The 70,116-nt window shown below is 49.6% G+C and overlaps 3 protein-coding genes across 24 annotated transcripts in view; 1 reads left to right on the forward strand and 2 right to left on the reverse strand.

Moving 5' to 3' along the window:
- Window positions 1-2,108: 2,108 nt before the first annotated feature.
- On the forward strand, window positions 2,109-27,689 carry LOC147215471 (microtubule-associated protein tau-like). Of its 16 annotated transcripts, XM_086140053.1 has the most exons (16): window positions 2,109-2,203; window positions 8,225-8,386; window positions 11,658-11,735; window positions 12,612-12,632; window positions 14,838-14,872; window positions 15,412-15,534; window positions 16,806-16,872; window positions 16,974-17,012; window positions 17,235-17,506; window positions 18,009-18,101; window positions 18,711-18,803; window positions 19,638-19,730; window positions 21,079-21,160; window positions 21,399-21,505; window positions 22,676-22,775; window positions 24,231-24,368. In XM_086140053.1, exons 2-16 carry the CDS (start codon window positions 8,236-8,238, stop codon window positions 24,233-24,235), a joined length of 1,359 nt encoding a protein of 452 aa, XP_085996179.1. In that variant the 5' UTR covers window positions 2,109-2,203; window positions 8,225-8,235; the 3' UTR covers window positions 24,236-24,368. The 16 variants fall into 16 exon arrangements, with proteins under 16 accessions (XP_085996179.1, XP_085996174.1, XP_085996178.1 ...); XM_086140048.1 differs by lacking the exon at window positions 22,676-22,775 and having other exon boundaries at window positions 24,231-27,689; XM_086140052.1 differs by lacking the exons at window positions 19,638-19,730; window positions 22,676-22,775 and having other exon boundaries at window positions 24,231-27,689.
- Window positions 27,690-29,587: 1,898 nt separating this feature from the next.
- On the reverse strand, window positions 29,588-58,904 carry LOC147215472 (KAT8 regulatory NSL complex subunit 1-like). 5 transcript variants are annotated; one of them, XM_086139672.1, is made up of 16 exons: window positions 58,882-58,904; window positions 58,163-58,235; window positions 49,747-51,223; window positions 38,967-39,108; window positions 38,615-38,698; window positions 36,977-37,080; window positions 35,967-36,108; window positions 34,672-34,837; window positions 34,195-34,350; window positions 33,706-33,927; window positions 33,474-33,631; window positions 33,275-33,399; window positions 33,131-33,188; window positions 32,901-33,013; window positions 32,573-32,825; window positions 29,588-31,347 (listed from the first exon to the last, which is right to left on the reverse strand). In XM_086139672.1, the coding sequence occupies exons 3-16, from the start codon at window positions 51,153-51,155 to the stop codon at window positions 31,141-31,143; spliced, it is 3,339 nt and encodes a 1,112-aa protein (XP_085995798.1). In that variant the 5' UTR covers window positions 51,156-51,223; window positions 58,163-58,235; window positions 58,882-58,904; the 3' UTR covers window positions 29,588-31,140. The 5 variants fall into 5 exon arrangements, with proteins under 5 accessions (XP_085995798.1, XP_085995799.1, XP_085995800.1 ...); XM_086139673.1 differs by lacking the exon at window positions 58,882-58,904 and having other exon boundaries at window positions 58,163-58,243; XM_086139674.1 differs by lacking the exons at window positions 58,163-58,235; window positions 58,882-58,904 and adding an exon at window positions 54,330-54,785 and having other exon boundaries at window positions 33,275-33,396.
- Window positions 58,905-64,528: 5,624 nt separating this feature from the next.
- Window positions 64,529-70,116, reverse strand: part of LOC147215473 (corticotropin-releasing hormone receptor 1-like) — a 64,650-nt gene continuing 59,062 nt past the window's right edge. For all 3 annotated transcript variants that reach the window (XM_086139679.1, XM_086139678.1, XM_086139677.1), the window contains 2 exons: window positions 69,320-69,361; window positions 64,529-67,170 (listed from right to left, as the gene is read on the reverse strand). In XM_086139679.1, the coding sequence (XP_085995805.1) occupies window positions 67,030-67,170; window positions 69,320-69,361 (183 nt within the window). In that variant the 3' untranslated portion in view covers window positions 64,529-67,029. The remainder of the gene's footprint in view (window positions 67,171-69,319; window positions 69,362-70,116) is intronic.

Raw genomic sequence — 70,116 nt, forward strand, 5'->3', positions numbered from 1 at the left:
GTGTTTACATATTTATTTCAGTTGACCTTTTCTTATTTATATACTCTTGTATTTACTTATTTGTGATGTCATTCATTTACCAATTTCTGTGTGTGTGTGTGTGTGTGTGTGTGTGTGTGTGTGTGTGTGTGAAGGATCTGACAAAAAGAGAGAGAAGGTCAGCAGACTCCGAGCAGCGGTTTGTCGTTGGCGTGTCAAAGTTGGCAGGAGACGAGTGGAGACACAAGGGTTCACTGTTAGACGCCCCACTCACACACACACTGGCCCTCTGTTCACACACACACACACACACACACACACACACGCTCAGTGGGGGTAATGATGTCACCCTTCCAAAGAAATCCAAACAACTCCAGTTCGAGAGAAGTCAGAGGTGGTCGGTGTTTCCCAACCCTATTTTGGTTTCCCAATTGTTAAATTAATTCAGTTTGATTAATATTAAATTAAATTAAACAGTTCATGCTGGATATTGAATGACGTGAAAAAAAAATGTTTTTTTTTTTTTTTTTTTTTATACTGGTTCATGTTTTCGTCTTGTTTTTTCCTCCGTTGTATGTTGACATGATTCCAACTTTTTTCCCCAGAAAACTTTCCAAAACAAACTTGAGGTCACTTTCAATTAAAAAAAAAGCTGAACATTTTTATTGTGAAATATTTTTGTCTGGTCGGCCAGGTGAAGATTTGTTGATTTCTTGTTGGTAATTTTAAGGTTTTGTTCATGTACATTTAATTTATTTTGTTGGTGTTTTTTTTTTTTACTTAGCTTTTATTCATTTAATTTTATTTGTTTTGCTTTTATTTTCATTTGACGGTTTACATATATCACAGCTCTATTATCTTTCCTATCAATTTTATTTCTCACTTACTATCCTATATTTCAAATTATCTGTCATTTTCAGCCAAGTTTCAGGGAAACCTTTCACTTTTTTAAAACAAAGACCATAAAAATTAGGCCATCTAATTTAAATTTTAAAATCTTAATTTTCGAAATGAGACATGACATTAGTTTAATTCTTATTTTCTTTTTTTTTTGTTTGTTTTTGACTTTTAAAGTGTCTTTCCTCATCAATTACAAAAAACAAGATTATAAAATTGAAACACAAAAATGTAATATTTTAATTTCCCATTTTTTTTATTCATTTTTTACTTTCAAAGTAAAAAAAATGACTTCAATTAGAAAAAAAAGATGATAAAATTGACACGCAAAGAATATTTATTTTAAAATTTAAATTTTCCAAAGTAGACATGACAGTAGTTTTTAAAGTATTTTTTTTGTTTGTAAACTGCCGTCCCTCATCAATTAGAAAAAAAAGGTTACAAAATGGACATACACACTCACATACACACAAACAATTTTAATATTTAAATTTTCCAAATTAGACATGACTGTTGTTTTTGATTTTTTTTTTTTCAGATTTCTTTTTGTTTGTAAAGTGCCTTTCCTCATCAATTAGAGTGTATAAAATGGACACACACACACACACACACACACACAATATCTTAATATTTTAATTTTCCGAATTAGACATGACGATAGTTTTAGATTTTTTTCCATTATTTTTTTGTTTGTAATGTCTTTCATTAATTAGATAATATATATATATAACATGGACACACACACACACAATTTTGATATTTATATTTTCCAAATTGGACATGACAGTTGTTTTTGATTTTTTTTTTTCAGATTTTTTTGGTTTGTAAAGTGCCTTTCCTCATCAATTAGAGAGCATGTAATGGTCACACACACAAAACACACACAAACACAAACACACACACACACACAATCTTAATATTTTAATTTTCCAAAGTAGACATGACGATAGTTTTAAATTTTTTCCATTATTTTTTTGTTTTTAATGTCTTTCATCAATTAGATAAAATATATATAACATGGACACACACACACAATTTTAATATTTTAATTTACCAAACTAGACGTGACAGTAGTTTTTGATTTTTTTTTTTCCCGGATATTTTTTGTTTGTAAAGTGCCTTTCCTCATCAATTGGAGTGTATAAAATGGACACACACACACACACACACACACACACACACACACACACACACACACACACACACACACACACACTCAGCAGCGCCCCCTCCGGCCCGCCACCGCACCTTCCGCGCAGCAGAGAAGCCGCAGCAGCAGCAGCAGCGCCCCGGTGAGCGACACCGCTGATCCGACCCGCCGCACCAGGTAGGACCCACCGGGGACCCACCGGAACCGGGCGACGGCTTGGAACCGGAGGCACCGGGAACCGGGGATCGAAGAGGGCGGCGGCGGCGGCGGGAGCCGCCCGACCCGGGAGGCGGGAGCGGTCCGGGCCTCCTCCTCCTCCTCCACCTCACCGCCGCCGCCGCGGCCGGGCGTCGAGCCCCGCCACGCCGCCTCAACCCCGCCGCTCCGGTCCTCCGGTATCCCTTCCCTCCGGTTCCCCCCCGCCGCCATCCCCGTGTCACACCTTTGTGTCGCGGCGCGTCCTCCCCTCCTCCCCCCGCAGACTCTCCGCGGTTCTCCTCCTTTCCGCCCCGACGGAGGAGGAGGAGGAGGAGGAGGAGGAGGAGAGGACGGATCCGTCCATCCTCTCCTCCTCCTCCCGCTGCAGGTTCACCGCCGGAAACGGCATCTTATTTATGACCCCGTTATTAAACATCCAAGAGCCGGAGGAGGAGAGGGGATATTTATTATTATTATCGTTATTTATGTCCTCCTCTTCCTCCCCTCCGGTCTTTGTGTGCCTCCTCCTCCTCCTCCTCCTCCTCCTTCTTCTTCTTCTTCTTCTTCTTCTTCTCCCCCCTCCTGGTTTCTAGATCTTTCGCGTTTGAAGGCCGCGGAAGGGAGGAAAAAAAAAAAAAAAAAAAAAAAAAAACGCGTCTTTTTTGTCCTGGAAAAAAACAAACAAAAAAACAAAAAAACACCACCGTGCATGCACACGTGCACGCGCACACGCACCCCTTTCCCCTCCACGGACGGCGGTGTTCGTGCGCAGACGCCGAAACCGTCTTTTTTTTTTTTCCCTTCTCCTCCACGCTCCACATTCCTTACCCGACGCACCGGCGGTTAATCCCGTTCCAGGTCAGTGCACGCACGTCCCGTGCGTGTGCACGTGCACGCGCGGCGACGGAATCGGTACCGGTACCGGAGGGGTGGGTGGGGCGGAGGAAGGAGGGGGAGGAGGTCTGTCTAGGGCCTTGCAGACACACCTCTTTTCCATCCCCGTGGGAAGAAGAAGAGGAAGAAGAAGAGGAAGAAGAAGAGGAAGAAGAAGAGGAAGAGGAAGAGGAAGAAGACGAGGAAGAAGAGGAGGAAGGGGGGTGGTCGGAGTCTGCAGCCGCAGGTGGGACTGCTTCCGGTCGGGGAGGAAGAGGAGGGGGACGCAGGAAGGCGGTTCCCTTCCAGTTTGTGCGGCGTGTTTGCAGAAGAGGAGGAAGAGGAGGTGTGAGAAGGAAGAGGTGGAAGATTTTTTTTTTTTTTTTCTTCGGTGTTTCTACTTCCGGTGGAAGCTCCCCAAGTGCGCAGGTGCACGCGAGGATTTCCGTCCGCCTGCAAAAGTAAAAGCCCAGGAGATTTTTTTCTTTTTTTGGGGGGGCAGCACTTGTATGCACAGAAGCCTATATGCTTGATGTTTTAAATTTCATCCTTTATTTCAATATTTAGGTGATTTTTACACATTTAGTAACATTTTTACAAAAATCTGGCCAATTGCTTGTAAAACAGCAGTTTTTTTTTAAAGTGACCATAATACATGTATTTATTTGAATGATACATTTTTTGGGGAGGGGCAGCACTTGTATGCACAGACGCCAATATGCTTGTCGTTTTAAATTTCATCCTTTATGTCAATATTTAGGAGATTTTTATACATTTACTAACATTTTTACAAAAATCTGGCCAATTGCTTGTAAAACGGTAGTTTTTTTCGTAATTAAAGTGACTATAATACATGTCATGTGCTTGTTTCCTGGGTCTACAGGAATGCACATGTTCCTACAGAACCCCTGAAATAAAGGATGAATGAAAGAGGTCAAAATCCAGGAGAACCAATAGATTTAGAGCAAGGGTGCGGCAGAGCTGAGCTCTAAGTGGGCCAAGATGGCGGCGGCGAGCCCCTGGGGACCCGTCCGTCACGCTGGACTCCGGTTCCCATCATGCCTCTGGGGGAGCGTACGCTCGCCGTGTTTGCTGAAGGAACCGGCTGCCGTGGAAACAGAACCCGGATCTGATTGGGGCGGAGCCTGCCGTCCAGTTCCTTAAAACAAACAAAAAACCTATTTCCTGGTATTTTGGCTCTGACAGGGAGTGGGACAGAGACTTCCCGTGCTAACTTCCTGTTTCTCCCAGTGCTAGCATGCTATACCAAATGGCTCAACTTCCTGTTTCGCCCTTTGCTAGCGTGCTATAGCAAATGGCTCAACTTCCTGTTTTGCCCTTTGGTAGCATACTAGCAAATGGCTCAACTTCCTGTTTCGCCCTTTGCTAGCGTGCTATAGCAAATGGCTCAACTTCCTGTTTCGCTCTTTGTTAGTGTGCTTTACCGACTGTTTCGCCCTTTGCTAGCATGCTATAGCAAATGGCTAACCTTCCTGTTTCGCCCTTTGCTAGTGTTCTATACCAAAGGGCTAAGCTTTCTCTTTAGCCCTTTGTTAGCATGCTATAGCAAATGGCTTAACTTCCTGTTTCACCCTTTGCTAGCATGCTGTACCCAAAGGCTAAACTTCTGTTTCGCACATTGCAGACATGCTATAGCCAAGGGCTAAACTGCCTGTTTCGCACATTGCTAACATGCTATAGCATGCACCGGGCAGTGTGTTTTCTAATGCTATGTTGTGTCGTCACCATGGTTACATGAGAGGTCACTTCCATGTTTTCCGACTATGTTAGTCTACAGGCTGGACGCCATATTTGTAGTTCTTTAGTCCGGTCACCTTCCCGGTGACCGTTAGCTTCCTGTCCGTCGACGCGGCGATATTTCTCCGGATCGACGGGGGCCGCGGCTACGTTCGTCACCGCCGTTACCATGGCAACGTGCCCCTTTTGATTTCCTTTCGCTTCCGCGCACCAAAACAAGCGGCGCGTCCGTTCCCATTACGAAACCGTCCTGGAAACGCTCGGCTGAACCGGGACTGTGGCGCCCCAGAAGGCGAGGGGGGGCGCCGGGGGGGCGGGACTTCCTGCCCTCGCGATCACTAATTACACCGGTGTCCGGAGTTAATTGCCTCGGGGTAAATGGCTGGGGGGGGGGGGGGTTACATCATCAGCATGTGGGATCATGTGACATGAATTCAATATCATCATTTTTCAGGCTTATTGATCAAGCAGCGTGACATAGAGTAGTAATAACGTAGTAATAACAGTGTAATAATGTTGTAACAACTGTGTAATAACTACACCATCCTGAAGGGTGGAGGAGGAGGCGGAGAAGGTAGTAGGGAGTGTTTTAACTTGACAGATGAATGAAAATAAAAAGGAAAATATTCCATGCATGTGAGAGTCGGAGGCTGCAGCTGCGCGCCCGTGTGTGTGTGTGTGTGTGTGTGTGTGTGTGTGTGTGTGTGTGTGTGTGTGTGTGTGTGTGTGTGTGTGTGTGTGTGCGGAGGCCAACCTGCAGACTGTTTCCCCTCCAGCCTTCAGAACGAGGCTCCACCTCTGCGGCTGCTGAGGGTGGAGGGTGGAGGGCCTGGAGGTGGAGGTGCCTTTGGTGCGGAGATGAAGCCAGAGGTTTGAGGTTGGAGATCAGAAGCGTGTAGAACGTGGGCTGGAGGTTCTCTGGTGGGACGTGGAAGGTGGAGGCTGATGGTTCTTTAGGTGGAGAACGGGGGAACGTAAGAGGGGAGGTTCAGGATTGAGGTCTGGATGGAGATCCAGAACGCAGGAGGTTTGGAGACGGAGGTGATGCAGGTTGGAGATGCAGGCCGGAGGGTGGAGGGCGCTGGAGCGCAGAGACGCTGCAGGAGGAGAAAGTAGGTCAGAGCTCGGCGGCCATGACGGGAGCCTCCCAGATAGACTTGTAATCTCAGATTATCAACGGGAATATTCCGGCAATCTGACGGAGGCCGGAGGGTGGAGGCGTCGACGCCAGAGGCGGAGCAGCGCATGGAAAAGATGAACATCTCTAGAAGAATCAGGAGATGTTTAATGAAATGAATGTGGGAATGATCTGAACTGACCAATCAGAGAGCAGGGGGAGGAATTAGGAAGGAGAAGAGACCAATCAGGGAAAAGGACAGAGATCATGAAGGAGAATGGACCAATCAGGGAGGAGAACGGACCAATCAGGGAACGGGAGAGACAATCATGGAGGAGAACCGACCAATCAGGGATCAGAACAGACAATCATGGAGGAAAACGGACCGATCAGGGAGGAGAACGGACCAATCAGGGAAAAGGACAGACATCATGGAGGAGAACAGACCAATCAGGGAGGATAACGGACCAAACGGGGGGGGGTGAGCAGACCAATCAGGGAACAGAACAGACCACTCATGGAGGAGAACGGACCAATCAGGGAATGGGACAGACAATCATGGAGGAGAACGAACCAATCAGGAAACAGAAAAGACAATCAGGGAGGAGAACAGACCAATTGGGGGACAGGACATACCAATCATGGAGGGAAACGGACCAATCAGGGAACTGGAAAGACCATTAATGGAGGAGAACAGACCAATCAGGGAGGAGAACGCACTAATCAGGGAAAAGGACAGACATAATGGAGGGGTACGGACCAATCAGGAAACAGAACAGACAATCATGGAGGATAACGGACCAATCGGGGGGGAGCGGACCAATCAGGGAACAGGACAGAACAATCATGGAGGAGAACGGACCAATCAGCGAGCAGATCTTACCCCTCATAGTCGCCATGGTTCACCCCGTCCTCTTCATCCTCGCAACCTGGTTTCATCCGTTCTTCGTCGCCGGCCAATCAGAGCAGAGCGAGCGGCGGCCTGAGGCCCCGCCCCCCCGGGAGCGGAGGTTTCCTAGGAGACTCAGGGTGGAGGTCACATAGCTGAGCCCGAGCCAGGCTGTACAAAGGGAGGGGGTGCGGGTTCATTGGCGGCGTCGCCACGGCAACGGGGGGAAGGCATTGCCGCCCGATGTCGCCAGGTGACGCCCATCATGTCACCGTAGCAACGGGAAAATTACTTTCTCTGTAAAACACACACACACACACACACACAGTCAAGCTGCAGGTAAATTTATATTTTTAAAGAATGTTAAACTGATGATGCACTTCCTGTTTTGCCCTTCAAAATAAAAGCACGGCATGAAATGGAATCTGAATTTGCTTCCTTCCTTTTGGCAGGTATTATTATTATCATTTTTATTATTATTATTATTAGAAACAGAGGTTAAGAGGGTCCGACTGATGACCTCATAATCTTTTTTGCACTTATGATGAATCAGTGTGTGTGTGTGTGTGTGTGTGTGTCCGAGGCAGTGAAGCGGCCATGACAGGCAGGAAAAGCACTGATGTAACGCCGACTCTAATCCGTAATCTAATCCTCCTTATGTCGTCCAACATGCAACCAGCAGGTGTGTGTGTGTGTGTGTGTGTGTGTGTGTGTGTGTGTGTGTTGGTGGGGGGCTCACTTCCTGTTTCCTGTCAGCTGATCGGCCCCCCCTCACTTTCACTTCCAAATCATCTAAATGCAAAAAAAGAAACACAACAGCATCAACGCACCCTTTATCGCTATATAGTTACACATTTATAACTTATTGTTGTAATTACACAATTAAAAAACACAATTTTTGGCAGATTGATGGTATTTTTTTTATTTATTTTTTATTTTTTTTTTGCTTTTTTCATGCTAAATAATTTGGATTTTCTTTCCTTTTTTCGGTTTTATTTTCTGGATTGGCGTCATCACGTTACCGCCTTAGCGGGGTCGTGATGAGTCAGAGGTTCCAGGTGCTCGCCGGTTCACAGGAAGTGACCTCATTGCAGGTGGGGGGGGGGGGGGGTCCGAACACACACACACACACACACGAGACGGGGTTATTTATAACCGCCGGCGTCCTGTAACGCGAAGCGTCAGCGTGTTAAAAATACCGTCCGGCCCACGGACGCCGTGTCTGTTTACATTGCTTAGCGTCGGACAGAGCCGCGCTCCGAGGACGCCGTCACTGCGTTCACGTCACGTTTGCCACCCGTTTGTGTGTGTCCGGCGCTGACCCTGTGTGTGTGTGTGTGTGTGTGTGTGTGTGTGTGTGCAGCCTGACCGGACATGGACTACGCGAACAACGCCTCCAACAGCTACGGCGCCGGCGACGCCGTCAACGCCTCCCTGGCCAACATGAGCATCGGCGAGCAGCAGCACCACCAGGAGAACGGCGTCCAGGCGGCGCACAGAGGCTTCGCCGACCCCAAGATGAAAGGTCAGAGGTCGAATCTGCAAACGAAACCAAAAAAAAAAAGGTTAAATGATATTCTCACGCCGGCGCGACCTCCGTGACCTTAGCGGCGATGAGCTGTGGATGCGGCCCGGTTGCCACGGTGACAGCACATCGGCAGGAAGCGGTTTTCGGTTCAGAGCCGGCAGAGAATCTGGAGAAGACGAGAGAAAATCGTTTAATTTTTTTGATTTTTCTTTTTTAATTTACAATTTCTGACTGTTTTTTTTTTTTTCCCGATATTTTTAGTTGATGCACTTTATTTTGAGATATTTTCTCTACATTTCTCAAAAATTGCATCGATCAACCTTGAGACTTTCAAGGTAAAAGTTGACATTCGTTTTGAAATCAGTCGAATAGAAAAAGATTATTAAAAATACTTAAACAGCAAAATGATCGATGAATATATAAAAGAAGTTGATATGACCATGAGTTAGATAATAAAGAATTGACAAAGACGTTACTTTTATTTATTTATCAATATCAACTTTTAATACCAGTAAAATCTGAATTTTAATCGAATTTAATTTAATTTGATTTAATTTAATTTAATGTATTTTAATTCATTTCATTGCATTTTAATTTGTGTTGACTGCGAGTCTCCAGCCTTCTTCTCTCTGAGTCTTTTTCCTCAACGTTGCCCTTTTCCCTAAAAACAACGCCGCAGTGTGTGTGTGTGTGTGTGTGTGTGTGTGTGTGTGTGTGCGCCTCGTACCCAGTGCCTTGTTGTAATCCGTCTTTACATAATGGCTTGACGAGCATAATGGACAGAAGAGGCTGCAGCTGCTGGCCTGGATTCACAGAGTGTTTTGTCCCGCCGGGCGTTCGTACACTGAGGGAGGTTCTCCTTTCAGAAACCACAGAAGAAGAAGAGGACGTTCCTCCTCCTCCACCAAAATTTCACATTTAGACTTTTTCAGGAGCATCTTGGATTTTATTTGATTCTATTTAGTCTTTTTATTTATTTTTTTCTATTTTTTTTTATTATATTACTCACCACTTTTTTTTCCGTTGGGCGGTTAATCTTCAGGTGTTTTCATGCTGAGTTACAGAATTTGTGATTTTCTTTTAATAATTTTAACAACATTTTTCCAAAATTTTTTTTTTTGTTGTTGAGGGGATTCATTTCTAAATTCTTCCAAACTTTTTTTAAAAGATATTGTGTGTGTGTGTGGAGGGGGCGGGGGGGATTAATTTCCAAATTTTCCAAGTTTTTTAAATTTGGGGGCAGGGGGGATTCATTTATAATCAAAATTTTCACAAACTTTTAGATTTTTCTGGAGGAGGAAATGTTTAAAAATATTTTTTTAATTTAGGGGGAGGCGAAATAATTTTGTGCAAAAGTTTTCCAAAGCTTTAAAAAAAAATATTGTGGGTTGTAAATCTTCAGGTGATTTAATGCTGATTTACAGAATTTTTTCTTTCAATAATTTAAACAAGATTTTTCAAAACTTTTTTTTTGACGAGGGGATTAATTTCTAAATTCTTCCAAACTTTTTTGAAACAAATTGTGTGTGTGAGGGTGGGGTTGATTTCTGAATTTTCAAAGTTTTTTTAAATTTCAAGACTTCAAAATTTTTACAAACTTTTAATTTTTTTTGAGGGGGGGGTGGATTAATTTCTGAATGTTTAAAAACGTTTATAATTTGGGGGGGAGGGAAATCATTTTTTTGTGTAACATTTCCAAACTTTTAAAAAAGTATATTGTGGGTGGTTTATTTCAAAATTTTTCCAAACTTAAAAGAAAATGTCATGGATGGTTAATTTCTCAATGTTTCAAAATCTTTTCAATTTGGGGGAAGGGGATAATCATTTTTGTGTGAAACTTTTCTAAAATTTACAAAAAATATAGAGTGGGTGGTTAATTTCCAAAATTTTACAAATTTAAAGAAAAAAAAACGTTGTGGGTGGTTAATTTCTAGCTTTTTCCAAACTTTTAATTTTTTTCCGGGGGAGGTTAAGTTCTAAATTTTTTCAAACTTTTTAAAAAAATTTGGGGGGTGGGCTGATTTCTAAAATTCTCCGAACTTTAAAAAAAATTTGGAGGAAGGGGGTAATTTCTCTTAGATTTTTGATGAAATAAATTTAAAATTTAACCATTATATAACCATCATAGCTATACCATAATAACCATTATTTTTTGAAAATTAAATTTTCTCCTGCTTTTGTCGGCATGTTGCACTTTTATTGTAGATGTGTAATAGGCGCATAAAAGTCATTGTGTTTCTCTCGCTCCTCATCCTCTAATCCGCCACGTCGGCTAACCAGTGCGTAGCTTAGCATTCCCCGGCCTCCGGCCCTCTCTGGTGCGCTCCTTCCCCCCGTTCCCCCTCCCCGTCCCCTCAGGCCGCGACAGGAAGCTGCGCTGCGACGCCACATTTACCAACGGCCACGCACATCGTGAGTATCCGAGTATCAGCTGATCCGCTGGGGGGGGGGGAGTAGCGTTAGCGAAGCTAGCGGTTAGCACGCCCCGTCCAGTGACCCCCCCCCCCCCCCCCGAAGTATGGGATGGTTTTGTTTAGAAAGCCTTTAGCGAAGCAGCTCAGAGTCCTGATCATGAGAATAAAGTCCTGGCTGGGAGATAAATAAAAAATAGTTATTTAATAAGAATAAATTATATGGTCCAATTATATTATTATTAATTATAATTTAATATTTCCTAAATGTTAATATATCATGAGTAAAGTCAGACTTGTTGACAATATTATTTTTTTTGTGGAAATAAATGTACTTTATTTGAAAAAAAAAAAAACAATGTGCTGATTATTATCAGATATTTTGCAGATGATGTTGTGCTGTTAACATCCAAAGACTTTTTATGAATTTTTATTTTTTATTTTTAAAACTTTACCAAAATCTAATCAAACAAGATATTGAATGTTGTGTATAATATTATAAATTTATCCCATGAACACTTTTTTTTTTTCCAAGTTAATTTATATTTTAGAAATTAAATTGTTTTGTTATTTTCCCCCTTATACATTTCAAGTTAGAAGCCATGACTTCATTCTCCACGGGACGTTTCCAGGTTCTTACCGGTTTTGTTTTCTCATCGCGGCTCTGGCTGTTTCCTGGACGGGTGAGCGGGTCCGGTTCTGGACCAGCGGGTCGGGTCCGGGTAGATCCACCACCGTCCCGGTGGGTCCAGAACTCGGTCTGACTGGGTCCAGAAAGGTCCAACCCGGTTTTGGTCGGGTCCACGTGGGTTCGGTCCGGTTCGTCCCTGAACGGCGTGCTGTGCTGTTTCCCGCAGCGGAGGCGGCGGCGGAAGCGGCCCCGGGGCCGGACGGGGCAGGAAGTGAAGACTCCGCCGGCGCCGAAGGGCAACCGGGTACACGCCGAGCCGCCGGCGGTTCTACGGAAGACCCGATCTGCCCCGAACTGGACCCTTCCAGATCTTTCTGGAGTTGGAATATCTAGATTAGAAAAGTCGGACTTTGACCCGTCTTGAAAGACTTATGATAGATGATATAACTTTAAATAAACTCTTTTTCGCGGGCAGAGTTGGTCTTTCGTTCGAGCCTCTTCTCGATCCGGCTTCTTCTGGTCATTTTTTTTGCCTTTTTCTTTCTTTTTGCGCCTCCTGAAAGGTTTTAACGCTGGCTTCGGCTCCCCAAGCCGGGGTTTCCCCTCTGAGATGGATCCCGTCACACCGGCCGCCTTTTTTGGAAATCAGCACAACGCCGGGATTTACGGCGGGGTTTTGAACGCCTCGTCACTCGATCCGGAGCGCTTCTCGGCCTCCGATGGAGTCCCGGAGGCGACGGCGGCGTGACGGGACCTCCCTCTCAGCGGGGAATCGACCCCGTACCGCATAAATAGCGCTGAAATATCACTATTTGATTTGTTTTTATGATTTTAAAAGCAACTTGGCTGCTGCTGACCTTCACTGCTTCTATAGCCCAAGGTTCCTCCCCTTTGCTTCCCTCCCTTGCAGCTTGTATTGTTTTTATTTTATTTTATTTCATTTTTTTAATTGCTCACTGCGCTGCGATCTGAAAAGGCTAAAGAAAAGAAAAGATAAGAAAAGCAAATGAAATCAGCAGCTTGCAAGCAACCGCAGTTCCCAGATTCACCACTAGGGGGCACTTCAATGCACCCTGAACTAACCACTGTTTGTGTGTGTGTGTTTGTGTGTGTGTGTGTGTGTGTGTGTGTGTGTGTGTGTGTGTGTTTTCTCTCCATGCGCCGCCTCCCGCTGGTCCAGCCGCCGGAGCAGCGAGCACAGGTGAGTGTGTTTTCACTCAGGGTGAAGGTTTAATGGTGGAGATAAATGTTGGTGTAGATGTGCAGGTAGGTGGACGGAAAAAAATAGAGATATAAAATTAAAAACAAAAGTCGGGTGAAGATAAAGCTGGAGGTAAACAGTAAAGTCATGTGATGCATGGAAGTAAAGATGATTGGAATAGATTATAAATATCAAATAGCATGATTGATGGATTTCCTTTGCAAGCGTCCTCCAATTGGTATTTTAGTATAATAATTAAAAATATTTACATTTAATAAAATCGCTCTGAGAAAATACTGATCAATAGAAAGCAGTATTTGGAGTTAAATGTCTACATGATGCGCTCATTAGCACGTTGGCACGTTAGCGTGTCGACAGCTAACATGCGTCTTACGTATTCAGACTAAGGATTTAACGTCCCTCCTTTTTTTTTTTACTTTCTTACCTTCTTTTTTTCAATGGAATTTGAATTTAATATCAATTATTCTTAATTATTTCAAGTGCATTTAATCTCATGAATGTACCGTGTGTAAATACTTGATTTGTTGCACAAAGGATCTGATTTAATTGTAAACCTTCAACACGCTGATATTGCAGTCAACTCAACTTTAATTAAAATTTAAAAAATTATCCATAAAAAAAAGTCGAAAACTATTGGATTTACTGATCGTTTTGATTTTCTATAATATTATTGTGATAATTATTCAGCATTATATCACAGCAAACTTTGATGCTGCTAATCCGTTAGCATGACAGCGAGTGTGTTATTCCCGGGCCTTGTTGCCGATAGCAACGCCCGTCTCCGATCGGCGTCCCGTTGAGTTGACCGGAATGCATCACGCGTCCGTGTTTGTGTCGGCGGCGCCGGCCTCCATCTCCATCTCATCCCGCATCCTGTGTCCTCCACCGTTAGTCACCTTTCAGTTGTGGGGTTCCTGCGTTGACCCCGGCGACCCTCCGGTTCCTCGCCGTCACGTTCGGTCCGTTGCGTCGTTTTTCCCGGACCCGGTTCTGTTGTGTTTTTCTTTTCCCCGGGGCGGGAGGGAGCTGGAAAACAAGTGCTGTCACTGTCACCATTAACCTGCTTTCCAAAACCAATTAGCGAGTCCCGGCGGCGGCGGCGAGTTAGCCGCTAACGGAGCAAAGCCCGCCGCGGAGGAGGTTTCGGGAGAGTGCGGGAGGCGGCCGCTGTGGGCCTCCGAAGACCTCGGCGGCGGCGGCGGCGGCTCGGACGCTAAGCGGGACGTGGCGGCCAGCAGGGGGAGCCCCGAGTGGAGCGGCGCCGCGGACTCTCAGCGCGCCGTTAGCCTGGACGCTGCCGAGTGCCTGGCGGACATGAGCGACGCTTCCGGGGTGCCGCTGGTCCGGAGCGCGGCCTTGGAGGACCTGACGTCCATCGGGTGTAAAAGTTCGGGGGTCGAGTTGGAATCCGCGCAAACGGAAGAGGAGCCGGCGCTGCAGAGCATCGCCGAGGAACGCCAAGCGTCCCCTCAAGCCCGGAACTTTCCGCCCAGTCCGGATCAGAACGGCGGGAGCTTTCCCGGGACGCACGGCCGCAGCGCCGAAACCAGCGCCGACTCGCGCTCGCACGGCGGCGGCGGCGGCCGATCGGAGTCGGACTGTTCTAGTGACTCGGAGTCGCAGAGCGGTTGGTCTGGAGCCGCCGAGGTCCAGAACACGGCGCCCCAAAGCTCGCCAGCCAGAAAGTCTCTGGTGCCGGTCGCTATTTTTAAAGGTCTGTTCGCTGTCTTGCTCACCGATTCCAAAAAAAAACAAAAAAAAAAAAAACGCCCTCCTCAGTTGACTCCTCCCACTTCTTTGATTTACAAACAGCTTTACTTGTATGTCATGGCGCACTCTACCCCCAGAATTCTTTCTCCGGCTCCTTCCCCCCTCCGAAGGAGAAGCTTGTCATCCTCCCTCCCCACTTTTGGCTTTTCTTTTTTGGTTCATCAAGCCATCCCGCTCACGCTGCTGACTGAGGAAGCAAAAAAAAAAAAAAAAAACAAGGCCACGTTTTTTGGTTTCCCCACAGAGCAGACCTCCAGCGCCACCATGCATGCCGCATGACCCGAGTCACCGCTTCATCCGGTGTGTCCGCCGCGCTAACCCGAGCGGATCGCTCACTCGGACGCCGTCGAGTTTGTCGTTTGAGACGTTTCGAGGCGCGCGAACCTAAAGCCGGCTTTTTCTTTCTCCCTGCAGCTCAAGCCAAGATGGACAACGGCTCCGCCGAGAAGGTACGTGGACGGCGGCGCCGCGGACGACCACGTCGCCATCGTCCCTTTTAACTCCGCGCTGTTAAAGGATCATCCGGTTCCCGTTCCGTCCCGTCAGCCGTCAGCTAATCTATCGGCAGGCGCTCTGGAAAATATTAGCCGACGTTAGCCGCCGCCGAACGCCACGATCCGACACCTAGCTAGCGTTTAGCAAAACGACCCAATGGAAGTCAAGCAGAAGGGAACTGCAGTGATAAATGTAAACACATATGTGATCGCAAACGCACAGGAAGTAGACGACGGACGTCGCCGTCGGTTTGTGAGCGCCGGCCGACGGCGACGTACCGGAGAGACGGCGGGAACGCGGAAAAAAACTAAATCCTTTAACTGTACTTTTCATTCAGCCTCTTTTCTGTCCTTTTGGTTTTTTAGTTGTTCAGTCACTCCTCTCTTTTATGTTTTCTGTCATCAGAACTTCTGTTTCTTCTGCTTTTGTTGTCCTTCACTCATTGTTTCCCTCTTCACACACACACACACACACACACACACACACGTAAAAGACACAAACCGTCGACGTAGTCGCCAAGGGCAACAAAACTGTCGCCTCCACCCGAAACGGCCACAGCTCCATCCCTGTTAAAACCAGAAGCGGCGGCGGTGGCGGCGGCAGCTCGAGCCCCGGAGTAAGTACTTATCGGGAGCCGTGATCCTCCCCGGGGCAGTAGATCGGGACCGACTCCTTCCTTCCTGTTCCCCACTCGCCGTGAACGCCGATCATCTCGGGATCTCAAATGTGCTTTTGGAGCCCGACTGGTACGACCTTCAGCCGAGGAAAGGCGATCGAGTCGTTCAGGACGACGGCGAGCGGCGTCGTTTTCAAGTTGACATCGGGCAAAACCGCTGTTGTAGCAACACGACAAACAGCTGATGCTATATTCAGTCCGATTCTGCAACCTGAAGTGACGGAGGGTAGCTTAGCATAACATACGGGGACACAATAAAAGGAGGCGCTTAACGCACTTGGAGTTGTAAAGTGACTCAAAGTAAAGTAACACAACCTGAAGTAACTTAGCATCAACTACCAAACACGGGGTCAGAAAAGTAACACTAGTTAAAGATACCAAATGAAAACTACCATAACCTGAAGTGAGTCATGAGTCTCCAAACTCAGGGCGCCGAGAGTAGCACTACATGAAGTAACATGTTGTTCCCCGATGTAAAGTAACACACGCCAAAGTTGTGCAGTGTCAAGAATCAAAACTCGGGGTAAGAAAAGTAACACGAGTTAAAGTTACCCAAGATAAAGTAACGTGACACAAAGAGGGTCACCAAGTAAAGCATCAAAACTCAGGGTACCAAAAGTAACACTATGTGAAGTTACATGTTGTAAAGTTACATACCCTGAAGTAACTCAGCATCAAGTACCAAAACAGGGTGTGAAGGGTAACACTAGTTAAAGTTACCAAATGTAATCTACTGTTAACCTGAAGTAACTCAGCATTGGGTATCAAAACTCAGGGTACCAAAAGGAACACTACGTGAGGTAACATGTTGTTACCCGATGTAAAGTAACATACCCCAATGTAGTGCAATGTGAAGTATCAAAACTCGGGGTAACAACACTATGTGAAGTTACATACCCCAATGTTCCTCAGCAGCAAGCAACAAAGTCAGTAAGAAAAGTAACACTAGTTAAAGATACAAGCAAGTACAAGTAGCAAGATACAAGTAACACTACGTGAAGAGACAGCATAGAAGTGGTACGAGGTGACAACAGGATGTACGACAGGAAGTGGAACAAAAGATGGTCTAACAAACACAGACATAATCGAAAGTTACAGCAGCGCCGATGAGCTCCGAGCCGTTCCGCCCAGAACCGGTTCTTTGGGTACCTCTCGGGCTCAGAACGCCACTCCACGTGGGCAGTCAACTGAATCTGGTTGTTGTTTTCCAGGGCGCCGCCGGTGCCAAGCCTCAGACGCCGATCGCCAAATCGTCGGCCAGACCCGCTGCCCAGCCAGGTAGGAGCGCCGCCTCCTTCCCCGACTCATTCATGTACTTCATTCTTTGGCCGCAGTGAGATTCGAGGCTTGTTCACGATGTGACATCTTTTGTGAAACAGCCAGTGCCAAGAAACTGCCCACTCCCAAATATGAAAAAGGTAAAGCAATAACGAAAGACGTTTGGATAAAAATATGTAGAAGAGAAGCGCCGGCTCGTAGAGATCTCATGCATGGCCACGACACCACAGTCTGATCTCCAGCGCCGAGATCAAACTTGGTCTGCTTCTAGCCGGCAGAGCTCCTCGTCTTCCTCCGTGTTGAAGGACCTTCGGTCCATGTTGGAGCTGTTGTCTCACCTGCGTCCTCTCTGTTTGTTGAAGATGAGAAGAGCGGACAGAGCAGCCCCGGTACCCCCAAATCCCCCTCTAGCCAAGCCACCTCCGCCAAATCTGCTGCCGAGGCCAACAAGGTGAAGAAGGTGGCGGTGGTGCGCAGTACGCCCAAGTCCCCGGGCTCCCTGAAGGGCCGCCCGCCGGCGCCCCTGGCGGCTGCCGCCGCCGCCGCCGCCACCGCCCCCATGCCGGACCTGAAGAACGTCAGGTCCAAGATCGGCTCCACGGAAAACATCAAGCACCAGCCGGGCGGCGGAAAGGTAAGCTTCTCCCTCCGGCCGCCATCTGACTGCTAATCCGGCGCTTCCGGTACAATAAAAATAAGGTCTCGACTTCGGTTTGAACGCTATCATGTGGCCGCCGCCGCCTTGTTGCCCCGGTGACAGCGCGACATGGTCCGCTCTTGGGCGCCGCCCTCTGATATTTGAACCAGGCGATCAGAAGATCGCCCGCTGTCCTCCTCTACATCCGGTATGTCAGCTTTAGCGGCGACGTTTTAGCACGTGTCGCCTTCGACCCAATCGTCCGCCGCTGTCTTTCACCCGCAGTATGCCCGTTTTGAGTATGCCCGATGTTCTTGCGCCTTCAGTGTGACCTCGCTTTATCTCAGAAGAAGCCGCTTCCCTTGTTGGACCTCTTGCAGGCCCCCTTCGGGCACAACACATCCAGTCGGCGAAGCATACCGTTCCGCGTCGGGCGAAGGGATGGGGTGGGTCGGGGGCCTCCTGCGCTCCCTCACAGATAACATTTCCGTTCTTTCAGGTACAAATCCTTGATCAGAAGGTGGACTATAGTAATGTCCAGTCTAAGTGTGGCTCCAAAGGCAATATCAAACATGTACCCGGTGGCGGCAATGTGAGTAACTGAGGGATGAACTCAACTTGACTATATTGAGTATCTCTGCAGTTATGACCATCCTGACCAGCCCTCTGGTAACCACGGTGCTCTCTTCTCCAGATGATCTGAGCATCTCCTTGTTTGTCTCTGTACAGTCACAGTTTGCTAAATGAAACTGACTCAGAATGTGTTAACCCCCCCTGCACCCCCCACCCCCATTCCACGGCATGCACAACAAGTCAGTGAATCAAAAACGATTAAAGCTAGCATCCTCGGCGGCATCACCAGAGCTTCTCGCCGTCTCCTTCCCGGTTGGAGGTAACTCAAGGAACCACAGGTGGAGGTTTGGCTCAAGTGGAGACTGGATCTTCTGCACTTGCTAGATCCCCCTGACATGCGCTACTTGTGATTTTAATTTATTTCCATCGTATCCGATCATCTCTTTCTCCGTCTCCGGAGCGAAACATTGCTAACGGATGCTAGCTTTAATGAATGCACCTCACATCTCATCCCCCCCCCTCCGGGCTGAACCCTCCCCCGTCTCTCCAACCCCGCGATCACTTCAAGTTCTAACAGATAGAATTCTCTTCCCCTTTTTTTTGCTTTTCGTTTCGAAAATCATTCCAGGTTCAAATCCTGGACAAGAAGCTGGACTTGTCCAACGTCCAATCCCGCTGTGGCTCCAAAGACAACATCAAGCATACGCCCGGCGGAGGCAAGGTGAGCTGCGTTCACAGGCGCTCGGGAGATATCAGGACACCCGTCCCTGGAGAGGGTTGTTTAGAAGCTCCCGTCCAAAGGGATTCATCGTACCGGACCCGCCAAGCTAGCATTGTTTTGTTTTCGAGTCACCGTATGCTCAGGGAAGTCGAGAAAACGCGGACGACCGCTTCGTTTTCCAGAACGTCGGCCTCCTTCGTGTACTTCTGGACGTAACGTCTCGCAGAACACGATCCAACAACTCCTTCTTGCGTGATATGGTTCTCACCACGTTCCTCATCCACCTTTCACCTCCATCTAAGTTTATCTGACCCCGAGAGCCGATGAGGAGCTCATTCAAGCTAATCTTTGTGATGTTAGCTTAGCGCCTTGCCGTCGCCCCCCCCACCCTGTATGTCGGTTTTTCCCCAAAGGTGGTAGCATTTTAGCGGAAACGCATTAGCTTTCAGCTTCACAAAACACTATTTACCCGTCGACAATCAGCTCAGTCCATGCAGACACTAGTCTGCGAAAGACGATGTTAATCAAGAAGCTATCTTTAGCGGCTAACGGTTAGCATCTGGCCCGAAGTGTACGAAAGCTTTTTTTTTTTTTTTTGTCGGAAATTAAGAATCAGAGATTCCGTCCGGCAGACGCGTTCGTTCGGGAAGTCGTCCGACTCGGGCGTCCCGGAAGGAGGCCGACCAGAGGGGTGGACCACTGAGGGAACCCCAAAACAAGATCTTTGTCCTCCCCTGGTTCCCCAGGTTGCCCTTCTCAGACCCCCCACTTCTCCCTCTCGCCGCCGCTGCCTCTTCCTGCAGGATAACCGTCTCCCACCTGTCGACTTTCCAGGTCCAAATTCTCGATAAGAAGCTGGACTATACTAATGTGCAGTCCCGCTGCGGCTCCAAAGATAATATAAAACACGTCCCCGGTGGCGGCAACGTGAGTAGACCGGGGACGGCGGACCCCGACACGCCGGACACCCCGACCCCCCCACCCCGACCCCCAGATCCACCTAACCCCCCCCCCCATTGTCTCAATGCATCTTCACTGAGGAGAAGCACGAACGTGAAGCGTTGTAAACCTGAACTACAAATCCTGGTGTGTCTTGAAAGCCTCCCGGTAACGCTCTCCCCGTCGCCTCCACTAGGGGGCGCTCATGAGCATCTCATTCCAGGGCAGCGGAGCGAACTCTGCAGCGCCCTCAAAAAAAAAAAAAAAAAACAAATCCCACTCCCGGTGTGGGGCTTTTTTTCCGGAAGCGTCTTTGACTAGAACTAGACAGGAAGTGACCTCAGCAAAAAAAAAAAAATTATTTCCACTAAAATTTTCTTTTGATTAAAATTTTTTTTTGAAACATTTATCTGAAAAATGTCTTTTGATTGATATACTTTTTTTAAATGTTTATCATAAAAATGACAATTTTTTTTAAAGACTTAAATTAGATTTCCATTTTTGAAAATATCATAAAATTTACCTCTTTTAATGTGTACATAGATTACATTTTTAAAATTTATGTTGAAATAATATTTTTCAGATGAATGATTGAATTAAATTTTTAATATCTAAAATACAAATGCAATTTTGAAATTTGGAATTTAGAAAAAAAATGTAAATGTCTAATTCAATTCCCATTTTTCCTTAAATTACATTTTTAAAACTTTTAATTTTGTTACAAATTTCACCGATTTCTTTTAAAAACTTTTCTGTACATTTAAACTGATAATTTCTCATCCAGTGTTAATCGACGTTCTTGTAATTATCTGGGGGTTTCATTTAAGTGACCACTGATAACAAAATTATCCACCTAATTTTTAAATCAGTGATATAAAAAAACTTGTTTCATTTTCCCATAGTTTAAAACACTGATCTTACATGTAATAATATAATCAATTAACATCACATTAAATTCATTTATTGATTTTTTTTTTCAAATGACCTTTTTTAGCCACATTTAAAAAAAAAAAAAAAAAAAAAAAAAACAGGAAGTAAAATGCGATGCTCATGATGTCATGTGACCTGCTTGTCTGAGTGTGAACTGTAATTGGAGGTGTTTCTGGCCGGGGGCGGAGCTTAATCCCCCCCCCCCCATGCATGAGTGTGTCCTCACTAATTGCGTCTGCAGTGATAATTAGCGCCGGAGGACAAAGCGTCTCCTGTCGTCGCCATGACATCAGCTGACGGGGGGAGACAAATGTCCGCGGCGGCGCCCGGGATGAGGTCACCCGTGACGGGTGTCGGCCAATCAGGCGAGAGGATTCATTGTTGTCGTTTCTTTTCTCCTCTGCAGATTCAAATCGTCCACAAGAAGGTGGACTTGAGCAACGTGACGTCCAAGTGTGGCTCCAAAGACAACATCCGCCACAAGCCAGGTCAGGTGACCCCGCCCCCTCACGAAACTCAACAGCCAATCAAAACTCAAGTATCTTCCGACACATTTCCGATCGCATTCCGGCATTGAAATGTCACGAGCTTCTAATCGGCAGGTCGACGAGGAATCGACGAGTCGAGTTCGACTTATTAGCATAAACCCAGTTTTATAGATCACTCGATTGACCGGCCGATAACCGATCGATGATCAATAGTGGTGAAACTCCTCTCGTCCACCAGGGGGCGGCAACGTGGAGATAAAAAACGAGAAGCTGGAGTTCAAGGTCCAGTCCAAGGTGGGCTCCCTGGGAAACATCGGCCACGTCCCTGGAGGCGGGCAGAGGAAGGTAACGGCTAGCGTTAGCCACACACACACACAAACATATGGGATCCACGCTAATGCTATCAAGCTAAAAGCGGCCGACCCTTCCAATAGACCAGCTAGTGTTAGCTACACACACACACACAAACATATGGGATCCACGCTAATGCTATCAAGCTAAAAGCGGCCGACCCTTCCAGTAGGCCAGCTAGTGTTAGCCATAAACACACTAACATATGGGGTCATCGTTAATGCTAACAAGCTAACAATGGCAGGCCTTTCCAATTGCCCAAAGGGGGCAGAGGAATGTAATGGTTAGCGTTAGCCACACACACACAAACATATGGGATCCACTTTAATGCTAACAAACTAACAGCAGAGTACCTTTCCAAGTGCCCGAAGGTGGGCAGAGGAATGTAATAGCTAGGATTAGCCACACACACACAAACAAACACATGGGGTCATCGCTAATGCTAACAAGCTAACAATGGCGGGCCTTTTCAATTGCCCGAAAGCGGGCAGAGGAATGTAATGCTAGCGTTAGCCACACACACACACACACACACACACACACACACACACACATATGGGATCCATGCTAATGCTATCAAGTTAAAAGCAGTGGACCCTTACAATAAACCGAAGGCAGGCAGAGGAAGGTAACAGCTAGTGTTAGCCACTCACACACACAAACACATGGGGTCATCGCTAATGCTAACAAGCTAACAATGACGGGCCTTTCCAATTGCCCGAAGGTGGGCAGAGGAACCTAATGGCTAGCGTTAGCCACACACACACAACCACACACATATGAGGTCACTGCTAATGCTAACAAGCTAACAGCAGCGTGTCTTTCGGATCACCTGTAGGCAAGCAGAGGAGGATAATGGCTACACTCAGCCACACACACACACACAAACACACACACACGTGGGGTCGCCTCTAATGCTAACATGCTAACAGCGGCGGGCCTCTCCGATTGGCTCGTCTTAAGGTCGGCCTCACCCCTCCACCCCCCCCTCCCTTTCAGTTCTCATCACTCCATCCTTTTTGTTTGTGATGCTTCATGTTTCTCCTCCATGCATCTCACTGACGTTTCGTTTTGGTTTTGTGTTATTCCACCTCCCCGCCCCCTTTTTTATGTTTTTGTTGCACGACCCCCCCTTATCTCCCGCCCCTCGGCCCCCCCGAGCAGAGGGAGAAGGGGAAGGAAGCCCCGGACAGCCCCTCCCTCCCCTCCCCCTCCCCCCCCGCCCCCGTCCTGACGAACCCCCACATAAAGATTGAGGACTCCAGTAAGTACTCCGCCCGCACACCAGCTAATTACATTTAATTACAGTAATTGAACCCCCCCCCCCACACACATACTACCACCACCACCAATAAACTACTTCTGATGATGCGTTCACTGTCCCCATTGGGGATTATACGGGATTACAGGGATCAGACTCCCCGAGTCGTCCAGCAGTCTTTCCTAATTGTATTAATTAAAGGTAGTGGCGGCCAGTAGGGGGCGCTGGGAAATAGAAGAGAGCTGAGGTTAAATGTGCAGAAAAGAAAAGAAATGTTTTTTTTTTTAATTCATTCACACAAAATGACCTGGGAAATAAGAAATGGGATGAAACCATTACGGGAGGTACCTGGAAAATCATTTACAAATGGAGGATTAAATCATAAATAGCAGGCAATACCTGGGAAATTGAAAAAAAAATGGGGATTGAATCGTAAATAATTTGAAATGCGTGGAAACTGAAAAAAACGGGGGATTAAATCATAAATAACGGAAAATACCTGGAGACTTAAAAATGGGAGATTAAGAAATAAATGATAGGAAATACCTGGAAAAAAATGGGGGATTAAATCATAAACAATTTGAAATACCTGAAAACTGATATAACTTTGGGCTTGAATCGTAAATGATGGAAAATACCTGGAAAATTAAAAAAATGGAAGATTAGATAATAAATGACAGGAAATACCTAGAAAGAATTGGGGATTAAATTGTAAATAAGGGGAAATACCTGGGAAATTAAAAAATGGGAGAGTAAATCGTAAATATAGGAAATACCAGGAATTTAACAAAATGGGGGATTAAATCATAAATAACATAAAATACCTGGAAAATTAAAAATGGGAGAGTACATCGTAAATAAAGGGAAATACCAGGAATTGAACAAAATGGGGGATTAAATTGAAAATAACGGAAAATACCTGAAAAAATAAAAATGGGAGATTAAGTAATAGATAACAGGAAATACCTGGAAAAAAATGGGGGATTATATTGTAAATAATGTGAAACACCTGGAAACTGAAAAAAATGGGGAATTAAATCATAATTGACACCTGGAAAATTTTAAATGGGAAATTAAATCTTAAATAACAGGAAATACACGGAAAAAAACGGGGTATTAAATTGTAAATAACGGGAAATACCTGGAAAATTGAAATAAATGGGGGATTAAATCATTAAAAATGGGAAATACCTGGAAAGTAAAAAAAAAATGGAGGATTTTATAATAATGGGAAATAAAATTTAAAAAAAATGAAGGTTTGGGGAGTGAATTATCAGTGGGAAGCTTTTATTTTGAAAGAGGAAGTCACATATGTGGTTTTGCGTTAAGCGACGTGAGCTTGACACCTGGCGCCCCCTAGTGGCCGAGAGCAAAAAAAAAAAAAAAAAAAAAAAAAAAAAAAAAAAGGTTCTCTCACCCTCCATCTTCTTCTCCTCCTCCTCCATCTCCATCCTTCAGATTGAGAGCCACAAGCTGACCTTCCGCGAGACGGCGAAGGCGCGGACCGACCACGGCGCCGAGATCATCTCCCTGGAAGACTCGCCCCAGCAGCTCAGCACCGTCTCCTCCTCCGGCAGCATCAACATGGCCGACTCCCCGCAGCTCTCCACGCTGGCCGACCAGGTGTCCGCCTCGCTGGCCAAGCAGGGCTTGTGAGCGGCGGCCTCCTCCTCCTCCTCCTCCTCCTCCGTCCTCCTCCGTCCTCCTCCGTCCTCCTTCGTCCTCCTCACCTCGGAGCACCGCCACCCAGAGGAGTTTGTATGGCCTTTTCTCCATCGTCTCCACCGGACTTTGTTTCTCTTCGGTTCTGTTTTTCTAAACTAGCCCGCCGAGGTTGTCCGCGCCGACACGCAGGTCCTGAGAAAAGAAAAGAAAAGAAAAGAAAAGAAAAGAAAAGAAAAGAAAAAAAGGAAAGCAAGGCCGAAAACTTCAATCTCTCTCTCTCTCTCTCTTCGATGTTTCATTTCTTTTCTCTCATTTTGTTAAATTTCTCTGAAGTGTCCCTTTAAGAGCCCAGTCCTGCTGTTCTCTCCGGTTACCATGGAAACCTGGAGACCCCCCCCCCCCCCCCTCCATCATCATCCCTCTGAGATAACAGTGCCATAATGTTCTCTCTTTTTCTTTCTCGCTCTCAAACGGGAGCAAATCCGGAGCTAGTATAGTATCCGATACGAGCCGGGAGACGATCTCGTTATCGCGCGGTGACGAAGAGACGAGACGAGGTAACTACACCGTCAACACACTGTTATTACACTGTTATTACGCCGTTATTACACTGCTATTACCGGATCGTCAAGCGCGAGGAATTTGGACGTGAACCCACGGCGGCTCGGTGCTTCCGTAGCTTCACGTCCGCTTTGTTTTGAGGCGGGGAGGTTCACAATTTTTTTTTTTCTTAATAAAAAAAATGTAATGAAAAAGAAAAAAAAAAAAAAAACAGGAAAAAAAGGCGGCAACAAAACGAGCATTTTTTTTTTTTTTTTAAGTTAACACACACTTAACACACACAAAAAAAAAAAAATCTGGAAAAAAAAAAAAAAAAAGCATCTCAGACCTCACCGCTGTCTTCGCTTCGTGTCGATCCCCAGAAAAAGAAACGGGGGGGGGGAGGAGTACGAACGCTAACAAGAGAGCAGCGCGGCTAGCGTAGCGTAGCATAGCGCCCCGGGTTTGCCGTTTTTCTCATAGTACCCTGTGGATTCATGACATGTATTTGATATGGAGAGACGTTCGTATCGTGCCTGCTGCTGTCGGTGCCACTTCACCTTCTGTTTTTGTTCCGTTGCCGCCTCTTTATCGTAATAACGCGCTAGTAGCTCGACGTACGACCGCGGGGGGGGGGGAGGGGATTTTGGGGTATGTAGGCGGGGGGCGCGAGGGTCCACGCCGATTACAGTATTTAAACTGCATTATTTCCATGCACTCAAGCCGTAGGTAGAATGCTGTTTGTTGCGCTTATCGAGAATATAAATACACAAAACTGAAAAAAAAAAGAAAAAAAAGGAGATTTAAAGGTGCTATATGTAAGTTCGGTGAGTGTTTGAACACAAGGGGACGTCGGCCTGCAGCCCAGAGAAAAGCGTGAGCTACAATTAGCTAACTGCTTAAAACTTCGAAGCGGCTACGTGGCGTTAGCCTGTGGTTTTCAGCAGCTAGCTTGGTATTTGACGGGAGGAAACAATCACATGTGGAGGTTTGACTCTTTTCCCGCCGGCTAGCCGGACGTCCAGGGTGTCATGGCGTTGGCCGGGTCATGTGATGTAAACAAGTCACCTAAAGGAGCTAACAGTAATAAGCTAGCCGAGGCCTTGCTGCCTAGCCTGCCGCCCGTGTCGTCGCCGCTGACACGGGCGGCAGGCTCAGCTGGCGCAACGGCTTTTACTTTGACAAACGACGACATCGTTAGCCACGCGAATGCTAGCGAATCCGCCGCCAAGGAATTGAAACAAGATTTGGAAGTCGGTTTTGCCGCGGTAAAAACGCCGTTGTTGCCGGTGAACACGACGCTGCTACCTTATCCTCACGTGTTGCCTCAGCCTGTGGCTCATTGCTAATGGGGCTAGCTTAGCTCTGTTTTAAGGAGCCGTGCTAGCAGAAAAGGGAGAATGGTTGACGTTGTTTTCTGTTGTCGTTCGCTGCCGTGAAGATTATCTTATTTACCGCCGGCGAAGAGATTCTCAACGAACGAAACACTCATCCGCGTCGATAGTGTTAGCCGCGCTTGTGCTAGTTAGCACTAAGAGAGAGATTACAAAAAAAAAGGGACATCAAAGGTTTGGATTAAATCAGTTGAAACAAATAGGTCGCAGTTTCCAGGTTTTTGTTCTGTCTTAGAGATTAATATTCAGATGTTGGTCGATGCTAAGCTAGGTCTGCCCAAAGGAACGCCGGCGGGAAAAAGAGTAAAACATCCAGACGGGTCTATTTTTTCCACATTGGACTGAAGGCACGCTCGCTGTCGCCCCCTGTAGATTACGAGCTAGGGCGGCTAACGCTAATAAGCAGGCTAACTAGCACCTTAACTTACAGATGGCATCTTTAGAGACTGGAGAAACACCAGAACTTTGAAAAAAAGAGGTACAGAACCGCTGACCTGACGTCGGGAGGAGAGGGGAGGAGGGAGGAGGGAGGAGAGGCTTTGCCGCCATTAGTTTGCCGCCGCCGCCGCTGCGTCTCCGCGACTCGCCGGGACGCCACGCGACGCCATCTTGCCGTCCTAGTTTTTGTTTTCCTTTCAGAACCGAAGCCCGGCTGGATGTCAGAAAACAGGAAATGTTACCCTATAAATAAAACAACGTGCACGCACTCCTGTCCGTGCACGAGGTCACGACCCGGATCAATAACCCCGCCCCCCCGCCGAGCGATCGGCTCCGATCGCGTCCCCCCTGCATGCCGGCGGTTCGCCTGTCGCCCTTCCTCACCAGGTGGTCTCTTCTTCCTTGCGTCCCGAAGGTCTGACCCGCTTCCAACCCCATGAAAAAAGTGTGTGTGTGTGTGTGTGTGTGTGTGTGTGTGTGTTTGCGCTTGTGTAAAGAGGGGGGGCTAGAGAGTAAGTAAATAAAAATGGCGGCGCGAAGGAGCGAAGGGGTTTCGCACGCGACATTCACTGCATGCTAGCATCTCGGTTTCCTCCCAGTAGACCACTTTAACCCGCGAGGCCGCCGAGGAGGGGGCGGGGCTCGCCGAAAGGGGCGGAGCCTGTGGAGCGGCAGGAGACCCCGCCCCCTCCACCGTCCCGCAGTAACGGAAAACTCATCACCTTTTCTCTTTGCTTTTCTCTTCTCGGGGTTTCATCCTGACACTGTACAGTCGTGGAAATGTGATTGTTATCGTTATTGTGCATTTTATCGATAACCGGTTTATTGACGACTCTTGTTGCTGTATATGTGTATTTGAAAATAAATGCTATGAAGTCACCGTCGTCATGGATATGTGTTTACCGTATTGCCCGGCCCCCGCAAAAAATGAACTATTTTTTTTCCCTTAAAAATCTCTTAAAAGCAATAGACTATAAACTTAAGTTGAAGTAGCTAATTATGTAAGCTAAAACTTTAATTTATAAAATCAAATACAATTTAATATATGAGATGCTATATTCTATCGCATCATATAATTATTTGACATTATTTGATATTCATTTTTTATATATTCCATTTAATTTCAAATATATTAATTTAGCCCGTCATTCATCTCAATAACTATGCAAAATAAAATTATTTATAAATTTAAATACATTTTAACATATGAGGTGCTATATTATATCATGTTATATTTCTGATCATTATTTTACAATCATTTACATTTATTAGATTTAATTTCAAATATTTTAATTTACCCCATGACATTTAACCCAATCTAGTCTTGTCGAAAGTAAAGTGGATTTTCCCCGTCTGGATGTAAACAATCATATTTTATCCAAACTTAATCCTGTGAAACTCATATTCATGTTTTGAATTTTTACTTTAGTTTTTAAGTAATGTGTTTTTAATCAGTCATCTTTGATCACTTTTTGTTGTCTGCTCATAGATTTTATAATTTTTGTTCCTTTTAAGTTTTAATGATTCAAATCTGAATTTTATGGGTAATCAAAGTAATCCGACCTTAGTTTTGTTGACTAAATTTTACTAGTTTTTACTTCAGATCCTAAACGAAAACTAAACAAACATTTATTTTCCTTTCAAATTACTCCGGATTTAAACATTTTTCTCATTTATGCCTGAATCAAACACATCCCAAATTGTATAGACAGAAAACAAAAATTAAAAATTAAAATACAAACGTGTAAGAAGCGGATCCCGGAAGTCCCGGGTACGCAAGGACGTCGGCACCAGTTTCGTCTTACTTCCGGGTTTCTGAAATCTCGCGAGAGGCCCCCTCTCGATAATAAAATGCAAGTTTATTTTCTTAAACAATGATAAAAAATGATAAACTTGACTGAAAACCATCCAAGAGAAGAGAGACAAATAAATAAAAATTAAAAAAATAAAATAAAAAGGCGGATTTGTGTGACTCACCTGATGTGCAGTGACGGAGTTCCGCCGTCAGGGGGAAGTGCAGCATTGCCGTGGAGTTCCCGGATGTTGCTCAAGGAAATGACTGACAGGCGGAAGTGAACTGAATTCATTGGGTTCGGGTCACATCCGGGTACTTACGGAGTGTCTCACAGTTATATAAGATAATTTCAACAAAACATCACATTCTTACACAGGGAAGTGAAAAATAACCTGTTTTTTCGCTAAAACTCTTTATATCAATCTGTTTAGAAAATGTGGGCGCACACCCTGACCTATCTAATTCGATAATCATACCTACATATGTATATATACAAACAGAAAAAACATACATATATACACACACATAAGTATACACACACTTCCAACTATGTGATTTAATTCCCTTACACACATCTGGATGGTCTTCCTTTATAACACAGTGCACATGTGTGTAAGATACCAATTTAAAGAAGTCACACACACACACATATATACATACAAATATATATGTACACACACACATATATATATATATATATACACACACATATATATGTGTGTGTTTGTGTGTGTATATCTAAACATATAGACACACACATCCAACTATCTGATTCAATTCTATTTATAACAACACTTCGTTTGCGAGTGTGTGTGTGTGTTTGTGTGTGGCACCAATTCAAAAAGGTCATGAGTGTGTAAAGCTGCATCTGTGGACGTGGATGTTTGGTTGAACCCGTGCAGCAGCTCCTTCTTCCTGAGCAGGACCGGGTCAACGCTTGCTGACCTGAGGAGGATGAAGAAGCCGAGCCCAGAGCCGCGGAGGCCAAGTTAAACATAAATGTTTTAATGGTACTATTTACAAAACAAAACAAAAAAAAAAAAAAAGAAAACACAAACGAAAACAAAAAAAAAAAAGGAACAGAACAGTTCTGCGTTTTGATTGGTTAACTGCTGCAACAATCCGACAGGTACATCGACGTCTCGCTCAACTACAAAAAGAAAAGAAAACAGTGATTGAATGGCTGTGGCAGAAAACAGACGGGAAATTAAAACAACCTTTTTTTTGTTTTGCATAGCAATTAGTCAACAGGAGGAGGAGGAGGAGGAGGCTCAGGTGGTTATGACATCTGGAGGTGGAGATGACCAGGAGGGGGGTGTGAAGGGGTAGCAAAATCCAAATCTTGCGACCGAGATCTTTTTTTTTTTTTTTTTTTTTTTTCGATGCTCAAACAGCAGAAAATATTCCCTTAAAAATCGAAAGAACCTGAGAGCTGCTACGTTTGAAATGTGGGGCGAGGAGGGAGGAGGGTCGGGGTGAAGTGTCCTTTCCCGGACTAAGGGTGTGATTCTCAGGTGGAACAATCTGACTGCGAGAACATCAGCGTGTTGGTTCTGCATGCAGCAGCAGCAGCAGCAGCAGCAGCAGCAGCAGCGCCTCCCGCAGGCCGGGAGCTGTAACGACACCGAGTCCTCTGGTTTTGTGCCGTATCTTCTAAAAAAAAAAAGGTACGGAGATGGAGGAGGAACACTCTCCAAAAATAAAAAAGAGACGGTAAAAGGAATGACTTTTTTTTTTTTGTTTGTTTGTTTGTTTGTTTGTTTGTTTTTTTTCTTCTCTTTTCTCTCTCGGGTTTTCACGCGGGAGCGGACACAGAAAATGGTCAGGAATGAAAAACAAAAAAAACAAAGGAAACGAACGCAAACCGACAAAGAAAGAAAGAAAGAAAGAAAGAAAGAAAAATAAACTAGACTTGGCAGTTGGAGAAGTGCTCTGGTGATTTCAGGCGACTAGGAGGAGGAGGAGGAGGGCCACATCTCAAATGTATGTTTATTAGGGGTGAGCTGGAGGAGGAGGAGGGTATTTTTTCTGGTTTTGTTATTTGTCACTCCACTAAAAATGTACATGGGAATTACAAGCAAACTAGTCGATAGAAAACACCCTTTGGCCATATTTGGAGGAGTCGCTACATAGTGCGCTACGAGTGAACACGCCACGTATCAAACACCACTAAGCCCCCATGTACATTGTTTAGCTACTACAGAAATCTTTTTCAAACATGTCGTTGTATAACTTTTTTTTTTTTGTCGTCGTTTAAACATTTATCCTTTTTTTTTTGTCTTTTTTTTTTGTTGAATTTTTTAGATTTTTTTTTTTTGTTTGTTTTTTTTTTTTTTTTTTTTTTTAATCCTGTGACAAAAACAAAAAGTGTAGGGAAAGGCTTCTATCTCCATAATGTTCACTAAAAACTGTGAAAAGTATTAGACTGGTGTTTGAATATCAAACAACAGGAACCCATGTCATCTCTTATCCTGCGCTGAGGTTCTGCTTGTTAATGCCAGAGAGGAGCCGCACCTCGGGCCTTTCAGTCACTCATTCATCGGTGGGTGGCGGGTCGCTGTTTGGCGGCGCCGTCCTCCTCGCACGCCGGCTCCGCCTCGTCCGAGTCCAGCCGGCCGTAGGCCGTCGTTCGGCAACCTGAGATGCTGCGCATCCTGGGCCTGATGTGGTCGCTGTCGGCCTCCGGCTCCGGGATGGGGTCTTCTGGCAGGGGGAAGCAGCGCCGCTCCCACGGCGCCACCGTCTGAGGGGTGAAGATACAATAATAATGCAGTGTTGCTTCTTCCCCACGATAAGACGCACTTATAATCCTTACATTTTCTCAAAAATTGTCCGTGCACTTTATGTCGGAGTTTTTCCCCGACCAGTTTCACGTGGTACACGGCGCTCAAACATCTGTCAAAGTGTTTTAGCGTGACTATGCTAAGCTCGCGACATTAGCCGACGCTATGCTAACTTCAGGCGTCCGCTAGCGCTGGCAAACATAAACCGATGGGGGGGTCGTCGCAATTTTCACAGCCTCGCTACTTCGAGTCTTTTTCGTAAGTCGCAATTTATCGTTCTTTATTGTTTTTGTTTTTTTGCAGTATTTGAATTTTTTTTGTGTGGATTAAATAGCCTAAGAAGAAGAAAGAAACTGCAAAAAAAAAAAAAGATAAAATTCAACTAAAATTCATTTTATAGAATAAATACAACACAAGGTCTCCTCTGGCGTGCGTTCTTGGAGACGGTTCTTCGACATGACGACACCGAAGGCTTAGCGGACCGACATTCAACATGAATGAAACGGTTTCCCAGGAAACAAAGAAAGACGGCCACCGTTCGAGGACAAACCTGAACATTGGTTATTGAACCGGTGACGTGAATAAAGGTGGACTAAACTGTTTTGTTTGGCTTTACATAGCATGGGTTTTATCACGTGCTTAATAACCCGGTGCGCCTTCAGGCCAGCAGATACATCCGTCTCTTGTTTATCCTTCCCAGCTCTCATCACCCCGTTTGCATCTTCGGTTCAACGAAATGAACGACGTTTATAGACGTTTCCCACAAACAGAGCGGTGTCACTGTCACGCTGAACGCAGGAGATGCAGAGAATTGACGCTCGGATCAGAGGACGCCCCGCTCCTGCTGGTCGCCTTCCTAGAAAACGCTCCTTCCGTCATAAAAATAAATCGAAACGATAAAAACGTAATGATTTTGAATTGGAGAAAAACAGAGTTCAAAAAATCCGTGCGATAAAATGCAACCTGGAACGGCTCCGTCAAGAAGAGCGGCACAGGAAGTGGAGCTGGCCTTCAAAATAAAAGCACCTGCTCATTATTCATCCCCGCACATTGTCAAATACACCAATTCTTTTAAAGATTATACTTTCACACTTATACACTTTTACGTGCGCGGGATCTTTAAAACACAACCTGGAGCGGGAAGCCATTTTCGCCGAGCACAAAAAGTTCAGCTCGCTCGCTCACCCGCTCCTCGAAGGTGAAGTCCGGCGTGGAGCAGCGCGTGTCCTCGCTGGACAGCAGGCGGTGGGAGTCTCGCGAGCAGGGCGTGTGGGGGTTGGACGCCGTGTCGGGGCTGGGCGGGCTCAGCGGCGACGGCACGTGGCTGTAGTCGTGCAGCATGGGGCAGTGGGCGGGGTCGGGGGAGGCGGGCTGAGGCGTGGGGGGGTTGGTCCCGCACAGCAGCGGCGTCGTCCGGCCGTCCACGGACTTGTAGGACCTGGACGTCGAGGGAGGGGTGAGCGTTGCATCCGCACGGTGTGTGTGTGTGTGTGTGTGTGTGTGGGGGACCGACCTGCTGCCCCTCCTCTTGGCCGGCGCCAACGCCATCCATGTCCAGCGCGCTCGCTCCTGGTCCTCGTACGGCTGGTGGAGCTGGATGAAGGCGGCGTCCGTCAGGTCCTCCACCTGCGACACACGCAAACACCCGAGCTGCGGTGGAACGCGTGACCTCCGACCCCGGCCCGCTCCGATCCGGGACCCGGTTTTGCCGGACGGGGGTCCGAAAGGTCGCCCGACACTCACCTCCCGCTCGTCCTCCTCCTCCGTGATGGACTGGGAGAAGATGTCCACGACTCGCCAGCTGCGGAGGACAGGCAGGAGGTGGGTGAGCGCAGGCGGCGGGTTAGTTAAGCGGTTTAGCGAGGCGAGGCGAGGCGTGAGGAGCACCTGGGCGTGAGGATCTCCTTGTACTGCAGCTTCTCCACCCGCGTGGTCGCCGCCACTGACATGGGGATGACGATGTTGTTGATGTCGAAGGAGCTCTCGCCTCGCCGCCGCTTGATTGGCTGCTGCTGGAGGAGGAGGAGGAAGAGGCGTCAGTAAGGAGGGTTCGCCCCGAAAACGTCCCGGGTCGGGGGGTCCTTACAGGCGTGCTCTGCAGACTCTGGGCTCCGGCGGCGCCCAGCGGCGTGGAGCTCTCCGATGACGTGGACAGCTGGCGGGTGAGGGGGTTGTGGAGGGACGCGTGCATGTTGGCCAGTGACGGGCAGGGGCTGCCCGAGTCCAGGAACAGCTTCGGGGAAGCTGGGGGAAGAAGAGAGCGGAGCGTTTCTTCAGCGACGGCGCCGCAGGAAGGGGCGGAGCTTCGCGGGACTTACAGTCGGCCCGGTCCAGCGAGTGCTCTCTTAATCTCTTGCGGCTGTAGTTCTTGTCGTAAGGTCCCAGGGAGGCGGGGAGGCTCTGCAGCCGCTCCGTCTTGCAGACGCCCTGACCCTCCAGCCTGGCGGCGCCCAGAGCCGTCGTCCCGCCGCCGCCGCTGCCGCCCACGCCGCCGTCCACCGGCCGCGGCTTCTCGGCCCGGTTCTTACAGTGGCTCAGTCCTGCGGCGCCGAGGACAGGGAGGGTCACCCGTCGGCGGATGGGAAGCGGAACGGGCGTCTACACCAGCCCGGGTCGTACCACTTTCACTCGGAAACGGGGGTTTTCGCCGCTGTGAAAACACAGACGGCGGAACCTACCGAACGCGCAGGTCGAGCGGGAAAGCAACGGGGGGAGGGGGGGGGAAGAAGCGCGACCGAGGCGCCTTTTCACAGCGGAGGAACCGTTTCCGGAGCTCGGCGGACCCTCGCGCCGCACCCAGTACTCACTGACTGCCATGAGCGAGTTGGCGAACTTGTGCTTCTCTTTGGACGAGGACAGCTTATGTTTGAGGGAGAGCTTCTTCAGTGGTTTGCTCCTCTCCAGCGACTTGCTCTGCCACTGGCTCTTCATCACCTGCTGCAGACGGAGGCCCACGCAGACGTCTGTGGGGCCGAGCAGAGAACGTCAGGTCCGAAACGGGGCTCCCACGGCAGAAGGGAGCCGCGGCGTGAACGCCGGACACTCGCGATTTGCCATCTGCGGTCGGGCATTAGCAATTTACGACGGCGTTAAATATTTACGGGAGCCAAAGGCGGGAAGCGACGCGGGCCGGGGCCGGATCCTCCCCGGCCCGCCGCTTCGCGCCGCTCGGCGGGAGATCCGGTCGGGAGCGGCGAAAACGCTAGCGGCGCGGAAAAGGCGGGACGCGGGTTACGGGACGGCTCGCGGGAGAGGCCGGGGTGGATGGAGGTGAGGAAACTGACCGTCGGGGAAGGACAGGATGGGGTGCACGCCGAGATCCAGCCTGGACAGGCGCTCCAGGGTGGGCAGCTCGTACTGGGGGTCCTCTCTGGGGGTGGGCCGGCCACCGCACATCACGCAGCTGGGGTTCACCCTGCAGCTACACGGGAGGCAGCTGCTCCGCTGGGCCTGCGGGCGGGAAGAGGACGGATCAGGCGACACACACACCCTGCAAATGCATCAGCCGTCAGCGCTAGGCTAACGGCTAAAGCGCCGCCGCTGTGGGCGGGGGCGGAGCCTTCCCGCGGGGACTTCCTGTCCACCATTCTTCATTTTTTGGCCACCAAAACGCCACGAATTAAAGAAAGGACTGAGATTTAATCATTCTTAGCTGATTTCTCGCTCGCAGCCTGCCAGCGATGAGCTAATCAGAGAGGACTGAAGCAGCTGTGAACACACAGCCCGTGTGTGTGTGTGTGTGTGTGATTCACTTTTCCTGACACACGCGTTTAGAAACACACACAAAAAAAAAAAAGGGGGGGGGGGGGGGCTGCTAATATCAGATGTACTTCCTGTGTCTGGAGATGCAGCAGAAAAACAGGCGGTGCAGGTTTTCAGACGCCACGCGGCCATTTTTAAACGCCGGGTTCTAATGTTTGCCGAGGAGGGCGGCTCTTTCCACGCCCTCTTCCTTTTGTTTTCCTTTTTTTTTCCTCTCCCTGGGATCAGAACTAGTGAGTCATCCCAAAGGTCATCTCCTCCTCCTGCTAAGATGCCCCACTTTCACATTAAGAAGACACGAACGGCCGCTGCTATTCGATTACTGACCGGGGAGCTCATCAGCAACATCACATGATCAGTTGCCCGCGACAACCAGGGGGCCAAATCCATTATCCGCCCCTGCGCCGCCGTCGCCGGGGAAACAATGGAGCGTCAGAGCTCAGGACTTATCTCACCGCCGAGGGAGATCTTTGAGATGTCGAGTAACCGAGTCGATAAGACGGCGGCCGCAGGAAGCGGAATCGTCCGCGTCCAATCGGATAAATACGGCGACGATTCGGGAGTCCGTTTCCCCGGACGGGGACGATCCAACATGGCCGCCGGAGCGCGTGGATTCTGGAATATTCCGGTCACGACGGTGCAGTACTTTTACTATCCGGCGTGTGTGTTTGTAGTTTTGGTTTACTAACCTTCTGGAGCAGCCGTAAAGGGAAATCTTATCTTCTCTTAAAAGGTCATAAAACCAGTAAATATGATCCATGAAAGAGCGGCTCGACGCGCAAACGTTTCTAGAACTTTCCGTCCGAGCGGCGCTCACCTTGCCGTTGAGGTTGGGCACGCCGTTGGGCTGGATGAGCCGCCGCCGCCTGCAGCCGAGCAGCGGCCGGGTGCGAGCCGCCACGCACGTGCTGTCCGACGCCAGCGGCTGCTGGTGCTTGGCGTCGGCGCCTTCGGCCATCCTGCGAGAACAGGGGGGGGACAACATGTAGGTGAGCGCACGGGAAACATCTGGCGGCGGCAGAATCCACTCGTTCTTTAAAAATGTCCAGGAATAGAAAACAAAAATAAATAAAAGACGGTGAAATAAATAAATGAATCGTAGTCACTAAAACGCCACCTGCTGCTCCTCCCTCATTAATTCCGGCGCGCATGAATATTTCCTCTCAAGGTGAACGCCGGACGTCTCGGCGCTCCGCCGTCCGCTGGGGCCGCCCGTGAACCGGCCGTCCATTAAAACGGAGCGTGACGGAGGTGCGTCGGTGAGCCGAGAAACCCAGAACCGACCCAATTTCACCGCCCGGGTCGATTCAAATCAAGGATTTCGCCGGATAAGCGGCGCGTCTTAAAATGGGAGCCGCCACGAAGGCGGGCTGATGTGGGCGGGTGTGACGGCGGCGGCGGTTACGGCGTGACACCGCTAACGTCAGATAAGATGTTCCGTGCTGCCGGACGTCATCTGACAGGCGGTTCTCGTTACCTCCTGACACCCAAACCGTTAAAAGAGCCGCTCAAAGGCTCCCTCCTCTTTACGGCCCCTTCCGCGGTGAAAAAAGCGTCCTGGAAGTCTCGGGCGACGGATTCTTTGAGGGTTATCGTCCAATCAGAGGCCTTGTTAGGAGGTTTACAAAGCAGGAGCCGGGATTATCAGCGATCTCCCATTTCCTGTTTTTCCAAACTATCCCGATGACGGCGGCCTTTAAAACCCAGATGGGACGGGAGCGGCCGAGGCGGGCGTTTAGCGGGGAGCCGCTTTACGAGATGGGTCAAATTAGCGAGGCGTCGCTTAAAAAAGGCGTTCCGGGACGTGGCGGTCGCCGCCGGCCTTACCTGCTGAGGACGCCGTTGACCGGCTGCCCGTTCTGTCCTTTCCAAGGATCGGCGCCGGCGATGTGGGCGGGGCCCGAGTGCTCCAGCCGCTCCGAGACGCCGTCCTGCACAGACGGGAGTGGATGTTTAGTGGCGGGAGGACGGCGAGCCCGGCTGGAACGGACGCGGCGAATCATGGCGCTCCCGCCGCCGCTGAATTATTCAGTCCGGACGCGCGGACGCTTTTCCCCGCAAGGTCGTCGGGACGCACGAGGAGGAGCTCCTCCCGCCGCCGAGGACAACTTTCTCTCCTTCCCGCGACCTTCCGAGCGCCAGCTGCCGCCAGACGAGAGGCGACACCTGCAGACGGCGAGCCCGAGCTCGCCGCCGTCTTCCCGGCAGAGATGGCGGCGAGCTCGGGCGGCGAGCACAAAGGGCCGCTCGGCGTGATTCATTCCAGACCTCTGGGACGGATAAAGGGACAATTTCCTGTGAACGTTTAACATTTAATTTCCATCGGAGGGCTTTGATTTCGGGGAGAACAAACAACTTGGAGGTTTTATTGATAAAAAAAGGCACCGAAAGAAGAGGAGACGAATCATCGCCGAGGTTTATTTCCTGAACCCGAGCGGTCGACCCCCATCCAGAGGCGGGAGCTCGCCGGGACGTTTGAGCTGGAAACACTCGTCTTATAACTCTTTTTTTTTTTTTTTTTCTCCCCCCTTGAAGATCCTGTTACATAAAGTGATTACCTACAACGCGCTCAGATCGGTTTAACACACTTTTACTGTGTTTGCACAAATACGAGCAGGTCCTGTCTTTTTCACGCGCGTAGGTTCATTCATGCTTCTGGTTTATGATGTTTTATTCCCGCGTGTTTTCATTTCCACTATTATGAAAAGCTTCCCTGGTTGTGTTTGTGCAGAAGCTTGCATGGAAGGGGGGACGAAACAAAAACGGGCGAGCGGCGCGTTAACGCGTGCAAATGGCTTGAGAACAGGAGGGATGATAGGCGGCGCTCACATTTGGAGAAAAATAACATTAGATGAAAAGGTACCGTGATCAAAGTGCATTTCACGAATTTGGAGCGCAGGAAGCAAACAGGACACGCCGGAGCGAAAGCGTGGAAACAACCGTCTGACTGCGGGCCGGACCCTCCGCCGCTTCCTGAATAACATGACGAAGACCTGCTCCGTGACCGGCGGCTCCAGATAACTTGGGATTTGACGCGCCGTTCCGTAAACGTGCGATGGTTACGGAAGCAACAAGACTAGCATCATCTCTCTCGACCTTCAAGAAACAGGTGAAAACTTTCTCTCTTTCAGGACTTTTTACCGCGCTGATGCTTGAGCTGCCGCAGATCAGGTTAGGCACCAAGTTAGGCTATGCAGTGTGTGTGTGTGTGTGTGTGTATGTCTTTGTCAAAAAAGAAAAACAAAAAAAAACTCACTAACCCCAGCTTACTGTTCTGTATATTTCCTGTGCATCTTATATTTGCAAGTGTTATTTGCAGTCCTTATGTCCTCTATCGTAAGTCGCTTTGGATAAAAGCGTCTGCTAAATGTAATGTAATGTTACCTCGCCATCCCCGAGAAAGATCCTGGCGAGAACCGATGACCCGCAGCGACAAATAAAGTCCGATTACGTGCGTTTTCTTACCTGAGTGTTTACAGGCTCCGTTTTGACGTCGGCCCCCGCAGCCGGCACGGCGCCGGGAGCCGCTCCGCCCAGCTCCACCGAGCCCTGTGGAGGAGGCGGCCGGGTTAGACCCTCTGACGCAGCGCCGAGCGAGGGACCGACGCTACGGAAAAAAATGCACGTCACAAACGGCGCCGGCTAGCGTTAGCGTGTTCGCCGTCTTGTTTTTCCACCGCCGGTCGCGCTTCGCTTCTTGACTTTGCCTCCTCCTGAGCGGAGATGTTCGGCGGCCGGCGCCGCTCGGGACGTCGTCACGAGAAGGCCGACGTAAATCGAACGTTTACGGCGGGTGCTTCAAGAGGGGGTCGCTGACCTTGCTCGCCCGGATCTGTCGGTAGATGTCCGTCTGCTGCCGGATGCGGTACTCCAGGTCCGAGATGTGGGCCTGGAGCCAGTTCCAGTGGCTGATGATGGCCGCCCTCTCCACCGTGTAGCGGCTCTCCGCCCGCTTCCATCTGAGAGAAGGGGGGAAAAACAAGAAGGGTGAGCCGCGACGGACCATGGAAAGACAGTGTTTTCCTAAACATCTCTGAAACCAAACCGAAGCTCACGTGCCACCCCGCTAGGACTGCGGAGGTCACGCCAAACCTCCGGGCGCCCCCCGGAAAAGCCATCCAATCAGGCGGCGCCGGAGAGCGCGGACGAAACGCGCGTTTCCACGTCGCCGGCCGGGAAGCGGGGCTTCTCCATTTTCCCAGTATGACACACAGAATGGGCATCTCAAAGGCAGACATGAGAGGAAAATGTCTGCTCCCGCAACGGCCGGCGGCGGCCACGGGGGGCGCCGTTTCGTCGCCGCGGTGACTGAACAATGAAAATAATGACTCAGATGGCAGACAAAGATAGACCTCGCGCTCCTCGCCGCTTTCTCCTCCTCGCTCCCCCGCCTGCTTTCAATTTTTCAGCGGGACGGAGGAAGTCGAGAAGGAAGGAAGGGCCGGAGGTTTAAGAGCGGCGGAGGGCCGGGTCGGCACGCCAGACACCGGGATCACCGGTAATCCCGGCGGGAATCCCGTCTTCTTCAAGCCGAGCGCCGGGCCGACACGGACGGCGGCGTCCCGGCAGACGCCCCCCTCCCTGCGCCTGCGACGGACACCGCCGTCCGTGCTTCCCGCTAACAAAAACAAACGAATCCCCGTCCTGCGCTTCGCATCATCGGGAACCATGACGTGCCAATTAGTCCTGAGAGTGACGTCCGAACGGCGAGGCGGCGTCCGCATTCCAGACGCCGTGTGTTTAAAAAGGCCTCCGTTAACCCCTTGGCTCTCCAGCTACACGGAAATACCGAGGCACTCATAAAGAAGAAGAGAAAAAATGGATCCAAAACAAAGTGCCCTGCAAAGGGGAAGTCATTTTAATAAGTATTTTCCAAGCGGGTGCATGTGTGACTGTGTGTGTGTGTGTGTGTGTGTGTGTGTGTGTGTGTGTGTGGATATTAGCAGTGATGCCGCAGAGGAGATCAAGGCGGCCCTTCCTGTTTGAACTGCACTCACAGAATCTTCCCAATGCAAGTGTGTTTTCCGGAGCTCAGAGACGCTCGTGAAAAAAAAAAAAAACTTTCATCCCGAGTCTTTGCCGTCGAGATCAGACGTCAGGTGGGGGAAGGAAAATGTTTCTGCGCCTTCAGAAAAAGAAAATATTCCATCCCGTGTTTTCAGGCTCTCCGGTGGACGGAGAGGAAATGAAGGCAGGATCCATTCCTCTCCTGTCACTCAGAACCTCGGAGGTGGGTCACTTTGGCGCCTGGGTTTACAAGCTTCACTCCCCCGTCCGGCCCAAAAATACACTTGGCCCGACGCGTCCGCTCGATCCTCGGCTGGAGGGCGTTCGGCTCCGAGCGGAGGTTAAACTGGAAACTATCTGCAAAACGCTCATGTAAATTTCATTACTCTCCCACCGGCGGGAGCCCGACGGGCTGAAAGGGAGAAGATAAGGAGGACGGGGGTTCAAATACCTCCTTCCCGAGCCTCCCCCTCCGATCGCCGGGACATATTTTCCTCCTCCTACCAGCCCCCGACTCCCGGCACACAAAGCGGCAGCGGCGGCGACCGGGGAGGCCGTTTTTGCGTCCGTCAGCACATTCTCCATTGTGGCGCTCCTCTGGATGCTGCACATACGTTGCGTGTCGCCGGGCGGCTCCATACCATCCTGACCCTCCAAAACCAACACGGACGCCGAAAGAAAAAACCCAACGGGGCCCCAGGGCTGACGGCCGCTGCACACCTGATGGTTCGCTGGAAATTTCCTGGCGACGCCTAAGACATGTGCTAGCAGGATGCTAGCAGCATCGCTCGCGCCTAAATTCAATTAGCATTTTGTTTTCAAAACGTCACGTGGTCTCGGTGCTGGACGGTACATGCTGACAGATCAGCACGGGGTTAAAAGTACTGCGTAAAGAAACAAATCAGATGCATAATTGTAATATATAGTTTAAAAAATAAACAAAATAATGAAGAAACGTTGTGGAAAATAATGTGAAAACTACAAACTTCAGCAAATTACTGATTGTTGACGTTCCTATTCATCACACCTGAAATGACCTGGAAATGCCAGTTTCCAGGACCACACAAACAGAGGAGGACACAATAAAAGAACAATTAAAACTCGTTAAAGTGTGAATAAAAACCTGCTCGGGGTTTTTAAATAGAAATACAAATTTAAAAAAAAAGGGCTTCGGTTGATTCTGATCTTATTATTGGCGGACGGGTGTGTGTTACAACAGCGGGGGCGGTGACCAGGCAGGCACTTTCACCCAAAATGGACGAGGCCGTTACTATTTCACCGGGTGACTAATCCATATGGAGTAACATCAACCAGCAACACACACACACACACACACAAAGCAGACACTCATGAGACACATGACATTTTGCACAGATTTCAAAATAAAGTGGACTCAATCTTTGCTCATACAAAATGTGGCCTGAACTCAAAGCCTCACAATAACAAAGAGTGTGGTCTCATGCTAATGCTAATGCTAATGCATTAGGGAATCTCAGGGTTCCTCTCACAGTTTGGCAAACAAACGGCCTGCCGGATTCCGTCCTTCTCCTTCAGCGTGACTCGAGAGGGGGCTCAAGGAGAAACCTTGCACATCTTCAAAACAAAACCGAAAAACTAGCGAGAAACCCGAAACGCTGCGGGTGTTTGACTCGTCTCCTGCATGGCCTGAGAGCAGAGGGCGTAATGCCGCCCCCTCCCCCGAGAAAAAAACCTATCAAACGTGGGGGAACATGATCAATAAATCTAATTGATGGCGTTCATAAATCCGGGGGATCTCGGGAAAGCGCGACCCCTGCGCCCCGAGTATTACAACTTGGAAATCATGTGCCTTTTAATAATATTTCAATTATAGGCACACACGCGGTGGGCTGTAATAAACCAAAACAGGACTGAAATAACAAACGGCCTGGGAAGCAGAATGTGGATCTTTATTTCAGCACATCCTCACTGGGCAAATTGATTCACGGCGCCCTTTTTTCTTTTTGCCTGCGACTCCCACGTCCAGGAACTTCAGGCCGACTTCTTGCCCTCCGGCCGCCGAGCTAAGTTAAGGACGAGGTCTGCCCGGGTTAACTGGAGTCACGTCACGAGGACTTTACGGGCCGGGGGGAGACGGGGACGGAGGCGGGAACCCGGTGGATTGATGGATAATCGACGTGCGACGCCCCCAATCACAGAAAATCATTAATCAATACACGCCAGGGCTCCGGAGGTTTGAACGAGCGTGAAATAAACGAAGCCGTGTGACCGAAATGCTTGGCTATCGATTCAAAGGGTTCGGACAAGTTTGGGAGCGTATTGATCCCAGCACCCCCGGCCAGCGTGTGTGTGTGTGTGTGTGTGTGAGACACTGCGACACTGATGCAGCTGCACAACCTCATTCACTGCTACCCGCCTCAGGATCGTAAACCACGTCGATTTCATAGCCGCGGAGACAGGCGCTAGCTTTAAGTACGCGGTATTTAACGCCACAAAGGACGCACATAATCGTCTCACTGCCGGGCCCCGATCAATTTATTGATTAATATGGGTGCAGGGGGCGTATCGGATATCTCCCGCATAACGTCAGTATTGGTCTGAGAGAGGAAAAAAAAAATCCTAAAACCAAGCCACGGGTCACATTAGCATAGAACGCAGAGAGCCGTGCGACGACGTGTGACCCGATAACGATCCAAAAAGTGTCAAACGAAACTAGAGTCCAGGTGGGCCGGCGTCAAACCAGTAATACTGGCAGTGTGTCGAAATTAAAGGCAGGCAAACTAAAAGCGGCGGTAGAACCCTGCTGCCATGAAGCGGTCCTATCGCAAGCAGGATTAGCAACATTATAAAACCGACGCTAGTCGCTGCTCTCTGCGAAACCAGGCCGGGGGCGAAAACCTCAGCCGTCGGCGGAGCAACGGGCCTCTCCGGTCACCGCGGGGGGATTTAAACCGCCGCATCTAACCGGGAGAGGATACGCCCGACCCCGGCCGCTCCGATATTTACGACTTCTGCCGCTGCTTTACGGCGCGCACAAGAGGAAGCGTGTGGATTAATAGGAGGACGCGGCGCCGTCGCCAGCAATAACATCAACTTACTTTGTATGAGCGGGCGCAACAAATCAGACGCTATCTGCCTGCGACGGGGGATCCGTGCGGAGGGAACTCCGCTGCTACCATGGCGACGGTTAGGAAATGCCGACCGAATCATTTATAAACGTACACTCGGCTTCGACGCGTACTTGAAAACGTGAGGATTTATGGCGACGCTAGCATTCCCGCGCTAATTGCTCCTGCGTTAACAGTCTGACAAAACAAACGCTAATTTAATAGGCGACGTCCAGGGCCATCGAAATCCTTTTAATTTCCGTTTCCCCGCCGTGGACGGTCAAGGATGTTTTTACGTCTTCTTAAAAATGACTGGACGGATTGGTCGGATGAATTTATGAGGGAAAATACAGACGTCTGGAAGAGAGGTGTGGTTTTTCAACACGAGGACACGGAAAAAAAACAAAACGATCGACGGGCCGCAGTTCCACGTTTGTTATTCGACTATTTCATTTTCAACAACCAATCAGCAGACGGCCCACGGCGCGTTTGTCCAATCGGGAGCATACAGGAAGTGACACGCCGACTGCAGATCTGTTTCCGGTTCGTTTCGTTTTTCCCAGGCTAGTTATATTTGGCTTCGCAGACGCCGACTGTTTATCTGAATGCAATTAAGTCGTATTTGTTTCCGAGCAGAGACTTTGAAACTCATGATGCGCTGCTGCCGACAGACACCGCAGCGCTCTAGAACAGAGAGAAAAAAAATAAAGTCAGAGTGAGAAAGAGAGAGAGAGAGGAAATCCTTCCTGTGACTTTTCTTGTAGCCGCGGCGCGAGCTATCGTTATTTCACACCGGTATCGTGACAACCCTGGCTGGCGGTTTCACAGGACAGCTGGTTAAACAAATCTTTCCAACAGAGGAAGGGGGGAGGGACGAAAAAAAAACAAAAAAAAAACGCTCCGGAGCGAAGCGTGAGCGGCGAGGCCGGCCGACAGGGTGTGGGGCAGGAAAAACTGGCGAGGGCAAACTCAGGCAGAGAACTGCAGCAGTCATTACATAAAGGGGGGGGGGGAGGTTATGTAACGCCTGTGGGTTCGTGTTGAGGAACTCGGACCGAGCTAAACGCATCCAGATGTGTCAAACGGGACGGGAACCTACGCGGGACGCGAGCGTACGTGCACGGCTCTGCCGGGGAGGAATGAAAACAGACCGCGGAGCGACGCCGGGCCATAAGCACGACAGGCACGCCGCGGTCCGAGCCGGCGTTTTAAACGCCTTATTGCGCCAGGGGTCCTGCCGACGGCGTGAGCGACCAAACCCCGATGAATCGCCATCAAATCCCGCCGTCGCACATTTCCCCGGTTACATAAGATTTCCCGACGTTACGGCGTTATTGTTGTCTCCGGAAGGCGGAAAGAAAGAGCTGTTAGTGACATGGAGCGAGCTTTCCGTCGGTGTCTTATCCGCGGCGTGGAATGGAGGCGGCGGGGTTAACACTCCGGCAGGAAGACCCCGCCTTCCCCCCGCCTGCAGATTGAGGCCATCATGGATGTCACATTCACAGACAGAGGCGCAGCGGCAGATGTTGGCAGGCCACCAATCCTCCGGGATACGGGAAACCACGTCCGCGGAGCCGGCCGAGACGACGGGATTAGCCGAAAGCGACGTCGCCGCACCCGTAATTCCGTAATTCAGCCGCAGATGCTTCCCGGAGGCGAGCTCCTTCACCGGGAGGTCCGGAACCCGTGGTGGACCTGAGCGCCCCCTCCAAGCCGCCCGTCTCATATTCAAATTCAGACCTTTCCTACGCAAATTGAGAATTTTCATGCGTAGATGTTATTGTTTTAATATCCATCCGCCAAATAAGAGGGAATATGATCGCTCGATTCCTTTTTAAATAACTCCTTGAAATTCTAATCACCATTTCGGCAAGTACATGTGATTTGCTTCAATTAATTCTCTGCACATTTCTTTCTTTGCGGCCGAGTTGTTTACGAAATTCACTTGTTTTTGGACCGGAGACAAAGGCGGAAAATGAACCAGTGTGGGATAAAAGTCGGCGAGGAACAAAACAACGGGTTAATCACCCGAGACCCTCCGAGGTGTGACCTTGGAGCGTCAAACCATTTTGGTCCGAGGGCCACATTCGGCCCGATTTGATGCCAAAGGTGCCGGAGCGGTAAAATCATAGCCTAAATACTTCCAAGGAACACTCAGTCCACATGTTTCCTTTGTTGTAGTGTAAAGCAGAACAGGTCAAGGATGCAAATCTTCATATGTAATCAACTGTTCCTTTAAAAAAATACATGACAAACAACCTGAGAGTCATGAGGAAAAGTGCAACGTCACCAACACTCCGTGCATTTGCTTGTATTTTTCGCCAAAACGTGCTGCGTCCACAGCGAGCACGCGGGTCTGCTGTAACTTCCGGGTCACATTGTGTTGTGCTGCTAACACTGACTGCAACCTTAGCAGACAAAACAGGAACTGGGTTTTTTGTGGTTTTTGTCAAATTGTACATTTATTCCGCCGGTCAGATTGGACCCCCTGGCCGTAGGTTCGACACCCGAGTGAGAGGATCTCCCCCGGCGGCACGGCGACCCGTTTGTCTCGCGGATCCGCGGTGTAACTTTCCATACGCCGGCAGATATCTGTACTTTGTGCCCCACCCCCCTCCACGCTGTCTTAATAAACTAAATATTTGCTCCGGCAGGATGTTGCGTAGGTGGTCATGTAAACACCGCAGGGACTGACTCCTCGCTATCTCAGGAAGGTTTCTCCTCCAGATCCAAAGGACAAGGTTCTGAAAATAGGGCCCGAGGTCGGAGCCGGGAGAGAGCGAAGCTCCGAAACCTCACGACCGACAATGTCAACTTCCTCTACATTTCCTGCAAACAAGGCTGTGTGAACGGCAGAGAGAGGCCCTGCAAGCTGCCGCCGCCGCACTTCCTCCTCCGGGCGCGAACCTGCCGCCGCGCTCAAGACGACCGCCGTACGCGAAAATATATTAACAAAAAAACAAAAAAAGGAGACTTGTTTAAGCCTGCACCAAACAGGCTTGTCCTATTTGTGAAGAAGGAGGCGTTTCTTCCGCACGAAGAGAACGCCCTGCCCTTAAGACGCCACCTCCTGGACGCCGAGGGGGAGACCGGCAGGCCGGTCGGGGACGGGGAGTTCCCGCTGCCAAGGACGGACCGGCGTGGATGTGCTGCGGCAAACACACCATTCAGACTCTTCTCACTCGTCCGGGCCGCGCTCAAACCCAGTCCGCCCTCATCAACATCCAAACAAGCCAACCGGACGGAGCTTCGGCCGACTGGCGGCAGAAGGACGACCTGAAGACGCGTCCGACGCGGAAACTGGAAAACGAGACCCCGTTTCTTCTTTTTTCCGCCCTCGTCCAGGTCGAGAGACACACACACACACACACACACACACCCACACACACACACACACACACTCGTCGATGCAAAGCTGCAGGAGTCCGCCGAGGACACGCCTCGTATTCAGACGGCTATGAAACCGCCTCGGCGCGACAAAAGCAGAAATCCCGGTTTCGATCTGGGACGGGCGCGGTGGAATTCGCCGTACCGGCAGAACCATCTCGCTTCGCTTATCAGCCGGAGGTTCGACGGCACGCGGGGAAACGGATCCTCCCCGCAGGACGCGGTGACCTTGGACGGCCTCGTCTTTCTCCAGCGGCGTCCTCGGCTATTCCCACGTTTCAGCTTTTACACTATATTTGAAAAAGCCGAACCCGGGGAAGCGCAGACATCCATCCGACAAACATCCGCTCATCTCGATGCGTCGGACCGATCGGACGCAGGCAGGAAGTGACATCACGGCTGATTCAAAGAGGACTCCGTCCAACTATTGATATCGTAGTTATGAACCAGCTGTTTTCATTAACGGTTTGTTTTGTTTTCCTTTCTTGCGTCCACGTCGGTGCAACCTGACTTCCTGTGGCTTCTCGGACACCTGCTGGTGAGGTTTTTTTTTCCCTCCGCCTCCAGCGGTTGGTTTCCACAGCTGGAACGCGTCTGAACAACCTTTCACATTGTAAGAAAAAAAAAAAAAAAAATCATAAAAATTTCCGAGCGCTGACCGGTTAGTCACCGCGCTGGAGCGAGTTCAATTTTTTCCTTTTTTGAGGAAAAGGGGGGAAAAAAAAAAAAACAACAACATGAAAATCAGGAGGGTAAAATCGGCTCCTCCGCAAGCCAAACTTTACACTTTCATTCCACTCGGTTTTGTAAATATATCCTTCGCAGCCTGGACTCGACAAACCTGTCAAATAAAAGACTTCCACGGCGGTGGAGGACTTTTCTGATTTACCGTGTTTATAACGCACTCCGTGTAAACACCTCTGCTCCGAGATTGAACCACAACGAGCGGAAATTAACTACTTTCAACCGTTTTATTTTGGGGGCTCTACTAGTTTGTCGCGGTCTCATCACAACATCGGGTCGGTTCTGCTACAACCTGACCTGCGGCGATGAAAGAGACACTGTTAATTTAGCCATAAATAATCATTTCAATTAAATCCTGTTGTTCTGCCGCACACTGTGCTGTAATAATTCCTACTAATAATGCAAAAATATCTGGTTTTGTAAAAATCACCCGGTAGGAGTGCAGCCCGAGCAACCAACTGACATTTCGGGGTGCAGCCTTTCCCCCTGCCGCGCCGGGAACATATGCAAATGTTTGCATTTGAAATTAGACCCATTTGCATATTTGGATGTAAATTTTTTTTTTTAGGGGACGAGAGATGCGTCGAGGGACGCGTCGCTTCTCGCTCGCCCTTCGTCCGCCCAGGGGAGCGCCGTCACCTGGAGATCCCGAGCTGAACGTACGGCCCGTTAGCCTCGCCGGGTTTCTCGAGACCTTCTGGAGATCTCCGGTGAGGAGGAGGAGGAGATGAAACCGGGAGCCGGACAGGATAATGATGTACAACAACAAGCTAATTCCCAGGACGCTTTGGAGGCCTTTTAATTACTGCCTCCTCTCGGCGCCGCACCAAAGCTGGGTAGGAGCACGGGATTCTGACTAATTCAAAATAACACCGGGATCTTTTTTATTTTTCTTTTTTAAATAAGCGCTGCTGAAACAGCGAGCCCACCCGGCTCATCTGTTACTGTTAGCAACACACCATGAGTCTGTGGGCGTCTGACCCCTTGCAGTGGACTAGCATTTAGCGCAATACCTTCAACACAGCCACCACCATATATTGGGTATTAAAGTTGCATTTCCTGCCTGGGGGCCGGCGCAAAAATTTCGCCGGCGGTCTCAGTCGGCCGCCTCTGCGGCGCCCGCCCACGCCGGCGGGGTGGCGGGCGCAGACGGCGTCCCACCAGCGACTGATAACAACTGACAGCAACTGACTCAAGAGTTCCCGCCAACGGCACGCTGCGGGCGTGATCCATAGCCGCTTCATCCGCAGCGGGCGGCTGCGTGTGCGGACACACAGGCGTGTTTTCAGTCTTATATATTGAGGATTCAGTCGGTCGGGCGGTTCGGTAACCGGACCCGGCGCCGGGAGGGACGGAAGAAACCACCTGAGCGCGTGGCGAGCTTGAAAACAACAACTAAAAGCACCATTTTTCGACGTACATCTGCCAGCCCGGCTCAGGTACTGACATCGGAGTGTGTGGACAGTAAACGTACATGGCGTTTTGTCCATCGCGCCGTCACATTGCTCACGAGGAGCCAAGTTTTAGCAGCCGATGTCAAAATAAACATGAACGGCGAGGCTTTAAGCGCCGCACGGCCCCCTCAATCCTCAGTCAAAATGCTCTTAAACCTCTTTTGATCTTAAATGAGATGAGAATCAATGTGCTTCTGCAATTGGGTCAGGCGGATGACACACACACGCGCACACACACACGCGCACACACACGCACACACACACACGCACGGCTGTTAGGTTTTAAATACATGTAGGTCAAAGGTCTAAAGTCAACAGAGAAAAAGCATAATAAAAATCAAGTGTTGTTGGTGGCCGTGTTAATAATCTACCCAATCCTACACAGGTCAGTAAGTCTGTTAATGCAGGCCAACCATCTGCTCCACCTTCTCCACCTCTCGGCTCCACCGAGGCCGACCCGGAGCTCCGGGTGAACTTCCCACGGACTACGTTTGCAGCCCCCCGCCGAGGGGAGCGTCACATTAAGCCCGCAAACATTAAGCCCGCGCCTTCTGCGGGGCCGAAGGACCGACCCTCCGCCCCGGCTCCGGGGCGTTTCTTCTTTGTTTCGGTTCAAACCCGACCCTGATCCGGCTCTGCGGGCGCTGCGGATAAACACAACATTCGGTTTCAGCCGCCCTTTCTTCTTCTCCCCCCCCCCCCACGGTCGGAGCCGGGTGCTCTCCGGGAGATGATCCCGCCCCTCTCTCGGAGTTTGGACCGACAGCGCCGAGCCAGAGCGCCCGGTTAAAATTGTCGTCAGCACCTGTTGGGTTCCGGAGGCTGGAAACGCGGGGGCTTTTCCCCGCCGGCGAGTAACCCGACACGGCGCGGCTTCGCGGAAACCAAAAGCGAAGGTTCGGCGGCCTGGCGTACTTACATTTTGACGTGCCGCTGCTCCACGTCCACCCTGGTCAGCTCCTCCTCCTCCAGGTCGGAGTCCCCGCCGGAGCTGCTCTCCGTCACGTCCGAGTCGAAGGCGCTCTCCGCCGAATGGAGGTTAGCCGATCCGCTCAAGTACAGCCTTTCCAATTCCAGGGGCATGGAGCCGCTCTTCAGGAAGCGGCTCAGGCTGTCGCGGTTGTTCGAAGACGCGTGGCGCCCGGTCCTCCACGTCGCCGCCGGGAGCGCCGTCTCCTTGCGGCCGCTGGTGAGTATCCGGCTGAGCGCCGAGTCCAGGAAGCCGCCGAGCTGCTGCTGGATGTGCCGCTCCACCTGCTTGGCCTGCACCACCTGGAGACGCTTGCGCAGGCGCCGTAGCCGGCTCTCGATCTCGGCCTGGCGGCTGCCGTTGAGGAGCGTGCGCTCCCTGACGTGGGCCTCCAGGCCGTCCGAGGAAGAACTACAGGGCGGGAAAGGCCGGGGGCCGGGCGGGCAGGACGGGGAGCCTTGCTGGCTGCTGCCCGGTCTCTCCCGGTCCGGGGCCTGCGGCGGCGGCGGCGGCTGGCTGCTGGCCGCCGTGTGCGACTCGGCCTCCTCCGCCTTCGCTCGCTCGCAGGGTTTGGGGCCGTCGGAAAGCGCGGCGGAGGGCTGAGGCGCCGGCGTTTCGGGGTTGGCGTCCGCGCTTAAGGAGACCCCGGGGGAATGCTTCTGTTTGAGGATTCCTTTCACTGGAATATGCCCCGATAACGTCGCCGTCAGCGTCTCCGAGTCCAACGACAGGTTCTGGGTTTGGGAGTCGGCGGCGGCGGGAGGCTTGTCCCCGTTCACCGCCACCACGCAGCCGGAGCCGGGCATGGTGGCCAGCTTCTTGGCCAGCCCGTTGACCGGCGCCACGGGCTGGCCGCCTCCGTTGGTGCTGCCGCTCATGAGGCTTTTGAGCTGGCCGCCGGAGAGTTCCAGCGCGTGCCTCTTCCTCAGCAGGAAGTCTCCGCCGCCGTTGAGCAGGGAGCCGGGCAGGATTCGGTGGCTCTTCAACACCGACTGTTTGATCAGGACCCCTTGCAGCTTGATTGACTCCTTGGTCGAAGGGACGGGTGTCACATCAGAGCAAAGGTAAGAGGCCACCAGTGGCTGGAGCTTGCCCAGGGCCGAAGCCTGGGCCACAGGGTCGGCCTGGGGCTGCTGCTGCTGCTGCTGCTCCTGGTCGCCGCCGCAAAAGTCGAGAGGGCACTCCTCGGGGGCGGCCTTGCACTTGGCGGGGCCGCTGCCGTGGATGAGGATGTTGCTGGCGTTACCGTTGTTCTCTGCACTGGCCGGTGAGAGACTCGAGGACGGGGCGGCCAGTTTGAAGCGGATGTGGTGAGCTTCGGCTGGGGCGTCGGTGAGAGCGGGCGCCATCGCAGCCATGCAGTGCAGAGGGACGGGCACCGCGGCCTGCTCCACACCACCCGCTTACTGCCCCGCCGCTGGACAGCCTGGAGACGGGAGAAAGAACACGGTGAAGCGACCGCGACCTGGTCGGGCGGCGCAGTCCGCGAGAGGCAGCCGCCGGTTCGAGCCGACGGCTAAAATGTGCTGACATTAAAGGGGCGGATGTGATGTCACAAAGGAGGCGTGATGTCAAAGAGGGAGGGCGCGCAGCGACGCCGCCCTCGACGGGCCGCCAAAGTGGAAAAACATTTCGACGTGACGAAGTGCCGTTATTTACGTGATCGTGAACACGACGCCGGTAAATCCCGTGGTTCCGATCCAGGTTCTCGCCAACTCAAGTGGATTTCTTTCCTACCTGAGGCTATCAGACTTTTTAATTCCTCTTTCCTCAGCCGCAGGGAATGTTCAAATCTTTGTAGTTAACAGCTAAGACAATTTATATTTCATTGTATTTCTTATTCTTTCTCCTTCCTACTATTATCTGTTACTGTTATGTTTTTACTTGAAACTCTGGCACAACAATTTCCTTCAGGATAAATAAAGTTGTTCGGACATCGGGAGCGGCAAAGCCGTGATGTCACAAAGACGGCGTGATGTCACAGAGGGCAAGAACGTCCGCTGCCCGTCACTCTTTCCTCAAATATCTGGTATTTAAAAAGAAAAACCAGAGGAGACAATTATCTTGTCGAAGAAGGTAAAAATAAATAAATGAAGAGCTTCGAGAGCATACCTCCAGATGTCAACCTGCGCACACACACACACACACACACACACACACACACACACACACACACACACACACACACACACACACAGAGGCTCCTGGCGGTGAAGGGTCTGGGTGGAGCTTCAGGCCCATCAAATATTCAGTGGTAACACTCCGCCCGGTCCAGTGATGTTCCCGCAACGCCACGGTAAACAGGTCGATTCCGACAGCCGACGTCGGCCGGACCAGAATGCGCCGGGATCCTGGTCTGGGACCAGACTAGAGTCGCGGGGCGAGACCGGGAGACCAAAGCCTCCTCTTTACACTAAAGTCTGACTCGTGACATAAAGGTCTGGGAGGAGACTAAAGGCCAAAACTCGGAGGATCAAAGTCCGCGTTCGGAGATAATCTGACACCGTCAAACAATTCTGGTCGTTGTTCCGAACTCGAAATTCCCACGAAGGTGGGGTCGACGGATCCCGCCGAAGAAAAACACAAACAAACGAACCAACCAACCAAACAACAGAAATCAGAAAACTACGTGACCCCAAAACCCTCTGCTGAAATATTAAGTCATCTCCTCAGCAGAAACTCCCAGGCAGGCGACAGGAAGACAAACTGTGGTAAAACAGACGAGTCAAAAACTTGCAGTACAGGTTCCGGGAGCCTTTTGGCGGCGGTGGAAAACTCGCTCCCGCCAGCCCGTAATAACGCCGGGCGGTACATCCCCGGGTCGCAACGCTCAAAAGCCTTCTCCCGGCAGTGGAGACGGGTAAAAATAACGGCCCGGGTTCCGCCGGTGGGCCGAGGAGGGTCCGGAGACGCTCCGTGGGCGGCGGGCCGCGGACGCACACCGGAGGATCTGCGGACCGTTTCATAATTCCCACTACACCCGTGCCTGCGCGAACAGGCCTTCCTTTGTAATTGACTTACAAGGCTGCTCCTCAAAGACCGAGAGGCAGCGTAGGAATTCAATTCTGCCGCAAAGGGAGCGAGATAGCGAGCGAGAGGGCCGACGGCGGTGGCACAAACCCCACTGGCCTATATGTGCCCGGGTAAGTCATTGTGCTGCAGGATTCCACACAAGGAGTGTAAGTAGGTGGATTTAGGCCCCAGCATTAGTCCAAAGCACATGATGTCATCCGTCCCGGGTTCCCGTGTCGGTTTCTGCCCAACCTTGCGGAGCTCCATCGCTGACCAAATATCGTTACCAGCAAAGTGGATTACGGCCGGAGGGGGGGCCGGGGAGGGGGCCGGCCCGGGCGGCTGGGCAAGGGGAAGGAGCCGCTCCCCCCCTCCGTGACAGAGCAAGGAGAAAGCCGCATCTCGTCTGCAGCCTCAGATAAATGGGGCTCAGTTTCACCGCAGTTCCTAGTCAGAGCGCAATACGCCATGTTGGTATTTCCGAAGCAGATTATGCAACGCTTTTCACCCGCCCAGCGCGCTCCCCGCACACCGGGCTTGTTTACGCGGCGCGGCCGGGAGGAAGGGGGACCGGGCCGGGGAGGGGGGGAAAAAGCCCTACGCTTCCCCGGCCCTGCTGCTCCTGCAGCGGGGGAGGGAGCGGTGGTGGCGGCGGAGGAGGGGGTGGAGGTGGAGGGGGTGGACGACACGCACAACAACCATCACGTAATCGCCAAAATGTCTTCCCGGTGTTTACAAAACATTTGCGCCGCCGGACGCGCTTCCACAAAAGCCTTCGTTCGCAGTCGCTTCCGCGGAGGAAGAGGTGGGAAAATGAAAATAAATCGAACACACACGGAATCGGTGTTGTTATCGGTGGCGACGTGAACGCCGTTGTGTTATGTCACCGTGCGTGGAGTGCAGCTCGGACGCACGGAAAAGCTGCTGATGCAAGAAGCACAAGCTGCTCCCGAGCCGGGCCGGGCCGGGCAGGCCGCCTCCCGCCCTCCGGCCCCGGGCCGCCCCTCGCGGGAGCCTTCCGGGGGTCACGGATGAGAAGCGGGGGACCCCGCGCAGCCTCCGCCGGGGCTGGTAAACACATCCGAGTAACCCACATTCCGCATAGACACTTGTTTCCAGCGGCCGGAGTGCGCGGAAGGGAGAGAGGGGAGGGGGGCGACCCGGGGCGGCCGAACCGGACCGGCGCGGCGGCACCGCCGAGCCCGCGGGTCGGAGCGCAGAGAGCGGGAGCAGGCTTTAACGGCGCTTTAAGAGCAGAGACGCGGTTCGCATTGCAATGAGACCCCCGGGAGGAAGAGGAGGAGGAGGAGGAGGGGGAGGCGGAGGAGAGAGGGGGGGGGGATACGGGACGCCGCCGTACGAGTCCACGGCGAGCCGTCCGGTCCGGGTGACGCCGCGGACCCGGCGGCCGGATGCCCCCGCCGAGCGGGGCGGTAATGCGGATGTCACCGGCGGAGGAGCCGGGAGGCAGAGCCCGGCCGTCTAGCTAGCTGGCTAACAAAGAAAAAGGAGGAACCTACCACGTGACGAGGTCGCACTATCCGAGGGAATTTCGGCAACAATCCCCCGCAGTTTCGGTGAAAAAACCCCACGGGTGCTGTCGCAAAAAAGGGCGGCGGGCTTCGGCCGCTATGCCATCGATGAATCCTCCCCGCGGCCCCGGGAAAAGGGCGAAAAGCGTCCGCCGGAGCGCCGAGCGGGCCCCGGTCCTCGGAGCCTCCCGGGTTCGTTCCGGATTCAGGCAATGGACGAATCGACGATCTACACCTTGCTCGCCTGCTAGCTCGCCTCGCCGCTCCGCCGAACACACGACCCGGGCCGTGGAAACGCTCCTTTCCGCGGCGATCCGCGTCCAAAGTCGGCGGCTCCGCGGCGATCCGGGCCGAAAACCCCGCGCAGGGCCGGGCGGCGGCGGGTCCGGGCGGCCGTTCGACGAGAGCCCTTTTCTCCGCTTTTAGGGAGAGACGCTTAGAAAATGGCGGCTAGCTCCTCTGCCTCGGATTTGAGTCTGACAAACATAGAAGCGCTGTGTGTGCGTGCGTGCGCGCGCGCGTTCTCGCGCTCTCCCCTCGCGTGCGCGCGCGCGCTCCCGCGCGAGGCGGCAGGGGGACGAGCGAGCGAGCGAGCGAGCGCGCGCGCGCTCTTCTGACGGGTAGGCGGGAGAGCGTGCGCTCGCGCGCGCCGGAGAGCGAGGAGGAGGCGCCGCCGCCGCCGCGCGAGGGCATTGTCTCCCAGCGCGCGCCACAATGTCACGGCGCTTCACGCGGAAACATGGCAGCCGCCGGAGGGAAGGCGGAGGAGGAGGGAGGGGGAGCGGGACGCCGACGCTCCGCAGGCCGGGGAAGAGGGGCTCCTCCGCGGGGAAGCGCGGTGCACACCCCCCCGCCTCCTGGAGCCCAGAGCCTCGATGTGACAAGGACTTTTCATTCACATATGCCAATGTGTTCGTGTTCCTATACCATTTTTTTCTATTGTATTCAGAGTTTTGCTCATACTTTTCAAAGCAACACATTATCAACATAGTTCATTACATTATAGCTGTGGACGGAACATCAGTTCCTTAATAATCTTATTTTGTTTTTTTTTAATGGCGAAAATTATTTTTTTCCTAATCTTTGAACACATGACGCTGGAATTAAAAGGGGGAAATTAAAAAAAAAAAATCCACATTTTCTCCATGAATTCATTAAATACTAAACCCCTCAGTCATGTCCTGTTTTTCTCTCCGGTAATATACGGAAGACGAATATTGAGCCGTTAGTTTGGTGTTTCTGGGGCCAGGAGAAGGGACCCCGTGTTTTGATCGCTTTTAACAGGAAGCACATGGCCCAGCCCTGCGGCCGGGCAGTACCGCCGGCGGCCGCTAGGGGGCGCTCGAACGCGCGACACCATCCAAAGTGCAGGGGTGAGGAAGCAGCAGCTGGAGGGCCGATCACCCGGATGTGAAGCTATCTAGTAGGTGAAAGTTACTGTCACAGGGAGATTTACATCTTCTCCTGCTTATCAGTCCAAACGGCCGTTAAACGACAGTCCTTCTGTCTATCTTAACCCCTTCCCTCCCGTCTGTCACAACAAAACAATGAATTTTAAATATAAATCTGTGGACGCGGCGCTGCCTCCTGGGCCGATGCGGACGACTAAGGCCCGGTTTCCTTATTTGGTCCGGTTTGGTGCACGCCTATTCCGTTTTTTTGTGGCGGTTAAATGGAGACAGTGGCCATTTGGAAAAGTAGCTCATTTGCTCTAAACCCTGTCGTCAGATCAAGATGTCCACCGTCTTGTTCTTCATGCCGTATTTAGCTGTCAGAGACGCGCCTCCAGCCTGTGAGCTCAGCAGCGTCCGTGGCTTTCCGCGGGCGAACGTAAACACACTCAGAGGTTGCAAGCGTCTGAAAACACCGGCTCCGTTGGCTCTTTTGGGCCAAACCCAAGGATCAAAATGCTAATCCCTGCTTTGTCACGGTCTCGCCCCTGAAAATACGACTTTCCAAACTGGAGTTTGACTCCTCGGCCCCCCCGGCTGTGAAAAGGTCAGCGGGCAAACTTCCCAAAGGTCACCCAGGCCTTCCTAATATCACAGCTGAATGCAAATCTTTATCAATCTATCAAATCTATACAGAAGCTCAATAACCCGGCAAACACACGGATGCTCTCCCAGCAGAGCACCCATTAAAATTTTACTAAAGGACACAGGAGCCACAGCTCTGAGACGTTCAAGGCCTCGCCGGAATCCAAACATCCCGGCAGGGGTCAAGCTGGCAGCGCAAACAATCCTGGCCTGCAGACGCAACTAGTTACACACACGTAGTAAATGATGCTCTTAGCCTGGCAGTAACTAGTACAAGTACTGTGTGAGGTTGAGTACGTTGACACGGGTTTCCACTTCTGCAGCAGCCTGTCAGCGTCACCTTTAACCTGGTTTAACCCAACACCTAAAATAAAAACACTTCCCCCTTCCTGTACACATCTAGGCCTGCTGCCCGTCCACTGCTTCCAGACACAGAGAAGCGATCACTGCATGAACACCTTTCATACAGGTCGAGTACCAATACTTCAACACCACTAACCTCAAGAGGAGAAAATGTGTGTGTGTGTGTGTGTGTAAGGTTTCAATCTCATAAGCAAGTTAGCTACCGCTAACTGACGCTAATCAGTGCCTTACATTAATTTACAACAATTGTTGCTACGACGGTGTTTGTAATTAAACCAAACAGCAGCAAATTATCACTGTGTCTGCGTGTGTGTGTGTGTGTGTGTGTGTTGCTGTCAGCATCGCAATGACTTCCAGCAGTTTCCCTGATCACAAATCCTGAGCGCTAATGAACTTTGTTTTCCTGTATTTTAAAGTCTGTCCTGCAGGATGAGCGTTTCCTTACAGGGCTGGAAGATCACGGTTACATTTCTTGACCCACACACACACACACACACACACACACACATTACTTCAGTAATTTTGCATAGCATACCGTACCATCTGTAGGTTTCTACTTGTCATATATGTGCATGGTTCCTGTCTATTGTCAACATTTAATGTACACATCCATCTGTGTGTGTCCACCGTACTCTTACAAATGATACACTTTTTTATGCTTTTTTTTTTTGCACCTGTGGTTGGATGCTAAGCTGTGTGTCCTTACCCTGCACCTGTGCATGTGCAGTGACAACAAAGTTGAATCGAATCTCATATTTGAACCATCAGACAAACAATGACATGAAATCACTCGATCCAGAAAACAAAAGCCAGGTTCTTGTTTCTGTTTGAAGGAAATAACTTCTAAAGAATGAAACGTGCGCTTCAAAGCTCAGCCCCAACCTTTCCTTGAAACTAAGATGGGAGGATGAACGACGACTATATAAACAAAATGCTGCATTCAGAACTGCTTTCAAGGAGACGAGACCATCGGTTCATGAATTATTTCAACTAAACAATGTTTTCTTACTATTCCTATTCTTCTGTGTGATGTATCTCTAATTTCTCACAATTTTTTAGATGATCTCGAGAGGATATTTACCACAGATTCTTTCGGGCTCATTTCCGGGTAACCTCGCCGCTAAAGGTGACAAACCACTTCGATGTCAGTATCTAACGTTTGGCTGGACTTTTTAGGGCACAACGAAACAAGATTGAGGAGCCGCCCTGCAACATGAAGCTGTGTGTGTGTGTGTGTGTGTGTGTAGGGGGGGGTCCCTTCAGCTGTCATTCCTGTTTCAACTGCAGGCACTCTTTTGAAAATAAGCCCAGAAGTTCTCCACAGCTGGTGCCTGCAGGTTCATGCACAGTTCTGCAGACTTTACCGGTCCAATTGTGACACCACACACACACACACACACACACACACACACACACACATACCTTTAACTCCATGGTCCCGTTAACAATCCGTGGGGCCATCACTCCAGCATCCACGTGTGGAAAAACATGACGCCTGGAAAAAAGACAATATACAACAATGAATAAATAAAGAGGGGTGATCTCCCTGGGGGGGGGGGGGATCCAGCTCGCGTTCGGCCGGAGAAGAAGCGCCGGCCGACGGCTTTTCTCCGAGCGTCTTGCGGGAGGGGCTTTTCCGCGTCCGGCTAGCAAGCTAGCAGCGCCGGCTAACGTTACCAACGTTACCGGAGCCGCAAATTTATAATGAAAAAGTTTCGGCTGTGTGAGAATGTCAACAGCGGGCGGTGGGAATAAAACGTGTTGAACGATCTGGGTGTTTTTATTGCGGACTTTCGTGTCGGATAGGACGCCGCCGGAGGCATTTTTAAGACATAAATCCCACTTTCTGCGGACGCTAGTTGAAGGGGATGAGGGGAGCGATGCTAGCTAGGCTAATGATTGAGAGGCTGCCCGGTAGCGCAGCTAGCAGGCTAGGCTAGCGTTAGCTTGTTTGCCTCCCGATCCTGCACTGACTTCCAGGCGGCTGCTGTTTTCCGAGCGTTCGGCGAATGAAAGTGGGGCGGAAAAAAATATTAACCGACCGCCCAGAGGCGAGGAAGTGTCCGAGCGGCGCGGCGCGTTTTCCTCTCGCCGTGGATATTTAATAATTTCAAGAAAATAACAAGGCAAATCTTACTTACCTGCTTGTCCTGTTACTAACCGTTTACGACTCGATAATAACCGCCTACTGCGCTCCCATTGGTCCGCGCGCCGATTCGCGGCCTCCCATTGGCTGGCGCCGGCTGTCAATCATCCCGAATGCCCGTACAGCGGAAATGTGAACGAAAGTTCATCGCGAGAAACTTCATTATCCACAAATTTTGCGTGGATTTTTGAAACGCGGCCCCTCTGCGCCCCGCGTGGAGTGCGTGGGGGGAGCTGCGAGCCCACCGCCGCGGATGCCCCGGTGTTTCCCCAACCCCCGCCGGCCGGCTAGCTGCTCGCCCTGCAAGCGGGCATATTTTCACTCTAAGCAGCGTGTGTGTGTGAGAGAGAGAGTGTGTGTGTGTGAGTGTGTGTGCCCCCATGGTTGGCGTTTGCAGCTGCCCGGGGATCAAACTGTGCACCGGGGGTTCGCACCGGTGCAGGTGGGGGTCCCGGTCCGCTGCAGGACAGCCGCTGCTAAGGAGGTGCACCTCTGGGGAAAGGGTGCAAGACATGTACGCACGTCAAGGGAGATGTTTGACACACGTCAGATGAGCTGAGGCTGCGGGGCCCACAAACACGCACCACACGCAACCAGTGAGTTGACCCCCTCCCTCCACCAGGGGAAGTAGGCCCGGACACACGCATATACACAGACACACACACACACACACACACACAGGTGAGGAACCCTCAGCCCCACCAGAGCTGGGTGGACACAGTAGTGAACAATTGACAGGCTGAGGTATACAGGATGAGAAGCAAACACACACACACACACACACACACACACACACACACACACACACACACACACACACACGGTTCAAGTGTGTGGGATCTCGAAGGATCAATTTTCCCTTCAACACATTCAAAATAATCACCTTTGTTGAATAGAAAGAACAAAAAATATTCCCCTCTTTGTTAGAAACACACACATTAAATTTGTCTTTCAAACTTTTATTTCCAACAAAATGATAAACAAGAAAATAAATTATCTATGAATGGAGCGTTTGTTGTGCTGCTTATAATGTTTCAAGCCATGTTTCAAGTTTTTCTTTGTTTTTTTTAGCAATACTTCTACCAAATCATAGATTGATAGATATATCAAGTACATTTGAAATCAGTGTGTGTGTGTGTGAGACACTTCCTGGTTGACTTGCCATTTGTGTTTTGGGACAACAAAATGATCCATCTAAGCGCAAACAGGAAGTGTGGGAGTGATGCAGAGGTGAACGTGCACACAGGGGTGAGCACTTTCACACAGCATCTGTATTCCTGTGATAACACACACACACACACACACACACACAGAAGGTGCATTTCAAGCGCAAAGCCCAAAAGGCCCTAGAAAGAAGAAGTGTGTGTGTGTGTGTTCGAAGCTGTTGTCAGCAGCACATTCTGGATTATTGATGCGGGGGGCTGAAGTACATCTTCGCCTCCATTTAGCTTCACCAGAAGGTACAGATGCAGCCCATAATAGACCCACGAGGCCTTCACACGCCTGCAGCTTCTCCCCTCCGACCCTCCGCTTGCCTTTTATTCTCCTGTACTTCTGCATCCGTCGTGTCGAGTTGGAGTGGGATTCAAGTTCAGCTCAGATGAGATAAAATGAGATCTGCTTCCGGCGGACGATGCAAACGTGAAAAAAAAGTGGAATAAATGAGATCAATTCAATAATGTTAGATAAGCAAAGGGTGAGTAGATGGAAAAAAGACAATTATGGGACCCAATAATGAAGGTACGGGATCTTCTGCAATTCACAAGACATCTTATCTCATTCTATTTATTTTAAATTTATATTCTTTCTATCTTTGGTAAAGTATCATGTGAATGAAGGAAGGAATGTGCCATCTGAGGCAAATGTATTAGTAATATCTTATCTAAAGAAGTCCATTAAATTATCACACCTTCACAGAGGAATAAAAACCCCTGCTGCTACTCTCTAACGTCATTAAAAAGCAGTTTGTATCTTCATGCACTTTATACCTCATAGTATAGTTTGTTTTTTTGTCTTGCTATCTCATGTCTTCTATCTATATTTATTTTCATATTTATTTCCTTTTTTTGCAATTATAGCTGTTACGCTCCTGTGACAAATGACAAATGAATTTCCCCTGGAAGGATCAATAGAATGTATCTTATCTTAATGTTTACTATTTAATGTAACAATGCACTTTACTGCTAATTTATACTCATTATGATTTTGTTATTTACAATAGAACGCTAAAGCACTCCTCATTATCTGTTTTTTTTTAGGAAAGTGTTACCTCCTCTTCTTCTTTAACATCATGGTGAAACGATTCCGACCGACAGAAAGTTATTTATCTTTATTTCCAAACAAAACATGCAACCATCGTCCCATCCAAACATGCGATTCTCCGAGCGACCACTAGAGGGCACTAGAGTGCAAAAATGACGTCACACCTGGGCGAGACGCTGATTGGGTGCAGTGGCAGACGATGGCCACTAGATGGCGCCAAACACACACAGGAGGGAATCAATGATAGCGCCCCCATTCACAAAATACTATTATTGTTGTCTTTTATTTTGACTGTTATTATTATTTTTCTCATCATGTCTATTATTATGGTTGTTATCATCATTATTATTATCAGTCTTCATTTTATTACCATCATAACTATGGTGGTTATCATAGTTATCGTTTTTATTATTGTTGCTATTATTGTTTTAAATACAAGGGTGGGTCATTTTTTTGGCTTTTGGATTGACATTTCTTATTTCATTTTTATCAACGGGCCAACTAGGTATCATGTAAATTGAACAAAGTTTAAATGTTGAAATTTTGGGGCATTTTATTTTATTTTTCACATCATGAATGATCGTATTAATGTACTGACATTATTTTGTATAGTCTTCCATACAAAATTAAACAAAAGGAAAAAATATGGAGTTTCCAAATCCAACATTAATTGAAAATACTTAACATATATATATATAATATTCAAAGAAAATTGTTTGGCAGGCCTGATGTATATTCACAAACGCACTTTTTTTTGCAGTTCTTTAAACAATATATATATATTTTTTTTAATCAGGTGATTTCTCACATATAGCTTTCAGATTCAGTTGCTGTTTTTTAGTTTCCTATATTATAGCACGCGTTCCCAGCAGGTTTCTTTTGAGAACACAAGGCTCAGATGATTTCTCTTCACATCTGAATCCGTCTCAGAGACTCTTGGACGAAGCTCCGGCTCATTTTTAAATTCATTTTCATCTCTTTCAGTCTCAGCAACCAGAAAAGAGGATCAGCCGGTTGAAAGGAGGGCAGGATTCGGATTCTTTCACAGGTAAAAAATATCTGACAGAAGAGCAGCTCCTTCTTTACCTTCCGGGACCAGAGAGACATTTGGAAAACATTGCCGAAAGTGAAAAAAAAAAAAAAAAAAAAAAAAAAAAAAGAAATGAAAAAGAATTTTAAAATCTGTGGACTTTTGTCTACAGATTTTTTGGGAACACAAGGACAATCAATAAACACTTCCCAACTGGAATTGATGCTAACAACCGTTATTACAGCAGCAGGGGAGGTGTCATTAACTGTTGCCATGGTTACCAGAAACAGCGGGTGAGACTGTTATTCTTACACTCTTCTGATTGGTGGAATTTTTCTCCCATTTTTCTCTTAATTGAAATAAATAAACAAATGACTCAACAGATGAGGAAGAGAAAAGGAAATAGCAAAAACAAGACGTACAGATTTGTCCAAAATGCTAACGTTAGCATCTGGCTTTGTATCGGAGATTGACCCGGTTTCTGTGGATGAGTTTGTGCTGAGACCTTCAGAGGGGTGAGGGGTGGTCCTCTGCAGAAGGTCAGGGGTCAAATCAGGGATGGGTTGAACACCAGGGGGCGCCGTAACACCGCTTCATGCCAGCAGAAGCTGCTGGTCCATCAGCAGCGCCTTCTACAGCCTTCTGTCCGGATCACCTCCGGCAAAGGAGGCGAGAAGAGCGCGGATCATCTCCATCACCTGGGAGCTCCTTCCCCACGACCAGGAGCTCAAGAGGACTTCGCCGAAAATCTGATCCCAGAACGACCTTGAAACATCCAAGAATCCCGAAGGTCGTCTGGAGGTGAGGAGACGAGATGAAGAGCGGCGAGGACCAGACCTCCTTAGGGCTGCAGCTCATCCGGGTTAACCCAGATTATAATCTACTAATCCCACTCAACCCTTCATCTTGTCCACATCTTCATCCATCTCTCCTCCGTCTTCCCTCCTCACCCCTTAATCTCCTCATCTCCTTTCACTTCAACCCAAATGTCCTCCATCTTCCCTTGCGTTCACCTCTCCTTCACCTCCTCCGTCCCGTCAGGGTTCCTCTTCATCCAGGAGACATGCTGGATCAAAAAGCAGCTCTTGTTTCTGGTCACGGGAGAAAATAGCCGAGGCTCGTTCAGGCAGAAGGATCTGATTTAAAAGCCGACGTTCTGCTGCGCTCTCCTTCGAGAAGACACACACACACACACACACACACTCACACACACACGCCACAAAAGCTAAAAGGATCACACGATACTCTTAAGTGTGTTTCTTGTCTGTGTGTCTCCGGAGGGCCGGGACAAATGGCGAGGAGCGATCGAGACGCTGACACACACACACACACACACACACACACACCGTGTGTGTGTGTTTTCACGGAAAAGGCACACGCCGCCGATCCGTCTGCGCCAATGAAAGTCTACTCGTCGTCTCGGGCGTTTTGTCACATTTCGGGCGAATGTGACTTTTATTGGATCCTCTGACGTCTGTTCAAGTATGAAAATAACAACGGTGGAAATAAATAACAATAAATACAACTTGTGATCTCCAGCGGGGGTTGGGTTCACTTTCTTTTAAAACAAATAAAACAAAAAAAAAAACCCCGTGACACTTTGAAAAGAGGGACATCAAACCAGCAGCGACGCCGGCGATTCACAGCCGATTAACGACGGCTCAGTTTGCCGACCTCCGAGCGTTACTAGCGGTGATGAAATGACTGGTTAATGATCCCGAGCTAAGAGTTAGCTTTTTGAGGGTTAGCATGTAGCTTGAGGTCACAGAGAACCTTATTTCTCATTTTAAAGTGTTAACATACGTTAGGGACGTTCGGTTGTTCTTATTTAGCGTTTAATTTTGGGATACGCTTAACAGATAGCTAAGATTTCCTTTAAGTGTAGCAAAGCTAATGCAGGACTTATAAGGTCCAACTAAGACTTACTTAAAGGATGAGTGTCTTCCGTTAGTTAATTGCGGTTAAGCGACAGAAATTAAGGGTTACTTGTTAGATTTAATGCTATTTCTTGCTTAACGGAGTTTAACTGCGATCAAGCCGACTCTTACCTTGAAACCCGAGCCTCGTCTTAACGAATAAAGATTAAATTATAGACGAGATGCAAACTTTCACCGCCGCTGAACCCTGAGATTCTGCCCTTATAGAAGATAAATAAAAGTTTACATGTAGAAAAGCGCGAGCTTTGAAGAAAACCAGTTAAAAATGTGAACAACTGTTGTTAATGAACAGTTAGCTAACGTGTATTAGCTCGTCGGCTGACGTCTGCCGTCGGGTGAAAGCGTCGCCGCCGCGTTTGGCCGAATCATCGCTTCCTTTATTTACTTTCTTACATTTAAAAAGACGGGAGGAGGAGGAGGAGGAAAAAGACAAGAAGGAAAGAAAACAGGACGTCTTCACGTTGGCGAACGTTCACGACATTTCAAAAAGTGCGCTGTGACATTAGCTTCCCTTGACTGCGCAAATAAAACCCGAAGGCGGCGGGAAGCTAACGTGGCCGGGGGGCCGCTTCACATTTTTGGAGACAGAAATGGGCGACGGACGGCGAGGAGGCGGCGGTCACATGGAAAGCGTGCCCACAGGATTTACAGTGAACGGTTCATGTGTTTGTTGTTTTTTTCTTGTTTGTTTTGGTTTATAGGCGAGTGTTTAAAACACAGTCCCTGGTGTTTATACATGTGTATTTACAAAACGGCGGCTGGCGGAGGTTCTCGGCAGGACGGGTGAGCGGAAAAGAAAGGTGAAAAGAATCAAGACGGAGGTCTCGGGACGTTTCTAACCAGCTGAAGAGTTTGCTTCGTTGCCTCGAAGCGGAGGATGAATAGCGACATAGCTTAGCCCCGACCACCAGGGATGCTAAAAACGTTTACGACAGTGTAACCAGATGGGCCTACTCGGGCCGCGGGGACAAAGGTGCTGCCGTGTTTGCAAGTCAACCTTCTTTACTCGGTCACTCGGAGGTGGCTAGCTTTAGCTGACAGTATCATTCGGCTGAATTTAGCCAAAACGAATGCTGCTCGGCTCAGGGAAGGGTTGGCTAACAGAAGCGGGGTCTGGCTACCAGAATGTCGGCTTAGGTTTGGATTAGTTTTAGATAGGCGAAGCGACAATGCTAGGTTTAGTCGAATATGTTGTTAGTTGGGCTTGTTAAACCAAGTCCTTGACTAGGGTTTGCTTAAAAATCTTTGGTTAGGATGAGCAACCGAGGTTAGTCAGAATAGTTAGAGGCTTGGCTAACTGAATTACTTGATTATGTTTAGACGGAGAGATTTAGTCGGCTGAATTCTTGGCTAAGTTCACCTGCCAGCGTTGGCTAATAAAACACATTGGTTACTGCTAGCCAACAAAGACATTACGGATCTGGGCGACATGTCTTGGCTACTGTTAGCTGAAAATGTGTTGGCTAGCCCAAAAGACTAGCCGACAGAGAGCTAGCTTAAACCTTGGAAACAAAGCAACAAAACCGGTTTTTGCTGATTAAACATCTCGTCGAAGTTTAGCCAACAAACATAGCTGGTTACCGGTGCAGCCAACAATGCGCCTCGCGCTTGCGTGACAGATCCCGGCGGTCAGGTTTCGCCGCCAAGGCCGTGTTTAGCCAACAAAACCATTTTGCTAGGAGTTTGAAAATATCATGTTTGTGTCCGAATCAATAAAACCTCCCGGTTCCCGTCTTGGAGGGACTCGGGCCGAGAAGATCGGAGGCCAGCGTTTTCCCCGCGGGCGGCGCCGACTGCACTTAGCGGCGGATTTTCAGGAGCCTGTCGGTCAGACGGCGCCGCCGTCGAGTCAGACGCAACAACCGGTCGATGCTTTCACAAAAACGGAGGGTCGAGCACGGCCGCCGGGCCGAACCACTCTGCAGCTCCGGCGGGTGTTCTGGATCGCCCGACGCCCAATTAAGCTCAAACTACTCCACGACCGGGGGGCTAATTAGCCCGGCGGCTTGTTTGTTCGCCGGTCGGGACGCTTTCCGCTGAACTCTCGCACCCGTCCTCCCGCTTGGAGTTTCCACTCCTCTCAATCCGGGCCGCATATTTTCTGCTCATTACGTTGCGGCGATGAAGAGCTCGCCTCGGAAACGCGAAGAGAGAGGGAGGGAAAGAGCTGGGAGGCCGAGGGTTGCTCCCGTCCAGCTCCTCTTTCTCCTCGTGAGATGAGGAGAATTGTTTTGACGCCACAAACGTACATATTTGGGTTCATCAAGTCCTTTCAGCGCAAACCACGTTTACCGAATGAGTCTAATTACCGTGTTAGAACAATTTCTGGTGGTTCTCCATGTTCTCCGTTCTCCTCCCAAATAGTCCGTCCGTTACCTGAAGATTGAATTAGCGTTAGCTCGTGGGAATGAATGAATGATGAATGAACAACTATTGAAACGGGAACCTCGATATCTCATTCTGGAACGGGACTCTTCAGCTCCGTGGAAACATCACGACGTCCTCCTAGGGTTACCCATCTTCTCTTTCAGAAGTCCTTCACAGCTTCAGGTGATACATTTCTTTGTTTTCACAGATTCGGTTTGTTTTATGTCAAACAAAATCACTGTTTTGCGTGTTTCCCCGGCCGCTCCGGGCTTCCGGAAGACGCGCTGAAGACGGGCGGCGCCGAAATCGTCCCGAACAGAGCGGTTCGTGCCGGGAAAGGACAACATAAATGTGAGTAAAAGGCCGGGAGGTTCTGCGGGGTTCCGGCCCGCGTCGGGTCCATCGGAGACGGCGTGGAACAAGAAGAACTAAAAAACGTAGGAGGACATTCAGATCCTGGTTCCTGGCCGGTCCCGGTCCGACGGTCCCGACCCACTAACCTCGAGACCTCGAGAGGTCCACGAGGGCCCGGACACCGCGGAGAGTCTCATAGGGAGGTGGACTGCTTGATGCTGTGGAAGCTGACGCGGGACGGCGAGGTGGGGATGGACATGGCCTGGGTCATCCTGGCCCGGATGGAGTGCTGCTCCTGCCAGCGGTGGAAGCGCTTCCTCACCGCCGAGCGAACCTGGAGAGGCAGGACATGGAACCATCACTGCACGTATGTAGAAGTTCACGCAGAAGATGGATTTTACATGCCATCCTGCTGCTTCCCCTTCACTCCATCACCCCCCCCCTGCAATCCTGCTGCTTCCCCCGTCACTCCATCACCTCTCTGCTTCCCCCTTCAATCCACCATCCTGCTTCTTCACTCCTCCATCCAGCTTCCACTTTACCCCTTCATCCTGCTGCTTCCCCTTCACTCCATCATCTCGCTGCTTCCCCCTTCACCCTACTGCTTCCCCCTTCACTCCACCATCCTGCTTTTTCACTCCTCCCTCCAGCTTCCACGTTACCCCGTCATCCTGCTGCTTCCCCCTTCACTCCTCCATCTTGCTGCTTCCCCCTTCACTCCTTCATCCCCCACTGCAATCATGATGCTTCCCCTGTCAATCCTGTCTGACCGCTCCCCCCATCACTCCTCCATCTTGCTGCTTCCCCCTTCACCCCCATCATCTCGCTGCTTCCACTTTACCCCTCCATCTCGCTGCTTCCCCCTTCACCCTACTGCTTCCCCCTTCACTCCACCATCCTGCTTTTTCACTCCTCCGTCCAGCTTCCACTTTACCCTGTCATCCTGCTGCTTCCCCCGTCACTCCTTCATCCCCCCCTGCAATCATGACGCTTCCCCTGTCAATCCTGTCTAACTGCTTCCCCCTCCCACTTCATCCTGCTGCTTCCCCCTTCCCCCCCCACCATGCTGCTGCTTCCCCCTTCCCCCCGTCCTACTGCCTCCAGATGCTCCTGTTTCATCCACTCTCCCCGCCTCCCTCCTCCATCCTATGGATGATGGAGGTGTGCCTTGGACACGGCGCTGCCCTTTAAAACAGCTGAGCAGCATGCTGAGTGTGTGTGTGTGTGTGTGTGTGTGTGTGGGTGGGTGTGTGTGTCAGTCTTTTGTCCTGACTTTGCTGACGGGACGAAAAAAGGGTCTAAAACGAGGCTGAGACAAGCTGACAGGAACCTTTGACATATTCAGCAGAGTGACGGCAAACCCTTTTCACGACATCCAATTTGAATAATAGCAATAATAACCATAATAAGCTGTCGGCTGTGGCGGTAATAACAATGTAATGACGAGGAAGGAGTACAGCTAGCAAACCGCTCCCCTTCGGAATAAAAGAAACACTCAAGTAGAGGCCGGGTTTGGTGGTGTTGGACCAAGGAAGGAGAACGTAGAACACCGGCCTCCTGCTGCGAGGCCTCAAAGTGCAGAGGATCTTCTTTCCAGAAGATAAACGTGGCTTCTTCTCCCGTTAGCGTAGCGCCCAGATGAGCGTTAGCCCCTGATAACATGCTAATTCGGAGGCTGTAAGGACTCGGGTTTGATTAATGACGCTCATTACTGCCTCCCGACGAGTTTGGGAGTGATTTTCCAGCTGATCGGATCGGTTATTAATCACCCCGTTCCCTGACCTTTGACCTTTCACACCTGCGGGCTGTCTGCGTTCTCCTCCATACTCTTAAGTAGCTCCATGGAGGTTGCTAAGGAGATGTTCTCCATCACTTCCACGGACTGTTAATTTGCCGCTAGCAGGGTTTGAAGCCAATCAGAACCCTCCTTCGTGAAAGGGGCGGGGTTTAACTCGCCTGTCAATCACTTACAGACACCCAATCATTCATTCGCTCTTTCACACTTGAGAACAACTTGGAGACAGGAGAACGCCGAGGTGGAACATCTCGGACGACCTTTCTGTTCCACAAAGTTCCCGACTGGAAGGGTTTGATGAAACACTTCGAGGACGACGAGAAGATGAGGAGGATGAGATGAGATGAGGAGGACCAGAGGATGGATGAAGATGAGGAGGCACAGGAGGTTTAAGAGGATGAGTAGAAGATGCAGGATGATGAGGACAATGGAGGTGAAGAAGGAATATTGAAGTCGAGCCACGTCAGAGAGGAACTGGATTTTTTTGTTGGGTGGATTGAAGATGAAAGATTGAAAGGGATCCAGAATTTCTTCTCCAGATCTTCAGACTCCTCAATGAAGAAGATTTCAGAGGACAAGAATGTTCCTCTACGGTGGAGGAAGAGTGATGAAGATCAGGAGACAACAAGTGTGTGTGTGTGTGTGTGTGTGTGTGTGTGTGTGTGTGTGTGTGTGTGTGTGTTCTCACCTCACTGTTGAGGAAACAGTAAAACACAGACACAAAGAATCCCTGAGGGGAAAAAAAAAAATCAGTTACAAAAGATTCATCTGAAATTGATGTAATTATTTGCAATGAACTGATAAATATATGAATAGACGAATTAACTCAACATTTATAGCGATCACTCAATTGTTAAATTATCAAATTATTTTTAAATTATAATTCATGACCAAGACCATTGACATTACAGACACTAAAAGACAATGAATAATTATTACTAATAATATTTAATAGTTTCATTTTATTTTAAATTGAATTGAAAACAATTTCAGAATGAGAACTTTTCCCAGGGGGAAATTGCTTTTTGTTGAAAGCATAATTCAACTTTAATTTAAAGTCCAAAGAGAAAAAAAAGGGGGACAAAAATAAAATTGTGATTTTAATAACAAATTCAGCTCATCTAAAAGTATTTTGATGAGCTCATTTTGAATATAAAATTCAGGGGAAAATATTCTAAACGTTTGAATTTACTACAATGACAAACAACAGTTTTTCGGGATAATATAATAATATAATAATATAGTCTATATAATAATATAGACTATGATATAGTCAAAATATAATATTCCTGTATATTAGCAAATATGAGGTATTTTCTTAGATTATACTTTAACACTTTAATTATTTTTACGTGTATTTTTAGCTCGTCGTACATCTCATCTCATCAAGGATAAAACACATCTAATGAAAGAAAAAGTGGTTATCACAAATATAATGAGAAATGCGATGATAAAGGAGTATTGGTGCTCCTTCTGGCAGGAGCT

This window comes from Fistularia commersonii, chromosome 32 (genome assembly GCF_037954325.1).
Source record: "Fistularia commersonii isolate RoL2024-O1a breed Wild chromosome 32, RoL_Fcom_v1.0, whole genome shotgun sequence".
Classification (NCBI taxonomy): domain Eukaryota; kingdom Metazoa; phylum Chordata; class Actinopteri; order Syngnathiformes; family Fistulariidae; genus Fistularia; species Fistularia commersonii.

Bases quoted from the DNA above. Each gene is read 5' to 3' on its own strand.
- LOC147215471 (XM_086140048.1), top strand. From the start codon at position 8,236: ATGGACTACGCGAACAACGCCTCCAACAGCTACGGCGCCGGCGACGCC. The intron at 15,535-16,805 runs GTAAGTACTTAT...GTTGTTTTCCAG, and splicing joins GCGGCAGCTCGAGCCCCGGA to GGCGCCGCCGGTGCCAAGCC. The intron at 21,161-21,398 runs GTCAGGTGACCC...CTCGTCCACCAG, and splicing joins CAACATCCGCCACAAGCCAG to GGGGCGGCAACGTGGAGATA.
- LOC147215472 (XM_086139672.1), bottom strand. From the start codon at position 51,155: ATGGCTGCGATGGCGCCCGCTCTCACCGACGCCCCAGCCGAAGCTCAC. The intron at 37,081-38,614 runs GTAAGAAAACGC...CCGTCTGTGCAG, and splicing joins CGGAGCCTGTAAACACTCAG to GACGGCGTCTCGGAGCGGCT. The intron at 36,109-36,976 runs GTAAGGCCGGCG...CTGTTCTCGCAG, and splicing joins GTCAACGGCGTCCTCAGCAG to GATGGCCGAAGGCGCCGACG.